The sequence below is a fragment of the Amborella trichopoda genome, chromosome 10, assembly GCF_054954075.1.
Source record: "Amborella trichopoda isolate Santa Cruz 75 chromosome 10, AtrichopodaSantaCruz75HAP2 v2.0, whole genome shotgun sequence".
In the NCBI taxonomy this organism is placed as follows: Eukaryota; Viridiplantae; Streptophyta; class Magnoliopsida; order Amborellales; family Amborellaceae; genus Amborella; species Amborella trichopoda.
In genome coordinates, this window is record NC_142345.1 from 31,139,544 (window position 1) to 31,211,632 (window position 72,089).

General features: G+C 35.6%; 1 protein-coding gene and 1 long non-coding RNA gene across 2 annotated transcripts; both read right to left on the reverse strand.

Moving 5' to 3' along the window:
- Positions 1 to 28,484: 28,484 nt before the first annotated feature.
- LOC18429777 (pyruvate dehydrogenase E1 component subunit alpha, mitochondrial) lies at positions 28,485 to 40,338 on the reverse strand. Its single transcript, XM_006839060.4, has 8 exons — positions 39,503 to 40,338; positions 38,883 to 38,962; positions 32,362 to 32,439; positions 30,572 to 30,667; positions 30,406 to 30,477; positions 30,118 to 30,171; positions 29,934 to 29,999; positions 28,485 to 28,893 (listed from the first exon to the last, which is right to left on the reverse strand). The coding sequence occupies exons 1-8, from the start codon at positions 40,227 to 40,229 to the stop codon at positions 28,849 to 28,851; spliced, it is 1,218 nt and encodes a 405-aa protein (XP_006839123.2). The 5' UTR covers positions 40,230 to 40,338; the 3' UTR covers positions 28,485 to 28,848.
- Positions 40,339 to 50,865: 10,527 nt separating this feature from the next.
- Positions 50,866 to 52,415, reverse strand: LOC148780145 (uncharacterized). The gene is made up of 2 exons (XR_016042607.1): positions 52,107 to 52,415; positions 50,866 to 51,127 (listed from the first exon to the last, which is right to left on the reverse strand). It is a non-coding gene; the product is annotated as an uncharacterized LOC148780145 (long non-coding RNA).
- Positions 52,416 to 72,089: the final 19,674 nt, after the last annotated feature.

Consider the following 72,089-nt stretch of genomic DNA (forward strand, 5'->3'; position numbering starts at 1 on the left):
TGAGATCATTAAAAGTAAAAATCAGCATATTGTAGAAGTCGATTTTGCAGTGATGAATGGAAAGAATATGGCTGAAGTGTATTGGGCCAAAGCGATGGGCACTGTAGTGTACTTGATTAATCTCATGCCGTAAAAAGAAGGAACAAAGGTGACAAATCAACCCCTCCATAAGAAAAAACCAGATATCACGCATTTGTGTTTTTTTAGGTGTATAACCTATGTAAGCGCAGTGATGAGGAGCACAAGGAACTTGATGAGAAAGCCATAAAGTATATCTTTGGGCATTCATCATAAAGAAAAGCATATAGCTGCATAGATCTAGTAATCCGCCACCTCTATGAAAGTAAAAATATGAAGTTCGATGAACATGCATAATGGCATCAAGCTGTATAATTGAAGAACAAGAATAATCTTCGTGACGTAGTGAAGATCCAAATTTCCTATTGAAGCCAGCTACTCCTGCACGATGAAAAGATAAGGAAGTTCCTCCCTCAAGCTCCCAAACTCGAGAACAAATCAAGCGATATCCAGAAAAGCATAGATATCTAGTTAATATGCTCAATGATTATTATGTCTATAATATGTATTGTGCATACACGATGTGATGAGCATGAACTGAGAAGCTCTAAATAAGCAACAAGTAATCCAAAGTGCGATATGCTATGGAAGAAGAGATGAGTGCGTTATCCAAGTTTCAAACATGAGATTTGGTTCCTCTTCTAGAAGGTAAAAAAGAAATCAATTGCAAATAGGTTTACAAAATAAAGCATAAACCCAATGGCGAAATTGAGTATTATAAGGCACAGTTAATGGCTAAAGGATTTTCTCAAAGTTATTGGGAAGAGTATGAAAAAACATTTAGGCCAGTTGCAACGATTACAAGTTTGTGTATGGTCATTCTTGGCTGCAGCAAAATGTGAAAAGTTTCATCAGATGAACATGAAAATTGCATTCTTAAAGGGAAAGATAGGCATTGAGGTATATATACATCATCCCAAAGGATATGGAGGTCCCATGAAGCCTCGATATATGTGCAAGTTAAAGAAGGTTCTATGTGGGTTAAAACAAGCACCTAGAACATCTTGGATACTTCACAAGGATTTGTTCTCTTTACAATAAATTCCAGTATATTTATCGATCATTCTTATAAAGAAACAATTATTTGTGCTATTGTATTGATTATTTAACCATTATAGCATAGCACAACTGATGTGGGAAAGGGGCTGAGGTCGTAGTAGTAGCACACGCCCATACATCAGTTGCATGTGGTGACTTCCATTTGTTTTTACCGCTTCAAAAACCACTAACTAATTAAAAAAAGGGGGTAGGGCTTATCTTCCCAACTGAATTACCCAAAAACAAAAGCCCAACTGGAGTTGAGAAAATCAAGGTTTCACTTTCTTAAAGATTCGAAACGAAAGATTTGCGAGAACTTAATAATATTTATGGGGCTGAAGTTATAAAGAGATGATTGGGATATTGATCATGCAAAAGAAGTTTGCATTGGATCTACTAGTAAAGTTTGGGGTGATGGTGTCAAAGCCAATTGCAACATCGCTTGATATAAATTACAAGATGTTAAAGAATGATGCAAATCTAATTGAAGATGCCACACCATACAGAGAGATGGTCAGTAGCTCATATACCTAACCATAAATTGAACAGACTTAAGAGTATCCATTTAGGATTGTGAGTCAATTTATACAAGAGAAGAAGAAATCTCACACGGATTTAGTGAGACGAATATTGAAGTACGTGAAAACAACCAAGAATAACGGCTTGTTCTATGAACATGGAATTTCTATCAAGCGATATATATGCGAAAAGGGTGTCATTAACCCAGTTACTTAGGAAGTTTAGAGAATCTATGGACTACATTGTTCCAATTTACAGTAACAACATTAGTTCAATAGTGTTGGCATCAAATCTAGTCTTTCATGTAAGCATGAAACACATTGAGGTGCAGTATTACATTTTTCACAAGAAGGTGTTGAGCAAGGAGCTTAACTTCATATATATATTCCAACCAATGATCAAGTAGTTGATACTTTAACCAGCACGTTGAATCAAGAGACGACGAATAAATTCAAGCGAGCCTTGGGCATGGAAGATACTGGAACAAGTTCACAATGAAGAGAGTGCTAAAGACAAACATTGCAAAACCTAAGAGTCCCATTAAGATAGAGCTCATTATGATTAGGAGTCCTGTTAAATGAAGAATTGACAAGATGCAAGGTTTTAGGGGTTAAATTAAGTTTTATAGTTAAATTTCAAATATTATTAGGAGAAGGATGAGGGATTGTCCCTAGGATTAGGATAAAAGTTAAACCTTATAAAACATGAGGCACTTAGATGGGTTGGTAGAAAAAGTAGAATAGATATTTGGTTAGAGAGTAATGTGAGGTACAAGAGACTTTAGCATGAGAGTTAGAGAAGAACCAAGAGAAAGAGGTGTAGAGAGAGTTAGAGAGAAAATAAGATAGAGGCCATTGATCCAAGGGGGAGAAAATTGTAGAAAGAGAGAGCATGTAACGGCCTACCGAGGAAAATTAGTTTTTAAACAAAAGTTCTCCTTTGACACGAAATTTATTTTACATTTGTACCAAGATCAATCCCATCAAAAACTAAAACTTTCATGATATTTTCAACACCTTAAACGCATATTGGACGAACATGTGTTTCATGAGATGTGTGTACTAACTACCATGCATCTCAATAATTTCTTCTAAAAACTTTAGAAAAGAATCCATGTGCAATGTCTTTTTATAGCATGTGTTGGAATTGCACCTTATTGAATAATGGGTGACCCATATATGTTGAAATTCCAAACAAAGTGTTTAATATAGCATGAAGCAAGTTGATCGAGGGCTTATTTACTTCTTTCCTCATACAACGAACACCATCAAGCTCAAAGTGCCATATTAGGGAAGTTGGTTACAAACAAGAATAATTTGTTCATGGACCATTATCCGAAGGGAGGTTCATATTGTCTTTACCAAGGGCAAGAGTTGTTAGATATTCAAATATGGAGATGGAAGTGTTAAGAGAGAGAGAAAGGGGGGGAGAGGAGGAGGGAAAGAGGCCCAAAGGTCCCAAAAATAAGAGAGCTTCCATTGAATTTACTACACAAATACAAATTAGAATTAAAAGTACAAAATTATAAGTTCTCAAATCCTCAAGAAGAAATCTCTTTTACTTTTTTTAATATTACCAAAGAATTTCTATTAAACGAAAACAAATTACAAGATATAGACAAAGACATTGGAAGGAAGTAATCACCAACGAAAATTGATGTACTCTTTTGGCAAGACAATCAGCTTCGGCATTAGCCTCCCTATAGAAACGGCAGATTTCAGCAGTTATAATTTTAAGAATCCTCATAGAAAAATCTCAAAACCCCAAAGGAAATAGATCAAACCACAATGGCTATCTTGCCTTCAAGCAAATGGCCACTTATCCTAGACCTTACACAATAACTTGTTCTAGACTTTTCCAGAGTTCACTTAAATGAATTTTCTGAACAAGATGTCTCTTTAACTTTCTATCTATCATAGAAAATTCTAACCCAAATTACAACTTTTCTTATTGCTAGAACCTTCTTCTTAATATTAGAAGATTACTCCTAGTACAAAATTATGAGAATGCCATCAAGTAGAAAACAATTTTTAATAAAAGAGATGACTCGACATTGGATTATAAAGGTCAAAAAATTAGGAAAGGAAGATAAATTTAGTGATAGGATTGTATATCGACGACGAGTTATTTTCACGTGGAGGTAAGAACGATAGGATGCTCTTAAACTATATTATTAAACTATTTTTGCTGGTATGTTCAGGGCATATTTGTCCAAGAAATAAGTAAAAATAGTTTAAAGAAGTTGCATTCTAGTTTTTTGTATTTTGCCACGTACCATGCGTACTTTATGTAATTTCACATGAAATTATTTTCATGTAAACATTTTCATACCTATCAAACGTGCTATGGGTTCCAGGTTGAGGGGCCAATGAGTGGGATCTATGGGCCTTGAAAATTAAAAAAAATTGTTGGTGTAGAAATAAAATCATAAAAAAGATGGATAATTTTCCACAATTTTATTTTTTATAAAAATTTAATATCCTAACCATTCAACAAAACAAACAGCATATTTAGACATTAAAAATTCTATGCCCCAAAATCCTTATGCCCAATCGGGCCCTAGATGAAAGAGACGGTTTTGAATGAAGTTTTTCTGATATAGTGGGTATTTTGTAGCGAGAAGCCTTTGAAGAGCAAAAACTTAGCTCCAAGAGATTTGTTATGATTCAGAGCAATGGTTTAAAAAGCGGATCGATGACCTGGATCGGGCACCATAAAAATCGATCCGGATCGGCAATCCGGAACGAGAATTGGGTGAATCGGTCAGATTAAAGCTTCAAAAAAATCCAAAAAATTATTAAAGTTCATTATAAATATTTCTTTTTAGGAATTCAATAAAAAATGATGGCACTCCATTAAGAATTTTCATTTCTTTGCATGAATATGCGAATATTGATATGTTTTTCCCTGCAGGAACTACTATTTACCATTTAATTTACGTCACACAAAAGGATAAACATAGAATTATCATGGAATAAGTATATCAACATACGTGGACGACAATAAAGCATACAATTAGTAACATATGTTCTAACAATAAAATGACCGACGACGATGTTCTTCTTCTTGGTCACGCTGGTGCCATTGATCGAATTCGTTTGACAATTCATTGATTCGATCTAAAAACGAATCATCGATATTAGCAGGCATCTGACTATATCCAAATCCCTGAGTGTTAGTGTTTTGTTGTGTTTCCAATCCAAAATCCCCGAAGCTTGTTCATCCTTCATGCTCACCTACACTGTCGCGCTCATCCCTACCCTGTTGCTGTTAGGACTCGATATGTGAATAATATGGTTGGGATAGGGTGGCCTCGGAATCATCATCTCTCTCATTTTCCCTTAGACCCCCTTCCCACTCTCCCTCATTAGGTGCAATATCACCGACATCTCCTACGAATTGTGGATACGTTGGCTGATTGCTTCCTCTTTCATGCTGCTCATCACCTTTTTCAAGATCTTCCTCATCGATAGCCTCAAGGAACGCTCTCTTGTGCAACACTGGCTCCTCCTCTTCTACTACCCATTGCTCTACTGTGTCTGTGACAAATATTGTGTTTAAGTCTATCGGCCCATAGTCTTCAAGCTTCCTTCTTATTTGTTGCTCTCGGAGGTTTAAGTAGTAGTGAACGTAGACTAGTTTATGAAGCTTCTCCGAAGCGAGTCGATTTCCCCTAGTAGTGTGCAACCATTGAAACGTACTCCAATTGCGCTCACAGCCAGTAGCAGAACATGTCTGGGAGAGCACATTGATTGTTATCGTCTTTAGGTGAGATAAATCAGTACCATATATCTCCCACCATTCAACTGTATTAAAATGCAAAAAGCATTGTAAGGGTAAGAACAATTCATAAGATTAAGTATATGAATGAACAAAATATTAGCTAGGGGATAACCTGGATCCATCTTAGTTCGAGAATTCCTGGCAAGTCTAATTCTGAAGGATCCTATAGCATCCCTATACATAGCAAGCTAAAACAAATATATTTTGTTTTAGTGCATTATTTCTCACAAATATAACAACTCAATAAAGTTCTTACCCAAACATTAAATAATACCTCTTGTATTGCTGCTACTTGGTTTCGCTGGCTTCTCTCCAACCTTGCAATAATGTATCTGACCCCTTTCATAAACTTATAGGATGTTCAAGTGTCAAATAGAAAAATTTTGGGTTGAAGTAGTAATTTATAAAATATATAGATAGAAAAATGTCATTTACAATTTCATAAAAAAATGATTTAAAATGAAACATTCTAATGATATAAATATATATTTACCAGCATAATGAATTGGACGTCCAAATTTGGTATTCCACCTCCGTTCTATAATCTCGATTACTTTGCTAGCAAAACTACACTTCTTCCCAATAGCTGATTTCGCTCTTTCGATACCTTCATAAAGGATGCCCATGGTAGCTTTCTTGTCAGCATCCACCATTCTTAACACCGTGACCAAAGGGGCAGTGGCTTCTACGACACTGGAACATCGAGACCAGAACCTCTTATTTGAGATTATGCCATCCACTTTTATACCGGTACTGGATTTCGAGAGGCAGTCATTTAACTACTCTTCACAGGTAAACAATTTCTTTAAGGCACCTTCAGATTCCCGAATGGAGTCTACAGCTAAGTAATCGGTCGCAAAGCGGGTTATGGCAGGCCTGATTATCTCTTTTTTCTTAGAGTGTTCTCTAAACAGAAATAAAATTTTAGAGTGGTTGTATATAAATCTCGACACCAACCTTGTTTCCTCTAGAGTCTCCTTCACAATTATGATCTCACCGATCTCCTCTAACATAAGATCGATGTTGTGTGCAGCACACGGGGTCCATACTAGATGCTTCCTCTTATCTATCAACTTGCTGCCTGCAGAAATACATGCACGCGCATTGTCCGTAATAAACTGGATTACATGCTTATCTCCCACCTCCTCTACTATCTGATCATATAGTCGTACGTAGAAGTTTGCATCATTCTTCGTCCTTGATACGTCTTTGCTAGACAAAAACGTTGTACCTTTTGGGGAATAGGCCAAGAAGTTTAAAAACTCCTTTTTACTAACTTTATTCAACCAGCCATCACTCATGAGAGTAATGCCTGTCCTTGGCCAACTCTGTTTATATTATTCAATCCACTTTATAACTTCCTCCACCTCTTCATCTAATATTGGCCCACTGAGCTCATATGCCGTCGGGGGTTTTACCCCGGGCTCGGCTCTCTAGATTGCACTGACTATAGGTAGAAAATATGGGCTATTGGCTGCATCAAAGGGAATCCATTTATCGTAGAACCATTTACCAACATATCTCCCCAACATGTTTTTGGTACCTTTAACCATGCCTTTTAGAGTCATCTGTTGTGACTTAGGCTTTGTGAGAAATGGGTCTATACGACCATGACCTGCAATACTGGCACTCCTAGATAAGTTAGGAACTATTTCTTCAACGTTTGATTCTTGTTGATACATACTGCCACCAACCCTTCCATATATTTGAGCTGGGCCCGCCATACATACTTGACCTGGCCCGCCATGCATGTCTAATCTGGCCCGCCATACATGTCTGAGCTAACCCATCATGCAGGTCTGAGCTAGACCCACTAGGCATTCTAAACCCACGTTCCCTCTGATATTGTTCATGTAAACTCATTCTTGTGGCCATGTCCAGGTCATTATTATATTGCTCTTCTAGGTCATTATTATATTGCTCTTCTGTATCATTCATGCTTAATGGTGTATATAAACTAGCTATCTCCTCATTCATCCTATGTTTGGCAATTTTTTTACCTTTGTTAGCATTAAGAAATGGCGCCATTTGTTTTTTTACATTACTATGAACACTACTGCATGCATAAACATCTCTCTTAACCCCTGCCAAGTGTTGCTTGAACCTATGTACCCCACTACTTATCACTCTTTGGCAGTAATTACAAATAATTTTGTCTTTTTTGTTGAGATCAAGTCTGACCCCATGTTGCCATGCAGGGTCTTCTACAGATCTTGACATGATTCAACTGTTTTAATATGTAGAAAGTTAAAAATTAACCTTACAGTTTATCAAGAAAAATAATCACCATGTGTAGTGATAATATGTTGGGGTAGTTCATGTAGTTATATTTGTTGTTATTTGTACATATCAATTACAAACATACAGAATAATATAATACAAAATGCAAGCTCCAAACATGACTACAACTCAATTATCAAGAACATATATTTTTTGCATTAAAAAATTAATAATAAAATTGAAAAAATGCAGGATAATATAATTGTCATATATGCCACAATTTTTTTACAATGATATTCACTTTAATTCCTCACGATAATACAATTTAACAACATGTATTTTTTGAGTTCAAAATTTTATAAATTGAAAATACATTTTTAATGCAAAACTACATTAAAAATATAATACAGTTTTGCATTAGAATTTAGAAATATAATAACATGTATGTTTTTTCACATAAATATTCTATCAACATGCAATTTTTTCAACAAAAACTTTAACAATAAAAATTAAAAATATGGTTTAAGACCTCATGATAATCAAAACCTGGTCACTATTTTCACATCTTATCGAAAAATCATGATTTTTAAAAAAAAATCGATCATGTACTAAAAAAAAAACAAATAAAAATAATTCTTCACAAAGCCACTTAACATCAGTCATTCCAACACAAAAATGCATTAACAACAAATTAAAAAAATACAGTTTTGCATTAAAAATATAATAACATGCATTTTTTTGCATAAATAATCTATCAACGTACAATTTTTTCAACATAAACTCTAACAATAAAAATTAAAAATATGGTTCAATATCCCATGATAATCAAAACCTTGTCACCATTTTCACATTTTTTCGAAAAATCATCATTTTTCAAAAAAGTCGATCATGGATAAAAAAAAAAAAAAAAAAAAAGTACAGCAGATTTTCAAAAAATTCGGTCATGGATTACAAAAAAAAATTCGACCATGGATTACAAAAAAAAAAACCACAAATTTTCAAAAAATTCAATCATGGATTACAAAAAATTCGATCATGGATTACAAAAAATTCATTCATGGATTACAAGAAATTCGATCATGGATTATGGAATACAAAAAATTCGATTATGGATTACAAAAAATTCGAACATGGATTACAAAAAATTCGATCATGGATTACAAAAAATTCGATAATGGATTACAAAAAATTCGATCATGGATTATGGATTACAAAAAATTCGATTATAGATTACAAAAAATTCGATCATGGATTACAAAAAATTCAATCATGGATTACAAAAAATTCGATCATGGATTACAAAAAATTCGATCATGGATTACAAAAAAAAAAAAAAAACAAATTTTCAAAAAATTCGATCATGGATTACAAAAAAAAAATAAAATAAATAAATTCGATCATGGATTACAAATAAAAAAGAAAACAAATTTTCAAAAAATTCGAACATGGATTACAGAAAAAAAAAAAAAAAAACAATTCGATCATGGATTACAAAAAATTCGATCATGGATTACAAAAAATTCGATCATGGATTACAAAAAAAATTCTATCATGGATTACAAATAAAAAAAAAAAAATTTTCTTCACAGAGCCACCTTACATCGGCCATTTTAACTAAAAAAATCCACCTCCAAGCAAATAAATTACATCCAATTGAGTACAGTTTTTGATAAACAACAATATAAGGAATCAAAACCCTAAATTATGAACACATTATCATCAATAAATCAAATCAAATCGATTAAATTGGGCAAAAAAAAAAAAAAACGCAGTTCTTCACAGACAATAGTCATTGAATTTGTAATATATCGTGAATAAAAAATTGAAAGGCGGAAAAAAATAAAAAAAGCAGCAGAAATTTTTTTTCACAATCATCACTGTGTTCATCTAAAAAATCAGGCTATAATTAAGCAAATTAAATAAAATTGAATATATTAAATGATAAAAGACACAATAAAGATTAAAAACCCTACAAATGTAACTCATTAGTTTCAAAATATGCAGTGAAATTGATCATATGGCAGAAAAAAAAAAAAAACCCAAAGTTCTTACCTGGTTTCGTGAACCCGAGCCTTCAATCTCCAAATTACTCTGTTTTTCTCAACGATTACCACAAATTCGTAACAGAATTTTTTGGTGAACAATTTTACGATCAAAATGCCTACAAATTTTCACATATTCATGCTCTATTTGGCATGAAACACAATGAAAGGCGGAAATCCTAAAAACACAACTTTCATGATTCAAAAACACGAAATTTCTCCACCATTTAATCCATGAAAAGACTGAAAAAAGCTGCATAAAGCTTGCATATTCGATCACATGGCAAAAAAAACAAGAAAAATGATAAAAAGATGACAAATTTTGAAGAATCCCGTGAAGAACACTGTGCAGCACGTGTTCTTCACGGGACTCGCCGATTCCGTACAGTGAATCGGCGAGTCACTGTACAGAATTGCCCAGTTCTCTCTAGAACCGGGCGATTTCGTGTAATTTGCTCGAATCGGCACATCCAATCCCGATTCCCTAGTCGAACCGAGCGAATCAGGTTAGAGTCGACGTTTTTAAATCCCTGGTTCAGAGTATTGTTTTTAAAACTAAAGTGAGAAAAATTTGTGCGAGGGATTTGGGATTTGGCGAGAGAACAGGAGAGAGAAAATCAGTTGTGAAAATATGTTGCAAATCCTTCTTATGATGTCAAAATTAGAGAGAGATCAGATAGTTTCACTTATTTTTACGAAGAATTGATGTTCAAAAAAGAAAAAAAAGCTACAAAGACACAGAAAATTGAGAGGCGCATATAGAAACCACCCCCCCTCCCTCTCTCAAGATCACCACTCTCATAAAGGGATTATATGTAAAGAGACTATTTACCTTTAGTACAAGGAGATCACAATTACGTATAACGAGTTTTAAAAATAGTCGATTCGATTCAAACTCGGGTCATCCGGATCGGGTATCGGTGATACTATTCCAAATCCACTAATAAAATGGGATCTAGCTATTTTTCTAGCTTGATGACATCACGGATCATTCCATGACATCACAGATCCTATTTTTCTCGCTTGATGACATCACAAATTGTTCCATGACATCACAGATCCCGTTTTTATCGCTTGATGACATTACAGATCATGACATCACGGATCGTTCCATGACATCACAGATCTCCTTTTTCTTGCTTGGTGACATCACGGATCGTTCCATGAAATCATGGATTGCATGTTATGACATCACAGATCGTTCCATGACATCATAGATCCCGTTTTTCTAGCTTGATGACATCACAGATGGTTCCATGACATCATGGATTGGATGTTATGACGTCATGAAACAGATTTTGGACTACAATATCATCACATGTCCATACAATTTTAAAATTATCGTCGATCCGATTCAAAATCGAGCGATCCGGATCCACTAATAAAATGGGATCCGAATTTTTTTCTCGCTTGATGATTTCCATGACATCATAAATCCTATTTTTCTCGCTTTATGACATCATGGATCGTTCCAGGACATCATAGATCCCGTTACATAATTTCTCGCTTGATGACATCATGGATCGTTCCATGACATCACAAATTCCGTATAATTTCTCGCTTGATGACATCATGGATCGTTCCATGACATCACAGATCCCGATACGGATTTTCCATGACTCCTATTTTTCTCTCTTGATGACATCATGGATCGTTCCATGACATCACAGATCCCGATACAGATCTTCCGTGACTCCTATTTTTCTCGCTTGATGACATCATGGATCGTTCCATGATATCACATATCCCGATACAAATCGTTCCATGACATCATGGATTGGACGTTATGACATCATGACATCATGGATCGTTCCATAAAATCACAGATCCTGATACGGATCCATGACATCATGGATTGGACGTTATGATCTTGATACGGATCGTTCCATGACATCATGGATTGGACGTTATGACATCATGAAATGGATTTTGGACTACAATATCGTCATGGATTGGACGTTGGACATTATGACCATGACATCATGGATTGGACGTTGGACGTTATGACCATGACATCATGGATTGGATGTTATGACGTCATGAAACGGAAATGGATTTTGGACTACAATATCGTCAATTTTTTGTTCACCCCAATATCACCACGTGCCATTGCAATTTTCAATTTTGTTTAATAAAATTTTTTTTTAATAAAAAGCAATTTAAAGGCACATGAACCCCTTCTCAAGCGCGTGGTTCTAAAGATGTCTCAATGGGTTTTATATGTACTTGCTCAAGTCCTAAATCTTCGATGGGGGATTGTTTTTCTTCTTTAAATAGAAAAACAAACATATTGACATATTAAAGTGCATAACGACACAAGTGGTGAAAAAGAGTGCATGTACCTACAGGATCACAATGTACATTTAATCCCTCAAGTGAAAAAGCTTACTTATAGAGTACTTTTGGATCTAAAATATTTTCTTTTTGAACAATAAAAAAGGATATAAAATAGTGTGTTCTACTTTACACTCTATCAACATTTATAAAAATAAAAAAATAAAGACAAAAGGATTTTCAATTTCCAAGTACTTAATGAATTTTTTTATTTTTTATGAGGGTCATACATTGTTTTCTGAATGATGTTTATTATAATATTATAATTAATAATTATACTAATTACAATGATAATCAAATCTTATATTTTATTTATTAATTTATTTACATTATAAATTATGCAATGTATTATTTTTTTGTTATAGTTGTAAATTAGATTTTTAAATTAGATGATATTATAAGACAAAATTCAAAATTATTCTTATTTGTATAGTAAAATGATGGTAAAATAAAAAAATACAAACCAATAATTCTAATTTCGATGTATAATATTATATTTAGTTAGGTTTTAATAAATGTTTGATGAGAATATTCATACAAAGAAAGAACCTTTCAATATTCTCATATTGATGTAAAAAATAAAAATTATTATTAGTACCCTCATTTCTTATTAGATTCCTAAAAATAATATTTATAATAAGTTTTAAGATTTTTTTTCAATTTTTTTTAAGACCGAATCCGACCGATTCCCTATCTGAAACGCCGATTCACCGATCCGAATGGGTTTTGAGAGTGCCCGATTCGGGACACCAACCAGTTTTTTAAACCACTGCTTACAACCATCCAATGTGAAATCTAATAGCTTTAGTGTGTCACAAAATTCGAGAAATTTTTTGTTGAATTTTTATTTTGGTCAATGGAATAATCCAATGGTCAAGATTAGTTGTGACCACCTTGTACCTAAGGTAAATGGTCTCATTGTTATTTTTGTCCAAAATAGTTAAAGATTTAAGAGTTTACATTGCAAGTGGTGTAGCGTAACAAACACTTAATTAAAAAACCGTATATTTAGGCTTAATAAATTTGACATGTTATTGGGTACGAATAGAAGGATGAATTAGAATTATTATTAGGGGAATGACCTTTTGGATTAAAAGTATACTTGTGTTAGTGTCAAAGTGTATTTATCTAATAATAATAATCTTTCAGGTTTTTTTTAAATAATAATAATAGAAAGCATGTTCAATTTTCTTGGAAGTTCAATTGAGACCAATTATCCATTGTCAACATCTAGTCCATCCATCGTCAGTGTCTAATGGTTGAAATGATGCTAGAGAGGAAGCCAAGTGCTAGCATCAACTTCCCATGCCCTGCTTAACGTATTAGTAAATATTGATGAAGCATGTATGAGATCAAACCCGAGATCAAAGAAGGGGTGTCGTGAGGTTGGTGATCGTAGAGCCCGGATTTTTATCCCTTCGCCTTTTAGAGAGATGTACATTTTTTTCTTGTTGTACTCATCATCTCTCTGGTTTCCCATTTTATAGAGAGAAGAAGGGGTAACCGTTGTATTTCTCCAACGGATCTCTGAAAAATGAAAAGGTTCCCTGATCTCTAACGGGTTTCTGAAGGGTTACGTTCATATGGATATGAGTGTTAGATGAAGGGTTACGTTCATATAGATATGACCATTTGATATATGGAATTCCCACAAATGTAAGCTAAGACACGTAAGGCCTCATAGCCATACATGTCAACATTTCCCACTTGGCTATGACGGCCGAGCATAATAAGTCACATGCATACTCCCACTTTTGAGTATGACTTTTAAGAAAATATCTTGTCATGAGGTTTTTTTCACGCTTTTGTATATATGCCTCTCATAACAAACGTCTATCATGAGGATTTCCATGCTAATGCTGATTTCTCACTCATGAAGACTGTTTGATTTAAACATTTTTTAAGTCCCATTGAGCTAGTCTATCATGAGGATTTTCACGCTTATGCGGATTTCTCACTCATGAAATTTGTCTGACTTAAATATTTTTAAATCCCATTAAGCTAGTGTGCTTAAACAGTAGTTCAACACATAGACCATTTATTAATAGATCATCGATCATATCTAATGTGGGCAAGTAACTAACAGTTACTTCACATTTCTCAACTACATCATGAATGTAGTGACATTGGACATCTACATGTCTTCTTTTGGAGATATTTAATCCACTTTGAATTAATTTAATTGCAGCTTGATTATCACATAATATTTGGATCAATCCGTCGATTATTTACAGCTTCAAGTTATCTATGAAGCGCTTTATCCAGACGGTGAAAATACAAACAGTGCAACATATAATGTATTATGATTCCTGTGTGTACCTAGCTACGCACCCATGTTTCTTGCTTAAGCAAGAAACCACTGCCCCTCCAAAGAGAAAAATATGTCCTGAAGTGGACTTACTATCGTCTTTATCCCCAGCAAAATCTGGATCTGAATATCCTATAACTTCAAGGTTATTTGCTTGAAAAAACACAATTTTAGATGTTTTGTTCCCTTAATGTACCTTAAAAATCTTTTTATATCTTTCCAATTAGCTATGGCTGAATTACTTTGATATCTACTAACAAGTCCTACAGCTTAACTCAAATCTAGCCTTGTACATCTTACTGCATAACCTCTTTGATGTGTTAATAAAATATGAAGCCCCTAGGTTTATTCTTGAGCCTTCCTGAGCAATGGACCTTGAAAAAACACCTCCTCAACTATTATGAAAGTTTGCTTTCATAGGTTGTGTCTGTGAAGGCTAAACTACATAAACAACCAAGATTGACCATTGTTTTCACAGTTGGGATACCTTGCTACATGAATAAGAAACAATGTGCACCAGTGAAGATGCGAATGCTTCATTTTGGGTGCACTGACCACAAGAAAATGTAACCAAAGATTTAGATGAACCACCATTTACGGTTATAGAAAATCCAGTGGTTTTGAACAATGTTATAAAGACTGTAGTAGGAATTTAAGTCATACCGAAGTGTGACAATGATTCTATTAAAGTAAGTTAATGCACTTTTTTTATCTCAATAATTCTTAATCAAGGCTTTATAGATCACTCTGTACTCTACCTCTCTCGTCCTGCACGATGTGGAATGGCATCCAAAGAATGATGAATGGTGATAGTAATGTGGGAACATTAGAATAGGACATGACATGACCCCAATGGTGGATGCTACTCTCCTGATCCCCATATATCATGTCATTTGACATGGACTCTGATTTGCCATTTCCAATGGATTATTAAACACTTTCCATTATTGGAAATCAAATAATTTTGTTTAATGCTATTTGGGTGGCCAAGTCCTCGACCACACAGCAACAGCTAGTCAAGGAATTTTCACCAGATGATACATAGCATATGGGGCCATCATGGAGACCCCAGGCCATGCTTTCCATCTGCTTTAAAAGATGAGAAGCCTTTTGATGAGGTTATGCATATCCTCTTGTCAGAATTTTGCATTTTAAGTTCCACCAGTGAAATTTGGCGGATGTTAAATCTTGAATTTTAATTGAGATATTACCTACATCTTTCATCACAGAAGTTGATGCTTCCATAGAAATATTTTGAAACCAAAATCAATTAATCTTCTAGTTTAAGGGACAGGAAGAACTTGGACGAAAAATGCCAGAAACCGTCTTTCTCTTGCCAGAATGGGAGGTCTTAGTCCTCTTCACGCCGGAGAATTCGACGGAAAACAACTTACCCGGCGATTCCGATCTCAGTTGCGTGTTCCAGGACGGGTTCAGGGCTCCAGCAAGACCAGCCGGGAAACTTTTTTTTCGGGGATCATATTGCTGTCCGTTGCAGTGTTCCAGCAAAACTCCGGGGTATCAGGCCTTTTAAGGAACCCAAACTCATGTTTTCTGGTGAGTTTCCCGACAAGTTATCTGGTCAAGACTTGCCGGAATTGGCAAGATGGAACTGCATAGTCTATGAAACCTTAACTACTAAAGAGGACGTGATGGTGTTTGCAAAAAGGGATTAACAGTCGACAAAGCGTCACTTTTCCTGTGAGAGAGCTCGCCTGTGTATTTTCCGGTGGTGTACGAACTAGGGTTTTAAGTTCCTCACGAGAGGTTTTCCGGTGCCAAAAACCTTGCCGAGATATTTCGCCACAACTTTCCTGTGAGATTGTAACCCCAGATGTAAGTGGTCGCATCATACCTACATTTGCCATTTACCAGCCTCTTTCCCCGCAAACCAGTTTCTCGACCAAACAATTCACCGGTGAACCGCTTTTGTGTGCGGGCACAATGGTTTTTAATGCCGGGAAGTTTTTGAAGCAGTGGGTTATGTATCATTCATTTATAGGAGTTGAGCACTTCGATTTCTATGATAACCTGAGCGATGATAATACACAGAAGGTTTTGATCAAGCTTGAAAACCAAGATCATGGAATAACCAAAAGGGTTTGGCCATGGCAAAAAAACTGCAAGAGGCTGGTTTCTCGTACTGTGCTCAATCCGCCATGAACTCTTGTGAGTGGATGTTGTTAACTGATGTCGATGAATTTGTGATCTCGCCAAAGTGGGTGCAGCTTCGAGACCCTAGAAACGCTCGCCAGCCATTGGTTTTAAGAAATTACTCTTCTTTTTTTTTTTTTTCCTCTGAAGGGTAAGATAAACTAATTTCATTCCTTCGCCAATTACAAATTCCAAAGCATAAGTTTCAGCCATCAACAAAGTATAAACATCAACCAAAATATAAGAATCGATCGCCATCATACACATCTTAGGGCAATGAAATGAACAGACAAGATAGAGGGGCACGTTGCCAAGGGGCAAGGTTCAAGCCAAGGGGCACGTCCCAAGCCAAGGAACACACCCTAGCCAATATTATGAGAGATTTACACGGAATCCAAATTCACTTGGGGTGCAATATTTTGGAATTGATAAATGTGCAATATTTGGAGAGATATTTGTAGTGGAGTCACGTTGTAGGCTATCTTCAAGCACTGCTTACCTCAGACTTACCTCAGATGCATCATTGTTTATCGAATTCTCATAATTTTGCACTTCAAGCAACTCTCTTAAATTAGAATAAATATTATTCTCAAGTATATGATAAACATATGAATCAGATTATAATTAATTAAATTTTCCACCAACTAGGTCATCACCTAATAAAACATGTATATCGGTGTGGTTGAAGCCATTAATATAGACATAGAAGAAATGCAGTGCACACATACTTATCCTCTAATTAATTACCATTGTGAACCAAGATAACACTATGAACCAAGATAAGATAGCAGCAAGTGATATTTTGAAGCACAATTTATACAAAAAAAATTGGGCATAAATCATATAAGCTCTATCGTTAAAAAAACATTTGGAGTAAAAATATGGAAGATAGAGCCTAGTCGCTCTGATACCATTGTAAGTAAATATTGATGAAGCGTTGTCACGACCCCGTTTAACCTCTTAAAGGTTCAAAGAGGTGAGGGTTTACTAGCTGCACCCTGTGGTTGATGTAAGGACCCAGACTATCACGGTCGGTTGAGTGCACGTCAAGTAGAGTGTGGGCCGTGTGACGATAGAAGGAGAGAAGAGTCACGCGGCGATGGGGCATGCGGCAGTGAGAGTCGGGTGGCGATGAGGCGCACAGCAGCGAGAGTCGTACGACGATGGGGCACGCAGTAGTGTGAGTCTCACGACGATGGGGCGCGCGGCAGTGAGAGTCGGGCGGTGCTGGGGCGCGCGGCAGTGCGAGTCGCATGGCGATAGGCCACGCGACGATGGTGTTCACGGTAGGAGGAGCGCATGGCGGTAGGCGCGGGGTGATGGGAGAGCGCGGCAGAGCAGGCGAACGCACAGCAGTAGGCACAGCGAAGCCACACGGTGATAGACGAGAAGGAGAGAAGGCGCGCGGCGATAGAGGGGGTAATGCCGCATATGTGGGTGAGCTAAAGAATGGGCAACGCTGTGTGGGCATCGCTAGCTGAATAAGGGACAAGGCGCAGCGCATGGCTCTGACGTGTATGAAGAGTGTTTACTACTTGTTGTGCTTTCGGTGCCACTTGCCCAACCATTAGCGCCACTTGGCCACTGCCCCATCTCATGAGTACTTAGTCACTCTCTCACCCACGCCACTCATTCTCCCTTCATCTCTCTCTCTCTCTCTCTCTCTCTAAGGCAATGTTGGGAAAAATTAGTGAGCAGCCATTGTTGGGTAGGTGTGAGCTATGCAAGAAGTGTTTGAGAGAAGACACCATTACTATTCATGTAAGTGGATCCATCACCATTACATTGTAGTCATAAGGATGCATGGGGATTTATGCATGTGGAATGAGCAATGGAAGTATATGTGATGTAGAAAATCCTTACGCCATGTTCACGGAAAATTTGGGGCTTTTGTTCTATGATAATGGTGGATGTTGTGAATGAATGTATGATTATTAGATTATGTAAGAAATGCATGTTGTGTGTATACATCATGAGAGAATAGTTGTTATCATGTTCTTCACCATGAAAGAAAGGTTATGGAATGTATTTTTGAGACATGTTATATGCTACTATGAAATTTCAGGAATATGTGTGTTCTTGAAAGATGATTTTGAACTATCAAATGAGGTCCGATTGACCTCAAAACACCACCATTGGAAAGATATACGAGTCTAGTAAGATATTTGTATTTCCCCACTACTGAAATTCTTTACAAAAATGATGTTATACTTCAAAGTAAGAAGGTACTTCAAAGTAAGAAGGTATATCATTATTAATTGTTTTCCTAGATTTTTCAGCGTACCACTGTGGTCACTGATTTTAGCTAACCAAACGAAGTTTATTTTTAGCCAATCCATGGCCATTTGAAAGTTCTTTGAATGGACTAAAACTTTTATGTAGAGACTATTTTGAAATTCTTTTTAGATTGAAAGTTATACTCTGTTTTATGAAGGTATGTCACTATGGGTAGTGTTGATAAATTCAAACTATCACCTTGTTTGGTATGAATCTTTGAACGAACAAATGGAATCCAAATGCTTTCAAATTAGCTTTGTTAGAAAGATGTATGTCTTGACTCAAACTTTGATCTTTGAAACCATCACAAGTTGCTTCACGGTTTGGGTTATAATGATATGGAGCAGGGTCACTGTCCGCTGTGTACCATAGGGTGTAGCCAGTAAACCCTCACTTCTTTGAACCTTTAAGAGGCCAAACGTCGTCTAATTGTCTTCAAACCACTCCCATTTGAAGAATAGTTTGTTTAGTACAAAATTGGTTTTCAAATCGCCTTCAAACTCTAAACGGTCCAAAAGTTACGACCCTAATGGTAAGCTCTTATCATTGCTTGTGATGGCAGGAAATTGAGCGGTAAGGCTTAACTGGAATAATGTCACTATTACTGACATTATGATATTACTTCAATATGGTATGCCACTATCAAAATATGATATTACTGATATCATGATGAGATATTGATATCATCATAATGATGGTATCATGCTACTTATGTGATATGTGAATGGATACCTATTGTATGAATGATGGTATCATGCTGCTTATGTGATATATGAATGGATACCTACTGTGTGAATGATAGTATCATGTTGCTTATGTGATATGTGAATGGATACCTACTGTGTGAATGATGGTATCATACGGTTTATGTGATATGGGAATGGGCACCTACTGTGTGAGTGATGGTGCTGGCAGCTACTTAATGAGAAGGGCACCTACTGTGTGAATGATGGTGCTGGCAGCTGTGATCTTCTCCTGACTCCCCATGATAGGACGGGAGTTGGGATGAGAATAACTGGGAGAGTCGTGCCTCCCAGATCTATATGAATACTACGCATTGGGTCACCCAATGGTAGTATAGTGCTCTCTCGCCAAAAGGGCATAAGGAGAGGGTCGTGTCTTACAAGGCCACTGCCTATCGAAAACCCCAAAGCGCGCTAGAGATGTGTGTGTGTGTGTGTGTGTGAGGGCATTACGAAGTGGGGCACCCACTTATCATTGTCCTCCCTCCTGAAGGAGGATAGAGGTTTCAAGTAACAGGATTGGCTTAGCCTAAGAGATGTGACTTCTACTTCGAGAGTAGACCTTTCTAGTTTTGTAACTGTGATCTGTTGTCCTTACTGTCCTGTTTTAAGTAAGGTGATTGTGACTTATGCATTGTATATTGAACTGCCTTAATCATATTACTGTTTGAGTGTTGAGAAGCATGTTGAGGAATTCCACTTAATACCTCATGAATATATATATATATATATGTGTGTGTGTGTGTGTGTGTGTGTGTATGTGTGTGTGTGTGTGTGTGTGTGTATTGTTATCACTGCTATGCTATTTGGAGTGCAATGGTGTAGATCTGCTTACTGGGTTGCTAGCTCATTCCATCTCATTTACATAACTGTAGAGTGAAGGGTGCTGGAGTCTGTGCTAAAGGTGGTGGCCGTTTGGGGGTTGAAGCTCGAAGTTGAGAAGTTTGGGAAGCCGTCCTTAAGAGACTTTCATAGTATGTTTTGATGGTATCAGTATATGATGTATATTTTACTCTGTGTATTTTTGGGCCAGTAGGGCCTTGAGGAACTGTAAATACTTTTGATAATGAATGAATTAGATAGTTGTACTTTTGATTGGATAATTGTCTGTTGTATGGATTTATTCTAGTTTTATTTCGTGGTTTGCTCTTGATTCCATATCTTCATGCATTGAGCCACTCCCACTTGAGTGACGTTCGCAACGTCCGGTCGCGATCCGGTGCTCTGTTGTCCTCCAGCAAGGGTCAGGGGGCGGGGTCATGACATGCGTGTATAAGATCAAACCCAAGATCAGAGAAGGGGTGCCGTGAGGCTAGTGATCACAGAGCTTGGATTTTTATCCCTTCGATTTTTAGAGAGATGTACGCCTTTTGCTTGATGTGCTCATCCTCTCTCTGGCTTCCTATTTTATAAGGAGAAGAAGGGGTAACCGTTGTATTTATCTAACGGGTCTCTAAGAAACGAAAAGGTTCCCTGATCTCCAACAGGTTTCTGAAAGGTTACGTCCATATGGATATGACCGTTGGATAAAGGGTTATGTTCATATGGATATGACCGTTTGATATATAGAATTCCCACAAATGTAGGCTAAGACACGTAAGACCTCATAGCCAAACATGTCAACATAACGGATTATCTAAATTTTAATATGTTTATAATACTTTGATAAAACAACGATAAAAATATATGATAATATATCAAAAATAATGATCAAACCACCTCGATAAATATCTAATTTAGTCACCGTTCAAAGTTTGGATCACCAAACAAGCGAGGGTACTTGAGCAAAGTTTGGATCACAAAACAAGCAAGGTACTTAAGCACCTATCTCGACTTATGCCCCTCAAAGAAATTCAAATTATACAATCGTTCTTTATAGGTTCCAAGGTTTCATACATAATTTGAGGTCCGTCCGAATAATTTATAATTATCATATCCTCAGTTTTCTGGCTTTCGTTTTAAATAATTTGTTCTAAGTTTGGAACTCAAAGAAACAAGGATATCTTGAGGAAACAAGGATATTTAAGGAATTTATTTCCAGTTAAGTCCCCCAAGGCAATCAATAATTATACTCCTTCTTTTAGGCTGACCGCCCAAATAATTAACATAAGTTACTAATAAAGAAATCTATACAAATGCCTTGAGATAACAAAAGTCCATAGAAATTTCATAAAGACCCCCTCTCGTTTTGGGTCTTAAACCTAGTATAAATTATTTTAAAAAATCAAGAATCAAGGGATGACGTAAGTGTGAATTTCCCTAGTGATTGAAGTTAATTACAACTACAATATGATATTATTTTCGGTTCTACAACAAAAACAAAAGAGAAACTTAAATATATTATATTGCGTGCTCTCTCTCTCCGTGCAATTTTTTCTATTGCAGCTCACACACACTCTCTCTCTCTCCCTCTCCTATGGGCTTACATATTTTCCTTCTCTCTCTCTCTCTCTCTCTCTCCACCATAGGGTGGTGGTTTCGTGGTGGGTGCGGCAAGGAACGGCACGGTTCTGACTAGCGCGACAGTTCAGGGAGGCGATGACATAGTAAAAATGTCATCTACTGGGAGAGGGAAGAAAAGTAAAAATGTTGATGCCTCTGATTCGACTACATCCGCTAGCGGGTACGCTACCAGGCATAGTGCATCTATCTCTGAATGTTAAAAGGCCTTTCTTAGAATACTAGAGAATTATGCAATTAAAAAGGAAATCAGAGAGCCAAAAACAGAAAGCGCTGATTTCATTTTGCTTCAGGAAACAAAGATTGTAAACCCTAACCTTTTGTCTGTTAGATCGGCACGGGGTATTCGCCCTATACAATTTTGCTGTAAAAACTCTGATGGTTCCTCGGGTGGTCTTTGGAATATTTGGGATCCTTATATACTTCAACTTATCTGGTATTTTATAAATGAATAGTTTGTATCTTGTATGTTTTTGTACATTGTGGATGGCTCGCTTTTTTTTTTTTTACAAATGTATATGGACCAATTTTACCTGCGCTCAAACTTGATTTTTGGAATGAGCTTTACTCTATAGGCCAGGATGCAAATGTGACTTGGTTTATTGGGGGTGATTTTAATCCCATTTGATGGCCAGATGTGTCCAGCGTTGTTCATTGTTTTGATTCTAGTGTAATATATTTTTCTAGCTTTATTTCAAATTTGGGGTTACTGGATATTCCAGCGGCAGGTGCAAATTATACTTGGTCGACTAATTGTGTGTCGAATCCTATTATGACTAGGCTTGATCAATTTTTAGTCAATGTTGGGTGGGCTGAATTATTTCCTATGGAAGCTGCATGGGCTTTGCCAAAACTTTCTTCGGATCTGGGAAAGTGAATCACAAAAGATGAATGGAAGCTATTTTAAATTTGAGATGGCCTAGATTAAAGATAGAGTTGTTAATGAACTGATTAAAAACTATTGGACTAGGAATATTACAGAGTTGGAGTGGTTTTGTAGCTTCTTGGAACGTAGAAGGGGTGAAAAAAAGAGCTGATTGAATGGAGAAAACAGAACTGCTATAATTACAAGGCAAAAAAAAAAAAATCAAGGAGTTATTGGACAAAATAGCTGAAATTAATGTCAAGGAATGGGAGACAAGTCAAATTGAAGAGGAAGACAAAGTGTTGAGAATTCATTTGAATAATGAATTGCATAAATGGATTAATGTATAAGAGATATACTACAAAGATCACGAGTTAGATGGCTCAAAGAAAGGAACTTGAATACTGGATTATTCCATGCCACTGCAAGTACAAAAAAAAGAATCAATAGTATTCAAGGTCTTAAGATTGATGGGATATCTGAAGGGGATGAAATAGGAATGGAAAATGCAATTATTCAGCATTTTCAAGGGGAATTTATTGCTCGTTATGTACTAGATACATGTTTTAGTTATGTTCCTTTTAGTAGATTAAAAGAAGTTTGGAGTCTTTGGTTAGAAAGACCTTTTTCTGAAGTAAAATTTAAGGAAGTTGTATTTAGCTTAGCAGGGGATCGAGCTCCAAGACTTGATGGGTTTCCTTTGGATTTCTTTCAGCATTTTTGGGACAATGTAAAAGGGGAACTTATAAATATGATGAATGAATTTCATGAGAGAAGTGCAGTTAACGTGAGCCTAACCTTTACTTTTATTGCTCTAACTCCTAAGAAGTGAGTAACTGAAAGTTTGAGTGACATTCGCCCTATTATTCTATTGACTAGCTTATACAGGATCATTGCAGAATGCCTTGCTTGTAGACTAAAAAGAGTTCTGCCCATGGTCGTTAAGGGGCCTCAATCAGCTTTCATAAAAGGGAGACAAATTACTGATAGTATTCTTTGTGCTCAAGAAGTTATTAGTTCAAGAATTGCTGACAATGATGCGAGTATTATATGTAATACCCAATTGATCTTGAAAAACCTTATGATAAGGTGGAGTGGAAAATTCTCTTACAAACCATGAAAGCTATGGGTTTGGTGAGAAATGGCTAATGTGGATTAAGGGGTGTTTAGAATCCACTCACTTTTCTATTTTGATAAATGGAAAACCAAAAGGATTCTTCAAAGCTTCGTGTGATATATGACAAAGGGATCCTGTGCCCCTTTTTTTATTCACTATTATGGTAGAGATCTTCAGTGTGATGTTGAATTTAGTAGTCGAAATGGGTTATTGAAAGCTTTTTCGATTAAACATAATGGGACAGTTGTATCGCATTTACAGTATGTGGTCAATACTCTAATTTTCTGTGGGGCTTCGGACCAGGAGATTAGAACCTTGAAGAGATTTCTTAATTGTTTTGAGGTTGTGATTGGCCAAAAAGTGAACCTAAAGAAAACTCAAATCATTGAGGTAGCATGTGAGGAAGAGATGATAACTAACTGTGCTGAAATGGTGGGATGTGGGGTAGGTTCCTTCCCAATCAGATATTTGGGTTTACCTCTTACTGCAAATGTGAGACCAAATGCATTATGGGATCCTCTAATCCAAAGAATGTAATATATGTTGGATTCATGGAAATTCAAGCTTTTATTTTTAGGTGGCAGATTGACTTTAGTAAAGGCAGCACTTGCTAACATGTCTATATATTATATGTCTCTCTTCCAAATACCAAATAAGGTGATTAAGAAATTGGAGAAGATTATGAGGACGTTCTTATGAGAGGAGAGTGAAGGGAAGAAATGCTTTAATTTGGTGAAATGGGAAAAAGTGTGTACTCCTTCTTGTGATGGAGGTATACTCCTTCTTGTGATGGAGGTATGGGGTAAAGAGCTTGAAATTGATGAATGGTGCATAGTTGACAAAATGATGGTGGAGATGTGCATCAGAAAAGACCAATTGTGGAGATGCATTCCTTTGAAAAATATGGTGAAGGTCTAGAAAATGGTATCGTAGTAAAAGGGGCAAATAAGAAATGTAAAATCAATCATGTGGAAAGGGATTGTGTCCTATAGAAATTTATTCTTAAGTAATTCAATAATAATGGTTGGAAAAGGGGATCGAGTGAGTTTTTGGCAACAAAAATGGATTGGGTATGCCTATGAAATTTCAATTTCCTAACCTTTTTGCTAAATTAACTTCGAAAAGTAAGATGATATATGAGATGGTGGAAGGACTAGGTTTCAACACTAGTTGGGATATTAGATGTAACTATCGAAGAGTAAGTAATCAAGTTACAGATTAGTATATATAATGCATTGGTTTGTTGCAGCAGTATTCTTAGTGCCCCCACAATGAAGATAGAGTGGTATAGGAACCTAGTAATACTGGTAAGTTCTCAGTTAAATCTGGTTATAGCCTTTTGTTTTATGACATAATTGGATGGAAGGATTCTGACTGTGGAAAAATATGGAAATGACCCATTCCTCAGAAAATCAGATGTTTCATTTAGTTAGTACATTTGGAAAAGGTTTTAACAGTGAATATGCTAAGAAAGAGAGGTAAAATTCTGCCAAATGTGTGTATCTTGTGCAAAGAAGATGAGGAGCCTACAAATCATTTGTTCCCAAGATGCAGGTATGCAAGATCGATTTCGGGGTGGGTACTTTGTTGGTTGGCTGTACATATGAATATCCAATCTCGGGTGGATCACATTATTAGTCAATTGAATATTGGTGGAATAGGAAAGAAAGGGAAGATTATTTGGAAAACAGTAAAAGGGCATGGGAAATATGGAAAGAGAGAAATAGAAGGGTATTTGAGGATGTAAGTAAAACAAATGTAAACGTTCAAGAAAAGATCAGAGTATCAGTAGCTGAATGGTTGGCTATTAGAGTTAAATGGCGGGGAGTGAGTAGAACAGATATCATGTATAACTTACATGAACTTCTTAAAGAAAAATTGATTAAGAGAATTAGAGTAGGAATTTGGAGAGAACCTGAAATGGGGTGGCTCAAATTAAATTTTGATGGAAGTTCAGCTGGAAATCCAAGGCCTGCTGGAATTGCTGGTTTTAGTTTAGAGTTTGTGAAGATAATGTTCTATTGAAATATTATGGACAAGTGGGAAAGAAAACTGCAAATGAAGCCGAGTTGAGGGATTTGCTTCAAGGATTGAAGCTATTAAAAGAATTTAACAAACATGTAATAGCTGAAGGGGATTCTCTTAATGTCATAAACTGGATGAAGAAAGAAAAAGAATATCCATGGAGACTACATGAATTGATTAGAGAAGCAGAAGTAGTGTGTTTGGGAATGGAAGTTTCTATCATGCATGTGTATAGAGAAAGCAATATGGAGGCTGATCGTTTGGCTAAAGATGGAGTTGCAGCTGAAGATTTATCAACCACTAAAATAAATGTGATCTGAAATTATTGATTGTTTAGTTTTGTTTCCTGTTTCCTGTTTCTGTATGTTGAATGATGTAATAGTTTAAGAGCAACAAAATTGTCATTGACTTAAAATTACATACTTTGGCAAGGGGTTATGGTTGTGGTCAGAAAAGCTTTGAATGGCATACATAAAAGCTTGAGAAGACTTTGAAAAATATTCAGAATTTATGTATGAGAAGTTCAAAGTGAGGAGCGATGAAGGGGAGAGATGGGAATGGCTTCCACCTAAGTGGACAACATGAAAGACTTGGAAAATGGGTCTGCAACATTTAGGGGTCGTTTGGTTTATATGAAAATAATTTCTGAAAATTTTTAACCTCCACAAAACAACTCTTAGCTACCGTCTGGTTAGTTTGCCAAGTACTTCAAATCCTCCTACCTCCCTCGAAACGGCCCGATATATACTTACTGACTGCAATTTTTAGCAGCTACAGGGGCTATCAATCTTGCTTATAGGCATGATGAAATACCAAATGAGCATCCCCGGTATCACCTGACAAATGACCCTCCCTTGCAGAAATAGAGGCATCATTCTCTTAATCAATTACAGAAACTGCCTCCCTCTCCCAGAGAGAAGAAACACATGGGACACATTTCAAGACATTTTAAGTGTGGTTGATTTTTAAAAGGTGTTTTAAAATGCGAGATGCAGCCCAATGCATTGGGGTCAATGCAGCTCGATGTCTTTCAAATGTAGGTGCATCGCTGCGATATGATCAATAAATATAAAAAAATTTAAAAATCTAAAAAAATAAGTTCATCATCATAACCTTTTTCCAATCAATTAGGGTCGGCTACAAGAATCATGGCATATGATAGTACGCATTTAATTTATTTATAACTCCAAAAATATCAGTTGCCGCATGCTGGCGATTCTGTATCAATTATCCCTTGGTAGAACCTAAAAACGTGAAACTAGCTTTATAAGACATTCAACAATTGTAATCACAAATTTGTGACCACAAACTTTAAAGTTACAAAATACAAACTAAATGTTTATGAAGATTAAAAAGTTCAAAAGCCATACTCAAGACAAATCATCATCATTTCTCAACTCTCGAGTCTTGAGATTAATGTCTTGAGATTCTAAATTTCAAATCCTAATTAGAGAAGTTATCTTGGAATGTGCATTATCTTTTTAAACTTCATCTAAACTTCTTCGATTCAACACCCAAAAGAAATAAATCAACAACCAATCATCAAGCAATACAAAAATCTAATAATTCCACAGAAAATAATTTCCGTCACTTTTTTTTTTATTATTGATTTGACTAAAAATAAGTCATGGCCATTTTTAGTTTTTGTTTTATTATTGATTTTACTAAAAATAAGTCATGGATATGGCCATTTTTAGTTTGGGGGTATAATACCCCCAGAACCCTTTCCCCCTATTATTTTGAGCTTAAAATGTCTAAAATACCCCTGCCCGAGGGTTTTTCTTTCCCACAGAAATGGCTGGTTGCATATGCAGATTATGCAGGATGCAGACACATATACAGAGAGATGCAGTGCATTGCAGGAACATCCCTCCAAAGCACATATACGGCCTGTTGCGATGCACTCTCCCTCCAAAGCGCATATGCGGCCTGTTGCGGTGCACTGCCCAATGCATAATGCTTTATGGGCCGCATTTTTAAAACCATGCCATAAACTAAAGATTCTGGCTAGGCTGAACTTATTTGTTGCATCCCATCAGAAACATCTTTGAGATACAGAGTTCCACTCAACTCATAAGTGGGAATTAACGAAATTCCCAAGGCAATTGGGCTTTCGGATCATGATTGGGAACCATGCCCTTTGGATTCTTGGCATGCCTGTAAAAGTTGCACAGAAAACACAAACCCACTATCCAAGAGTCCTACAATTTCAAAAGAAAGGGCTGCACGCAGCCCAGCGTATGTACAAAAGGAAAGATATTCACAGCTTCCGCTTTACATGACTTCAACATTCTGGAAAATTTTCCGAACCATGAGATAATATTGTGCTGAAGCCATTATGATCGGATATCATTCATATCACACTTTTCCTCATATCAATTAACATACAGTTAAACCGTGGGACAGGACATTTGTCAGTACAATTTTTACATTGACATTGGTTAAGCAGTTCAGTTTTTCAGAGTCTAAAAGCATTAAGTCTAAGGTTCCCAAAAATGTCATAACTAATGCATATGAGATGTTTAGTGAAACCGTGGATTTATTGTCTACACATCAGATCCAATTGGCAATCAAATAAACAACAATCAACGTGTCAGGCCAAATTTTCAGTTTAGCAAATGGCCCCTAGTAGCTGTGCAAACCAATGCATACAAAACATCAAATACGGAAAGGAATCAAGGCAGGTCCGTTACGTTGAATCCATAACAGATAAGATAAGGGAACATAACAGCAAGGCTCTATTGTGAGCTCCTTGTGAAGTTGATGGTATCTTTGAAAAATTTTCATAATTCTATACATAAAAGGGTTACACAGCAAATGGGGAACTAACCCCTTATTCACTCAAGCTTTAAAGAATTCTTTGACAAGTCGTACGGTCAATCAAATCAAGGCAAAACTGATTTCACCTCCTTCCTATCAGCACCGAATGCCTGAAGCAGTCAAAACAGAATAACAATAACATTATCAATAACAACAACAACAACAAACAATAATAAAGAAACTATAACATAATTACAATAAAAAAACAACTACTACCAATAATAGCAACAATAATAATAATAGAGAACTATAAACAAGCATAACAATAATTAATATTAAGAACACCACCACCAACAAGAAGACGAGTAGAACAAGATACATTTAGCACATAAGCAGGATGCTACATGTAAATTCTACTCTCCATTTTCAAGGTTTATATTCGTCAATGTTTTGTTCACAGTACAATCAACAGATAGTACATGTAGCACATTATTTGTATGCTGTACATGGATCACAGAATAGAAATCAGAAGTAGCAGTAGCAGTATTAGTAGTAGTTAGGAAAGTATTTTAAAACTCATTGTGCTGGATAGGAACTGTTGGGGGACCGGCCCAAGTCAAGTCCCCCTAGGAGTCGGGACTCTGACCAGTTCACCCCAAAATCTTGTTTTAATGAATAAAATGTCATAAAACCACTGTTTTAGATTGATGTGAGGATCCTAAACCTTGTTTAAAAATTTTAAACAACCAAGATTTAGATTCACATTTTCTTTTCCTTTTAAATTAGCCGTGCCAACCAAGCCGGCCAACCAGCTCAGAACTGGTGAGTGACCTGTTTGACCCACCATAAGATTTCAAAAACATTGGTCAGGAGTAGCAGTAGCAATAGCAGTAGCAGCAGGAGTTCAGTTGCAGTAGTAGCAGTAGTAACACTAGCAGCAACAGCAAAAGTAATGGTAGCAGCAGCAAGAGTAGCAGTAAGAGTAATGATAACAAAACAACAATAGTAATAATAAAGAAATATAATCACGATCAAAATTGCTACTGCTACTCGTATTATCAAAATAACTACTGCTAGTGCTATTGTCATGATCAATAAAAGAATGATAACAAAACCAAAAAACAACAATAACAATAAAACAATAACAATAACAATAAGACTGAGAACAAGAAGAGCAAAATAAGCACTCCTGTTGAAAAAGGTAATGCACCTCAGTTCCATAACCCTTCACATATACATCGGAGAATAGACCAGAAGGATCAGGCATGGGACTTTCCTGCACAACAAAGCACAAATGATAGAACATTACAGCATAAGACTTTTTTTTACCAACTATAAAATCAAACTACTTTGCATCATAAAGGAAATGCTTGGATTCTTCCAATAAGGCTGACCTTGGCTTTAGCAATTGCTTCATCTACTTCTTTTTTAGCCTGTTTCTCAATATCCTGCACCAACCACTTGCTTGTGAGGCCAGAGTAGGGCCCTCGATGTGCCAAATGGCCAAAGACAGCCCAACTTAATTTCAAAGTTTCTAATTACAGGCATCCAGATCAGGCTCTCATACAGACAATTTCCAATTGAAGCCCAAAAATAATTCATTCTTGGTCACTGATCCGAAAACATTTTAGCAAATGGACTAGTTTTTGTTAGAGATAACGTGGAAAAATGACCGTACTGACCTTTAGCTCAGCTACTGTAGCAATATCATTTCCTAAGATAAGCTTCCTTACTCTCTCAAGTGGATCACGTTCCTGCAACAAAGTAGTTGTAACATAGAAATCCATGAGAAACGATAGAAGCAACTGAGCTCAGTTGCCTTGAACAATTGTAAACCTCAAATCCTACCTGCCTCACACCAGAAATCTCATCACGAGTGCGGTATGTGCTCCCAGGATCAGACATTGAGTGCCCATGATACCTATAGGTATCCATTTCAAGAATCTGGAGATTTTTGAAAAAACTTCCAATTAGTTGGCTATCATTTTGGCATCAATGCACCAAGATAAATACTCAGATAAGAAGTCGCAATTTTGAGTACAATCCACCTTCACAACTGCCAGCACAACTATTCCTAGTTCCACAACAGGAAAACACATTGAGAAAAAAGAATCACAGATTTGCTCTTTCTCTTTAAACAAAACAAGAAGCGCCAACAAAGATGGCAGTGAATTTGGGGACTAATAACCATTGGAAGAAATGAATATGATTTTCCAAATATATATCTGAAAATTCAAAATGCAAGACCATGTCACTCATTTGATTTTTTTTTAATAGGTAAAACATGCTGTCATTGTTGAGCTACATGTTCCATCCAACCCAAAACCTTAATCACTTCATCACAGAAAACAAATAGGTTGAAGTAAAAAGACTAAAAACAATCTATCCAAACATGTCCATTGTAATAAAAGACTATTTGCAACCTATCGCTTCAAGGCTGTGAAGTGATAACATAAGCTAAAGGAAGTATATATCTGAAAATATCTCAATAAACCCACGAGATCTCTACATCTTGAATCTCTGCAATATTCACCATGGCATCCTTGTCAAACAGCGTGAAAGCCTCCCTTGTATTTTTCCACCGCCAACCAAGCTCCACACATTTGATTGGATCCTTGATCTACTTTGTTCTATCTATTCCTTGTATTATAACATGCTATATTCTGTCTTACACATTAGACAACTGTATGCCCTTTCCTTTTTAATTTGATTGGATTACCTGTAGTTTCAATTAAAAATTTTAAATTGAAGTTACATTCTCATTTTTCTTAAGTTTTTATGGAACTTTCAGGCTATAAAAATTCTCATCTTGCATGTATTTAGATAATGCTAAAAAAGTGCATTACATTTTTTAAAATTTTTAAATCACTTTAAAACACACACAACACCAAACCATAAATAAAGGGTATTCCCCAAGGGCGCTACCATATACATATAGTACATATATTAGGCTGCTTTCAGACCTCTCTCTGAATAGCACCCCCAGCCACGTCCAAGTTAGGGAGCTTCAGCCATGGGCGGTTCCCAAGCTCCAGCTCTCACACCCACTCCCCCTCGCAACAACTATGATCCAAATATATTGCAATCATCTTGACCACAAGAGACGTGATTATGAGGCTCATCACCATCCAATCAATAGGTCATTTTTCATCCCACTGAAGGCTCCAAAAAATACTATATGAGAGCCTTCCTAAAGATGACAGCACAAGAACAATCCCAAATGTAGAGGGAATTGTCATGTTCTCCTACGAGCTACAAGAAGGCTTGATTAGTACACCCTAAAGTTCCCATAATGAATCTCCAAATTTGAAATATTATTATACAGTTTTTTTAGCTTTATTTCATTTCTTCTCAAAAAATATCGAGTACTATTTTTTCTTGCTTTACTCAAACTTATGACCATTTTAAGAAAACTTGGAACAGCCTGCAAGCAGCATAAGTGACATGTGCTAGAACTTACCAAAGCTTTTTATGGCGTAAGTTATTATACTACAGGATACAAAATATCTTCTTCAATATGGCCTCTGCAAGAATTTCAAAATGAAATCCTCCACAAACCAATTCTCAGCTGACATTATCTATAACTAAAGACTCAAATAGAAAACACATCCACACAAGCTTGAGCTGCATATACTCACAATGGGTCCATTCTTCAATGCATGCTCCTTAGCAAACAAGCAAGCCTGCTTTACGGCAAGGACATCCATGCCATCCACCTGTTTCACAGAAAGCTCTTATTAAACAAACTGAATCCCGATATTAACCATGATAGTCACAACTAATGATGTCAAGGATGCATATGTGTTGGTCTTTTAAAACTTCTCCTTTTCTGGTGTAAGTTCTAATCTGAAGCCTTATGTTCAAGAGATTACTTAGGATATTCTGTCCACATAAAAGCCAGCAATTTTATCCTGAAGTCATAGTTTATAAATTTATATTAACCCTGGACACAAAAAATTCATAGCAATAGAATCAGCTGGAAAATAGCACCTTGCTCTACTTATGCCAATTATGAACAACCATTGTTCTCTATATGCATTTCTGCTTCCAAGATCCCAGGATCAGGAGGTTGAAAGGCCTCATCTTAGAGAAGATCACAAAGTCCCCTTGAATCAACAACAGGATTTTGTACGAAACAAGTAACACCAGACAAAGAGGAAGGTAACACATTCAAAATGTTTCCGAACATCAATATAAATTTCTTTTCTTTTTCTTTTTCTTTTTCTTTTTCTTTTTCTTTTTTTTTCCTTTTTTTTTTGAAGGTGCTCTAATAAACGGAAGGGGGGGAGAATTAGGGAATAAAAAGAAATGAGACAGAAGGAATCGACAACCACACCCTTCTGGGGTGTGTGGCAGAAGGAAAGAGAAAATACGTCAAGGGCAAGGGAAAGAGAAAAAGAAAGAGGTGGTGGACGAGGGGAAGGGAATCCATAATTTTATATGATTGTCATTTTTTTTTAGTATAATGGAATCCTTTATTAGTATAGTAGGGGCAATATTTGCTGCAGGAGAATGGATAGGAAAGGAACATGGATGAAGCAAATCATAAATAGAAGTAGCCTACACAAATTTGAATTCAGTTTCAGAAAGCAAGATATTAAGAACAATTTGCAAACCTGCACAATCAGTTATCCATTTTGACAACATAATCATCAAACTCCAAAGTAAATTTCCTTCTAATGTTCAAATTACAAGAATTGCACACCGAGACCAGGAAAGTGGTGCCAATATATGTATAAAAATATTGTATCATATTTGAAAAAAAAATATCAAACCCTGCTTCCTGCACAACTAGCTTCTAAGATTCCCCGTACATCTGATCTTGCTAGGAATAAAATAATAATTGCACACTGAAACCAGGAAGGTGGTGCTGACATATCTATAAAAAAAAATTTATTATATTAAGAACAAATTATTGAAGCCATTAGCATGTTTTGCTGATGCAAACTAATCACTCCATGTTAAAGGAGGCAAGTATGCCAAGGTTAAAAACCATCAAATAAGCATCAAAATTGCACGAGCATCAAGGAGGAATAGACTTGAGTTGCACAGAGTAACAGGGGGTGCAGCAAAGCAGCAATTTCCAAGGTTCAGGTTTCAAAGAACTAATGGCATCCCATCATATATGTACTAGCATCATTAAGACATGATATCCAAAATTTGGTATTGGAAGGAAATAGTGGATTTGAGTTGCAAAGAGTAAGAGGGGGTGCAGGAAAGCAGCAATTTCAAAGCACTAATGGAATCCCATCATATATGTACTAGCATCATTCAGACATGCTATCCAAAATTTGGTATTGGATGGTCACTTTTGCAGTTTTAGACACTTGGTTTATAGAATCACCGAAAAAATTGTCAAATAAATTCAGAGTTGAATTGGCTCAACAGTGTGCATAAGCCAGCTAAGGTGCATTCATAAAAGGCCAAACAATTCAAGAGAGTACTTTTTGTACTCTGGGGGTGGCAACCTTGGCCAATAAGTAAATATAAGAAAACTATGTTACAGCATCAATGACAACATGTAAAGCCAAGAAATGCTTAAATTAAATTCATTTCCAAAACAATGTAAAACGATTTGAAATTCATCTCTCCAGCATGACTCTCTGAATTGGTTAAATGTATTCCATCTGGAGTTTTTCAGCCTTGGCTGGTTAGCATCCAGACCCATTGGCAAGAAATTGCCCGTTAACATATTGTAAAGTGCAGTCATTAATCTAAATGGCTACTACCAGACACTGGATCAACCAAATTAAATTTCGACAGCAGCTCCAAAGGCAACTGGGGCCAAGTGGGTTTAGGATTCATCATTAGAGATCATATCAGACAATGCATATTGACATTTTTGAGCCCAACCTGCCCCCATAGCGACACTTGACTAGGCAGAAGTATAAGCACTTCTGACTGGTATAAAATACATGACTGAGATGGGAGGTCACTTGTAATAGAGGGAGACTTTGCCAGTGTTAATGAATGGGCCCACAGGAAAACCGCCCCACTGAGGTGCAAGGTGCCCATATTTGTAGAGTTAATCAAACTGTTGCCTAATGCTCAAATCTCCCTCCAACACATGAGGCACAAGAACATACGTGTTGGCAGATTCCCTGGCTATGGAGTTTGTTAACAGATCCGCTATGTTCATCTCACAAGCCTCAATCCATTGATCAATCTGGCTTTCATCCCAACAATTGTGACTGTTGGAAGTGTACATTTTGCTTCATTCATTGAATCTTGTACCTAAGTAAACTAAATCACCATTACACACACCAATAAAATTTCAACATAGTTGACAACCAAAAAAGACAAAACATTTCTAATAAAGTTAGGCTTCAAGTCATCCAAAGACTTAACCGTCACTCCTAAACAAAAAGGTAGTTTATCTCACAACAACTAATCCAAATTAATCCAGGAAACAAAGAAAGAATCCCAATCTAATTGGAAACCAAGAATTAAATGAAATAAAGAAAGAAATCCTAATCAAGTGGGACCTTTGGAGAGAGGGTATGCCCAAGGTTTCAAAAAATGCTAGGCGACCCCTAGGCAGCCTGCCTGGCGCCCAACGACTAGGCGGGCACCTAAGCGGGCGCCCAGAACCTCGGACGCCCTGTAATTTTAAAAAAACGAAAAACGCCTAGCTTGCCTGAGCTCCCGCCTAGGCGCCTGCCTAGCCCGCCTAGCTGCCCACCCAGGTACATCCGCCCGTGTAGGGCTGCCTGGGTCTAGGCGGGCGGATTTTTGGTCCAGGCTGCCTAGGCGCCAGGCAGACCGTTTTTTAAAACATTAGGTATGCCCCTTTTAGGATGTCCATGTGGGTCCCAAAAAGGTCTACCGTCTCTCTCTTATTTGATAGTGGAGCTCATGGCATCTGTTCATCTTCTTCTTATCTTGGCCCTCCTTGGAAGGCTTCACGTATGAGATACCCAAACCATCAAGATCAAACCAGGAAAAAGTCCTTACCTTTTAAAGGAAGGCATGATCATCATAAAAGTATTATCATTTTTTCCTCTCACTATAACTATGTGAAGAGACATGTCTCAGAGATGATATTCCCGCATCGCATTACTCAATGAGTGACTGAAACATGATTTTTTACTTATAGCTGGAAAATTTCGGAACTAAATTTGGGATTGCAATACTTGGGAAGTAAGATTAAAAAGGCTAAATTTAATAACTGAACTGCTCAGTGATACAAAAACGTCAGGGTCAGGTCTACGCCAGTTTCACAGTCAGTTGGACCATTGAAAAATTTTGATGCCACAAAAAGAAAAATAATAATAGAAAAATCAGATTTTAGGAAAAGAATGGAACCAAAAAAACTTTGAATTGAAACTTTTAAACTTAAAAATCTAAAAAGGCTTATGTTAAATAAATTAGTAAATCGATGCTCAATCTAGACTTTTGGCCTGATATTGTTTCAAGCCCTAAAAGAAGGCAGGAAATTGGGAAAAAATTATGATCCTTAAAAAATATTAATTGGAAGGTCAAAATAGGATTGCAAGGCTAAGGTCAAAATAGGAATTGCAAGGCTCAGACAAAGTGATTTGGAGTTACAGATTTTCTCATCAAAAAGTAAAATGGATAAGTGATTTTAGGTTGACATATTGAAAACCATTTCACCTGAAAACATTGAGGCATTAAATCATATCCAGTCAAACTTTATTTAAAGAAATAAGTCCATGAAAATGCCTCAATCTTTCTTGAAGTAACAGCCGTTTATCATTTTCACAAAAGAAGCCTTGCCTTTCAACTATATATCAAACAAATAAAGTATTGAAACCAGGTTAGAGAGCTTTGTAGGTGGAAATCCATGAAATTTTATACGTAGATTTCTGTATCTTCGCAAAAGTGGAAGCAAATTTCAGACAACTAAACTACCCTATCACATCCTTTATTTTCACAAAAGGTGATGAAGGTCTACAATTTCACATCTAGAAGCAGACGAGAGATACACCCTTTGCACTTCTTCATCAGCTGAAGCAATTATTAATTTGACATCCTAAGCCAATCCTTAAGAACTAACCTGTAACAACGACTTCCACCTATATTCAGTACAACTAAGTTGAATAGCAGCCACTCAAATGAAACAAGTAACATGTACCGAAATCATAATTGATACAATAGAATATTGAGAACTTAAGTTAACAAAACTGAGATGGAGGTTTAAATTATAAAAAATGAGATTATATTTTTAAAAAAAATGTATAAAAAAAAGGATAATCTCATTTTTTATAATCTCATTTTTATTTTATTTAATATAAAAAATGAGATTATCAATAGATAAAACTGCAGTTCTCCACAGAGAATCGATTTCCATAAATACAACAGTAGTTACTTTATGTAATTACGTTGGCTTTTCATCATAAACTAGAAGGACATTCACAGTATACGTAGAGCCTTATGAAATTTATCTATCTATCTATCAATCTATCTACCTACCTACCTAACTACCTACCTACCCACCTATCTATCTATCTATCTATCTGTCTGTCTGTCTGTCTGTCTGTCTGTCTATCTGTCCATCTATCTAACTATATATCTATCTATCTATCGATCATATATCTTCATGTGTGTGTACATGCAGTTGTTTTTCCAATTCATACAAGAATGATCTTCCTTAGGTTAAACATACATCTGTCTCTGTGTCACTGACATTTTTAATTCATATAACATGACATATATGTCTAATTCTCTATGAATGGTGCCATATTATATCTAAGAAACCGACCATTCAAATAAAATACACCAAATACAACAGCTTTATTTTAGGTTGGTAAAAGGCTCTGATGATGATGAAGATGACCAACTTACAAAAAACAGCCATGTTATATGTTATCAACTAATAATATGGGAATGTTCCCAATGATTGCTCAGAGCCTCAAAGTATCAAGGCATCTTGCTGACAGTCCAAGACATCGTAAAATTCACTATTGGCACCACAGGGATGCCATTAGACATCAGTGTTCTGTACATCGAGTGATAAATCTTTTTTAAAAAAAAAAAACGTTAGTGAGTTTGTCATTGCTAAGAATTTAGCATAGTCCACATTTGTAGCTTTCAATGTCACCTTACCTCTAAAATTCCCAAATCTGTGATCATAAGTTGCCAAATGAGTTCTATAGATTGAACATTTCAGTATTATTTCATGATGAAATCCAGTGATAAATTAAGACTTCACAATCTAAACTACACAAACTAAATCAAGTAACCAAAAATGGCAATGCTTTAGAATAAAGAACCACAGCCTGGTAGTGTACAGTTTTGCCTCAGACACCAGTTTTTGGGTTCAAATTCCAGCGTAGTCATCTCTACAAAATATCTAGGTGATATGCTACATCTGACATCTTTAGACATCACCTCACAAAATGTATTTAGAAATTCCTTTTTCCTTGATGATCAAGTATGCATATCAAGTGGTATAGCAATCTACATTTGGAGCATTCATGATGAGGGTAGCAGTTTCTAAATGCATTTAGTTACATGAGGAACATACTATGAAGAATATGACCATAGAAAATAAAAGAAAATGAATATTGTCAGCCTCCAATCAATATATGCATCATGACCGAAAGAAATCAGAACCCACCAGAACATGTTATGACCCATGTGGTAGTTTACAATTGTTCTCCGTCATCGACCATCCAATAACTGGACAGCGATAGACACTTGCAACCATAGGCTCTCTGTGGTCAAACAGATCATAGTATACTTTCCTAGTTACATTTTGAAACAGACAATCAGAGATCTTACTTTGGACAACAGAAAAATGGAAGCACCTAAAGGAAGCTGATACACAGATATGTTGGCAAAGCACAAGTAGGTCTGTACACTGATATATTCTTAATGAACTCTGCCATGAAAAATCCACGGTTGCACAAGATGCAGCCAACTTTTTCTCATCCTAATTATACAAGGAGGTTGAATTTTTCAACATTACCCAATGCACAAGCTGAGTAGAGCACCTATTCACCATGACATTGTTTCAGTGAAATGCATTGGAATGAAGAGTCTCCATGCTCTAATCAACTTCGACGATATCAGAACCTTAGCCTCTAATCTTATCTTTATATTATGAACTAATCAACTTCATTACATAAGATTTGGACAAAATCAAACTTAAAGAAGTCCACAGTTCTTCAAAAAATAAAGTAAAAAAAAGCTTCACCTTCAATCCAGGAACATAATCCCCACGCTTATAATAAGCTGGACTCTTGGCAGCTCGCCATTCTGCTGTCCCCATACCATCTGGGGAAAACACAAAAATAAAAATAAAAAATCAGAAGATGCCCCATTCATGATGGGAATATGAAATCCATGACATTTGATGTTTAAAGTCATTCCATTCAGTGAACAATCCAGAGGAAGGAACATACAGAACAGGAGAAAGATAATGGTCAAATTTCCTGTAAAATACTAAGTGATGAAACAGCAGGGATTACAAATAAACTCAGGAAATCCTACATCTGTTGTCAGAAACCACCAGCCAATTAAACACATAATAAGAAAACAAAAGGAAATGCTCATTTCACAGGTTAGATAGATGAACGGGGAGTCTAAAAACCCAATACGGAAAATAATTAAAAATCCATGTCAAGAGGAAGCCACTAAAAGACTATAACAGATCAAAGGAGTAAAATGTATCGGAAAAACCCATTATTGAAGATAATAGATAAAAATCCGGATCAAGAGGAAGCCGCAAAACATAAGACAAGAGGAACAAAAACATCAAAGTCCATTGAAAAAACCAGAATTCTCAAAAGTCAAGGACATGGGTAAGGAACTTACAGTGATTATTCTCACAGACAAGAATGGCAGGCAAATCCCACAGAGCAGCTATGTTGAGAGCCTCGAAGAGCTGACCCTGATTTGCAGCACCATCACCATACAAAGTGAAGGTCACAGTCTCATCCTTTGTGTACTTCTGCCCAAAAGCAAGCCCACACCCAAGGGGAATCTGAGCACCCACAATTCCATGGCCCCCATAAAACCCATTCTCCTTCTTATAGAAATGCATAGATCCCCCTTTCCCCTTTGAACAACCACCCGTCCTTCCCATAAGCTCTGCAAATGACTCCACAAGAGTGCCCCCTCTCCCTAGATAGATGCAATGGTCCCTGTAAGCAGTGATGATACAGTCTTTTCTGGTAATCGCCGCCTCCATGCCCACCGCTACTGCTTCCTGACCATCATAGAGATGGCAAAAGCCTCTAATCAGCTTCGCCTTGTAGAGAGAATCAGCAGCAATCTCCATCCTTCGCATCAGAGCCATGTCTTGGAAGAAACCCATCAATTCTTTCGGGGTCGTTTGGACAGACCTTGATGGTGGCTCGCATTTGTGGCTGGTAAAGGGGACGCTGGTCTCGATCGTTAGGACCTCATCAGAGGACGACGAGGCGAAGTTTCTTCTGGAAACTATGGAGCCCAGAGTTGCAGAGTAAGGCGAGGAAGAAGGGGTTAGGGCCATGGCGAGAGGCCGTAAGAGCTTGGATCGAACTGCTCGTGAGGGATTCATGATTGATTACCTCTCTCTCTCTCTCTCTCTCTCTCTCCCTCTTAAAAAGAGATGTGTGTTTCCCTTTGCGAGGGAAAGGATACTCCTTGTATGTAAAACCAAGCCCCTCGCTCTCCGTTGTTCTATGCGCTCTGATACTTGTACCCTGCAAACTGCAAACCAAGAGCCACGATTACTCGTTTTATGTTCGTATTTTTTAATACCATATATATTATGCTCTTAATTAGGAGAAAACAAGCAATTTTCCTTTGCATTTTGAAAAAGAAAATGCATCAAAGACATTCTCACATTGTGCACTATTTTTAGTCTTTGAATGTAAAATGTGGTGGAGTTCCATAAAATTAGATGGCGTGTATCACAATAGAAAAGTTTATACATAATCGAGGCTCTAAACAATCAAATTAAAACCCATCTCAAAAATTTCACTAGAAGATGACTTTTTGATGCCTAAATATCGTCAAATTGATCATCTCGGCATCAAGATGCATGTACATGAGAAAAAAATAGATTTCAAGTTTTGGAAATAATACATCTTGTAACATTTTCTTACACTGTCAATTTTCACGTTTTTTAAGTTTTTATAGATCTGTCCAATTTACACTACTTTTTTAAGCTTTAAATTTTATGATTAAATATGAAAATATATTTTAAGGCTATCATAAAAATTTCCAGTATTGAAACTATATTTCTCGATACTATTTGAAGATGTGCTTTACTTTGATTATTTAGAACCTCGACTCTATTCAAACAGCACCCTTTGATGAAAAACAGCACCCTTTGTATGCCATGTTTTCATTCCAACAAAAACATGGCATACATCTAGGAAAACAAAAAAAAAAGAAAAAAGCTAAAACTGAAAACTAATGTTGGTATAACAAAATGCTCCATATTTTTTTCAAATTTTATGTGCAGGTCCTACTTGCTTGTGATTTTTTATTTTTGCATTCTCGCCCCTTATCTGATATGCGTTGTCTCAAACCAGGTTTCTATTTTATTTTTTTTACTTTGTGATTTATGGGTCAGTGGTCCAATATTGGAAGCATCGAGGAGCCTTATATCTTGGTTTTTTTAAAAAAAGATATATTAGTTTAATGTTCGAGACGTAAACAAATAAAACTTTAAGAAAAAAAAAAAAAATTTAAAACAATCGACCTAATGTCTCTAATATCGGACTGTTTTTTTTTTCCATTTTTTTTAACAAAGCGGGCTTCTTCATTGAATTTATAGCTTTATATATTAAGATTTTGGGTTCGAGATGAATGAGACGCATCTTTTTGGATAAATTATGGCATGTGAGTATACCTATAAAGTTTGCTTAAATATTATAACTATTTCTCATGAGGAGGGTGAGAGTAGTACAAGGAGTTAGGTAAGTCAAATAGTAAAAGTGTTTTTTAATTAGGTAAAATGTCTTGATGGACAAAATAGGAAAAGAAATGGCGGCTCGATGTTAGAAGTATCGGACTGCATCATTTTTTTTATTTTTTATTTTTTATTTTAAATTCGAACTAATATCTTCAATATTCGACTGGTATGTTTTAAGAAAAAAATACTAAGTGGAGCATTGTTTAATGTTTTCAATATCAAACCTCTCTAAAAATAGTTTACTTTGATATCCAGGACATCCCCTAAAAACAAAAAGAAAGAAAAATTCTTATTTTTTTAAGATTTAGAATTCTTCTTTCTTTTTAAAGGCATCTAGGTGGTTGTGCCTATTGAAGATTAGGGAAGAGCACTTCATACATGAAACCAGTTATTTTTTACATGGAAAAGTGGCATTATCTAAACCATCGGATGTGACAATAGACGGTCATAAGTGGTGTATTGTTGACATTCGAAGTCCTAGCCCTTTAATGCATTTCCATGAAAACAAAAGAATGTTTGTTTGGCTCAGAATGTATGTGTGGATTGTTTGTTATTTACCCACACATTAAAGAAGTGGCCGCATTGTTTTAATTTTTCAGGAGATTTAACGATAAGATTCGAACTTGAGACTTGAGATGTAATGTTTCAATGCAACTAATCAAACCCATTTTAATCCTATGATGCATCCAGTCCTCGAAGTGTTGAGAAAATAATATGCCAGAGATTTTGATGAGCTGATGTCAATGCGAGGAAAACGCAAAAATAACCCTCCACGGCTTGTTTGGACGTATTCGTTATCACTTATTTAATTCATCTTTTGTAATACAAATAATCTTAAGGAATTATTTAATGTTTTTACTTTATATTTAAATAATTTATTAAAAATTACTTATTAATCGAAACCAATTAAAAAAGAGTTTTGTTAAACTACGTGTATACCGTTAAAGTCTTCAACATTATTTCGACTAAAAAACCCGCAAAAGTCGGATGAAGAACATAAGAGACTTCTCACAGTGGTGCTCTCTCTCTCTCTTTCTCATTCCAACTAAACAAGGAAATACAAAATCTCAATACTTATTGGGACAAACAGGTATTCAATCTTGACTGTCATTTTCCTTTCCATTCTTGGGTATAATTTTGCTTTTTCTCTTACACAGTTTTGGTACTCTTAACTGTTTCTTTCTCTAGATTTCCAAGGTTTTCCCATTGATTTTCAAGGGTCTTCTTGACTATAAATTTGCTCTCTTTCTTGATTATGATCTAGAGAAAAAAACCAGATTTGTTGGGAAATGATCAAGATAGAAAAACCAGATTTTTATGGTCTATTTCTTGACTATGATTTTGCCCTCTTATGCAGTTTGGCGCTAACTGTTTCTCTATCTTGCTTGACTATGTTTTTACTTCTTTGATTCATTAAACATAAAGAGAGATTCTGAACCCATTAGAAACATGGGGCAGATGAGTGAAAAAGGGTGATCCCAAAACCCACATAATAAGGAAATAGGGGGTCTAAGAAATTATTCTCACTCTGTCTCTCTCTCTAGAACTCTTCCCACCTCTCTTTCTCTATCACTCAATACTGGAGTGAAAAGCTATATATATATATATATATATATATATATATATCAAAATCAATGGTTTAAAAAACGGATCGATGATTCGGATCGGGTTTTTAAAAAACCGATCTAGATCGGTAAATCGGCGATTCGGATCGAGAATCGGGTAAATCGGTCAGAATAAAGCTTAAAAAAAATCCGAAAAAATTATTAAAATTCATTATAAATATTGTTTTTTAGGAATTCAATAAGAAATGAGGATACTTCATTAAGAATTTTCATGTTTTTGAATGAATATGCGAATATTGATATGTTCTTTCCCTGCATGAACCGCCATTCAGCATTTAATTTACATCACACAAAAGGATAAACATATAATTATCATGGAATAAGTATATCAACATACATGGACTACAATAAAGCATAAAATTAGTAACATATGATCTAAAAATAAAATGATAGACGACGTTATTGTTCTTCTTGGTCACGCTGGTGCCATTAATTGAATTCGTTTAACAATTCATTGATTTGATCTAAAAACGAATCATCGATATTAGTAGGCGTCTGATTATTCCCAAATCCCTAAGTGTTAGTGTTTTGTTGTGTTCGCAATCTACAATCCCCGAAGATTGTCCATCCTTCATACTCACCTGCACTGTCGTGCTCATCTCTACACTCTTGTTGTTGGGACTCGATATGTGAATAATATGGCTGGGATAGGATGGCCTCAAAATCATCATCTCTCTCATTTTCTCTTTGAATAATATGGATTAAAAAAAAAAAAAACAAATTTTCAAAAAAATCGATCATGGATTAAAAAAAAAAAATCACAAATTTTCAAAAAATTCTATCATGGATTACAAAAAAAAATTCGATCATGGATTAAAAAAAAAAATCACAAATTTTCAAAAAAATCTATCATGAATTACAAAAAAAAATTTGATCATGGATTAAAAAAAAAAAATCACAAATTTTCAAAAAATTCAATCATGGATTACAAAAAATTCGATCATGGATTACATAAAATTCGATCATGGATTACAAAAAAAAACAAACAAAAAAAAACAAAAAATTCAATCGTGGATTACAAAAAAAGAAAAAAGCAATTCGATCATGGATTACAAAAAATTCAATCATGGATTACAAAAAACTGTATCATGGGTTACAAAAAAAGCAAAAAACAAAAAATTCGATCATGGATTACAAAAAATTCTATCATAGGTTACAAAAAAAAAAAAAAAAAATTCGATCATGAATTACAAGAAAAAAAAACAAACATTTCGATCATGGATTACAAAAAATTCGATCATGGATTACAAAAAATTCTATCATGGGTTACAAAAAAAAAAAAAAAACAAAAAATTCGATCATGGATTGCAAAAAAAAAAAAAACAATTCGATCATGGATTACAAAAAAATCGATCAAGTATTAAAAAAAAAATAATAATAATAAATAAATAAATAAATTCCGTACGGACTCTCCGATTCACTGTACGGACTCGCCGATTCCGTACAGTAAAATCGGCGAGTCGCTGTACAGAATCGTCCGGTTCTCTCTAGAACCGGACGATTCCCATTTTTTTCGCCGATTCGATCCGTCCATGGCGATTCCCGAGTCGAACCGATCAAAACAGTCCCCATCAGAGAGGAAATTAATAAACCCAATTCTTTGGTTGCCTTCAGTCCGTTGTTATGCTGTGAAAATTAATAAACCCAATTCACAGAGGAAAGAGAGACGGTGCCGAACTTATGTTTTTTTTTTCTCTTTCAAACTTGGAAAGAGATACAGTGCCGAACAAGAAAAACAGATAAAATGGTATTAAACCCAATTCACAGAGGAAAAAGAGAGCTTTCTATTTGAAATCAGATGGAAGATGAGAAAGAAAGAGAGCTTTCTCCTTTTTGATAAGTTTTATTAGTGTATATTGTACATTTAGCACTTCGAATCTTATAAGAGTTTGTGTATGACCTCCAATCCATTGCATCTAGTCCATGGATGACTTTCATGATGTGGCTGCACTAAGCACGATTTATGGATTCTATATTACATCATCCATGGATGACTTTTATGATATGGCTGCATCAAACAAGTTCGATGGATTGTATGGTACATCCCCAAGTGACATGGATAATACTAATGCAAATTTAGAACTCTATGAGGTAGGTTTAAAAAACGGTGCCCCGGTTCCGGCACTCCAAAAACCCATCCGAATGGATAAATCGGCGATCCGGATCGGGAATAATCTGACTCAGTTGGATTAAGCTTTAAAAAAATCCAAAAAAATTATTAAAATTCATTATAAATGTTGTCTTTTAGGAATCCAATAAGAAACGAGGGTACTACATTGTTAACTTTCATTTTTTTCATCAATTTGTGAATATTGAGACGTTCTTTCTCTGTATAAATTTATATTAACCATTAAATTTACATTACACAAAAGAAAAATCATAGAATTATCAGTGATAAAATATATCAATCATACATAGACTACAATAAATAGTAGATTAAATCGATGAAAAAATGGCCACTAAAATCTCGAATTGGCGGAAAACCCTAATTCGCTAAAAAAATCCAAATTATTACAACCTAATTGTAATCCAAAATTATTACAACCTAACTAACTATAATATTATATACTGAAATTAAAATTGTTGGTTAACATTTTATAATTATTTTATTATACAAACAATAACAAATTCAAAATATTTTATAATATCATCTAATTTAAAATATATTATTGACAACTATAAGAAAAATAGTACATTATATGATTTATAATGCAAAAGTTAATAAATAAAATAAAAATTTGGTTATTAATATAGAAATTATTTGAATGCGTATCAATTTTTTTAATAACACTTCAATTTTTCAAAATTTTTAATTTTTTAGATTCTAGAACAAATTTAGGGAAAAAGATTGTTAATAGAAAGACAGAATTTCAATTGGATTTTTTTTTTTTTTAACAACATTATTTTCGAAATAACACTTCAATTTTTCAAAATTTTAATTTTTTAGATTCTAGAATAAATTTAGTAAAAAAAATTGATGATAGGAAGAATTTCAAATGGAATAATTTTTTTTTTAACAACATTATTTTCTGCTCATTTTTTATTTTTTTTACAACAAGAATAAAATAATGTATACAAAAATAAAATAATGTAACGCACCCGAGCTGGGGTTCAAACCTGAGGCGTCCTTCAACAAAGAAAAAGCAATAACCATAAAGCCACGTTGTGGCAAGTGTAATAGCTTTACATATTAACAATCGTTTTTCAATGTCTATTTTAATTTAATGCAACTTGTGGGAATTATCCCACATCCAAGAATGAGTATAAAAGTGTGTGATATAAATAGTTTCGTTGTGCTTTGTTACATGCATGCATGAAAACGCAGGGCTACGACGCTGTGGGGTTGAAGGCTTGCCACGTGTGACTAAGTTTTGAGGCGTGCCATGTGTGACTAAGTTTTGAGGCGTGCCATGTGTGACTGAGAACTGGAGAGAACCGGTAAAAAATGATGTCATGTGACCAGTTCTCCCGGGTTCTGATCTAGAACTGGGCGGTTCTCGATTTTGCGATGTAATCGGCACGGGGTTACCGATTCTCGTGCCAACTGGGGCGAGTCGTCTTGCCATGTGTGACTGAGAACTGGAGAGAACCGGTAAAAAATGATGTCATGTGACCAATTCTCCCGGGTTTGTGACCTTTATAGATGGTTTATGGTTCAGAACCGACTGTTCTGATCTAGAATTGGGCGGTTCCCGATTTTGCGATGTAATCGGCACGGGGTTACCGATTCTCGTGCCAACTGAGACGAGTCGTTATAGGCTGTTTATGGTTCAGAACCGACGGTTCTGATCTAAAACCAGGCGGTTCCCAGTTTTGCGATGTAATCGGCACGAGGTTACCAATTTATGTGCCAACTCGGGCGAATTCGTTGCGACTCGCCGATTTTTAAACCATTAGGTAAAGGTATTCTATTTACCCGATTTTGCGATGTAATCGGCACGGGGTTACCGATTCTCGTGCCAACTGAGACGAGTCGTTATAGGCTGTTTATGGTTCAGAACCGACGGTTCTGATCTAAAACCAGGCGGTTCCCAGTTTTGCGATGTAATCGGCACGAGGTTACCAATTTATGTGCCAACTCGGGCGAATTCGTTGCGACTCGCCGATTTTTAAACCATTAGGTAAAGGTATTCTATTTACCTTGTTTCCTCTTTTTATTTTCTATTAAGCATGTTATCAATTTGCCCATTGTTGCATATTACAAAGTTTACCACATGTTCGCTTACTTGTTGCCTATTCAACATGAATAGGGTATGCTATCTGAGGAAATGTTCCAAGTGACGGCAAATACAAATCAGTCTCGAATACAATCAATTGACACTGGTGAAGTTCCCTATGTGAATCAACTATTTCCAACTGAACAAATGGCATATGGATTTTATTGCAACTTTGCCAAGAGTTGTGGTTTCATTGTACGGTGAGATAAAAGTTATGGGTTGAATGAGACAAGTCGAAGCATTCCAAGAAAGCACTATGTGTGAAACAAATCTGGTTTTTCTAAACCAAAAAAGGAAGTGGTAGCAAAAGGAATCAAAAAACAACACCTTGTGGATGTCCAGTTAAAATGAATATATGTCAAGAAATGATATTCGGTAGTCTACAATGGAGGGTGTCTTATTTTACAAATGATCATAACCATGCATTATTGAGTGAGAATGAACTACGTTTTCTGCCCACACATCGTAGTATACCTAAAAGCATCAAAGAGCGAATTGCATTATTGTCGAAAGCTAGGGTGGAGGTGAAGTGCATACTTTGAATATTAGAACTGGAGTTGAGTCTTGAACCAGGTCATTTGCCTTTTAGTGACAGGGACGTACGAAATTTCCTCTCTTTGATCAAGGCCCTGGAATGCAAAAATGACGTTGCCAAGCTTCTAATGCTATGTAAAAGTTTGAGAGAGCTAGACCCAGATTTCAAATACGAATTGAAAGTCAATGAATTTGATCGTCTTGAGCACATTGCTTGGTTGTATGGGACATCCGTTCGATCATATCAATTGTATGGTGATGTGGTTGTATTTGACACCACTTACCGCTTAAACAATTACAATATGCCATATGGGATATGGGTTGGTGTAAACAACCATGGAAACACATGTTTCTTTGGAAGTGTTCGTTTTCATGGGCCTTGAAAGTAAGCATTCTTTTTCTTATGACTTATTGACTTTTTTTGTTAAATTAAGTTACTTATTCTTTTACTTCATCTTTATACATTTTTGGGCTTCAAGAATCGAAAGTCTCCAAAAATAATTTTGACTGACCAAGACTTATCATTGAAAGATGCAAGGGAAAGGGAGTTACCTACCACCAAACATGCTTTTTGCATTTGGCACATACAATCAAAGTTCTTAGGTTGGTTCTCAAGTCCACTAGGGGTACTATACGAGCCTTGGGCAAAAAGAATTTCAAAGGTTATATAATTTGGAGACAGTAGAAGACTTTGAAAGTGGATGGATGGAAATGGTTAAAGACAATGGTTTAAATTGTGATAACCACATTCAAAATCTATATGCATATCACAGCTGTTGGGCATTGCCATATTTGAGAAGCTACTTTTTTGCCGGAATGACTACCACTGGACGCTCATAGTCAATCAATTCATTAATTAAACGATTCTTGGATGTCCAAACACTATTAAAAGATTTTGTGGAGCAGGCATGTGATACTCCATTATCCTCTCTATTTATGTATGTGGTTTCCACTTTTTTTTCATTCTCCTTTTTTTTATTTGAGTATTAACTTAATAACCTTGTCTCAACTTCATGAGTACTTGTATATTCCAGGTGGGTGTTGCTGTTGATCGCAGAGATCAAGTAGGGGAAGAGAAAACAATGCAGCAAAAGTATTACAACACAAAGCTTATAACAAATTCTCCTATTGAAGTGAATGCATCTAAAGTTCTCACACCTTATGCCTTTGAGTTGTTGAAAAAAGAAATAGTGCAAAAGGAGCTTTATGCGATCTTGCAAATAAATGATAAGCGTTTCATTGTTAGACACTATTCAAAGGTTGAGGGGGGGTGCATGGTGACTTGGAAGGCCACAGAGGAAACTCTTTCTTGTAGTTGCCAACAATATGAGTTCTCGGGGATCCTATGCAGGCATGCAATATGAGTTCTTGTAGCAACCAATGTCTTTCAAATCCCAGACAAATATATACTCATGCGATGGCGTCGTGAGAGTTCATTACCATGTAGAAACAAGGTAATTAATCCTATTAGATATAATGAGAAATTGCATGGAGTTACAATATGTTGAATGCCCTTGCATCAAAAGCATCAAAGAAAGATGAATGGTGCAGATTTGTTTATGAGTGAGCAGCAAAAACCTTAGACACACTTGAGAGTATCGATCGAACTAATAAGGTCAGCCAAGATGGAGAGTTGTGTCACTTGTTACAAGGTGAAACACAAGATGCCGAAGTGGTTATTGATGATAATGGCATAAAAAATCCTATTAGGTCAATCACAAAAGGACGACCAAGGACAAAGCGCCAGAAAGGGGGTATTGAATTAGCAAAGCAATCAAGGCATTGCCAAGTGCATGGGTGTGGCCAAACTAGTCATGATGCAAGCAACTGCCCACTAAAGAAATCAATACTACATTGAATGAAGCTTTTAAAATGTAAACATGTGAGACAAGATGTTCTCTCCATCTTGATTTTGTTTCTTACATTGTTTTATGCATCTATTTTGGTTATTAATTGGGGGAAATGCTCAAAATCTAATTCTTTTTTGTCTAGCTCAAGTCCTTCCTTGTGTTATTCCTTTCACTTGGTAATGCATTATATATCCTCTCTTATAATGTTGGTTGTATCCACTTGCATGAACTCTTGATAAAGGCTGGGGTCTCTTGAGAATCATAATTTTATTGTTAAGGTTTCATGTGTGGCTTTTGGTCAAAAAAAAGTGAAAATTGCAGAATAAAATTAGGACAATTCACTATGGGCCAAATGTTCATGATTTTACTTGATTGATATTTGGCCTAAATGTGAGTTCATGCAAATTGTTTTCTTTTTGTCCTTTGTTGGGGTCTCATTTGGAATCGATGTATATTGGCAGAGATTTTCCAAGTTTCATATGAGCCACGATAGAGTTAATACCAATAAGAAAATACAAGCAGATCATTATGTTTCTTCATTTGATCATTCCAGATAGAGTTAAATCAGAGTTTGTCCCAAACTACATGGATTGCCATGCTTCTTTAAAAAAGAGTGTTTTTCTCTATCTCCTTATTGAGAGGGAAAGTTGGTCACATTAGAGTGGTTTCAAATTTTGCATGGTTTCTTTCTATGTTTTAAAGAGCTTTTTTGTCTTTTTTGGAGGGAAAAAACAGATGAATTTAGTGGCTTCATCATTTCCTTTTCTAGTTAGGTGTTCATTTCTTGTGAGCTGCATATATTTATAGATAGTTGTCTATGATCCATTGCCATTCATATCCCATGATTGAAGCACAACATTAATCAAGAGAATCTTATGATTTCGTTAAGATTAAGTTTTTTATCAAGTAAATCTTATAAGTATAACTTGAGCATAAGACCCACAATGAGAGTAACTAAAGTAGCCAAAGAAAGTTGCATAAGCATGAAGCCCAAAAATAATCGTACTTAGTATTCATAATGCCAACAACATCGAAGTCACACAGATTGAAGTAAACATAGCTCACTTTATTAATTTTCACAGCATAACAAAGGACCAAAGGCAACTAAGGAAAAAAAAACAAAGTTCGACATCAAGCAACATGATGGGGACTGTTTTGATATATATAGTTTTCATTCCGTACATGAAAGGGCAACATGGAAGCTGAGCAGCAGCCTTGAATGGATTAAGGAAGGATTAACATATGAGTCAATGTTGTCATTCGTGCAAGGGTACTTCCAACTTCAAAAGGGCTTGCTATTGTCAACTCTACCCCAAACAACAATAACAAATTTCAAATTTTAGGTGAATCACTCTTGAAAATTTGATGCATATTCTACTCCAACAAAATAATGAATTTGATTTGAAATTAACCAAGCAACTAGATTAGATCATTTATGCGAATGACATTGAAGACAATAAATCAAACAATTAGTGCACTTCATACACATTATGAATCCCCTTGAAGAACTATGTATTCCACATTCATGATAATCATGAAGGCTTTCCATGACTTCTACTGTTCTTAGAGCAAGGCTGCAATCTCATCTTAACTAAAAATGGATGTCGGTTGATCCCTCTCTTGCTGCCCAAAATTAAGATGTCATTCATATGACCCTTTCATTGATATTTCCACCTACCTTGGGGGTGTGTGTGTGTGTGTGAGAGAGAGAGAGAGAGAGAGAGAGAGAGAGAGGGGATATTGAGCGATAGAGAAAGAGAGAAGGGAAGAGTTCTAGAGAGAGACATAGAATGAGAATATATTCTTAGACCCCCAATTTCCTGATTCTGTGGGTTTTGGGATCACCCTTTTTCACTCATTTACCCCATGTTTCTAATGGGTTCAGAATCTCTCTTTGCATTTGATGAATCAAAGAAGTAAAATCATAATAAAGCAAGATAGAGAAACAGTTAGAGCGCCAAACTGCATAAGAAAGAATCAAAGAAGTAAAATCATAGTCAAGCAAGATAGAGAAACAGTTAGAGCGCCAAACTGCATAAGAGGGCAAAATCATAGTCAAGAAATAGACCATAAAAATCTGGTTTTTCTATCTAGATCATATCCCAACAAATCTGGTTTTTTCTCTAGATCATAATCAAGAAAGAGAGCAAATTTATAGTCAAGAAAGACCCATGAAAACCCCTGAAATCTAGAGAGAGAAACAGTTAAGAGTACCAAAACTGTGTAAGAGAAAAAGCAAAATTATACCCAAGAATGGACAGGAAAATGACAGTCAAGATTGAATACCTGTTTGTCCCTATAAGTAGTGAGAATTTGTATTTCCTTGTTTAGTTGGAATGAGAAAGAGAGATCTTGAGAGAGAGAAGTCTCTTATTCCTGGAAAAGAGAGAGAGATCTCTTGGAACGGGAAAAGGAAGAGAGAGAGAAAAATAGGCGTTCTTAGAGTGAGAGAGAGCTCTGTGTTGGGGCAAGGGTAGAGAGAGAGAGAGCGGGACAATGGAGGGATGTTTTGTTTACAAGACTGGCGGGAGAGAATTCCCGTGCAAATTATTTTTAATAAAAAAACAAAACAAAAAGAGGTTCATTGAATGAATATTTTTTATTTGACTTTGTTGAGTTTAAAAAATGTTGAGGACTTTTAACGATATACACCACAAATGATATAGCCTAACAAAATCTATTACGAAAATAATATTAGGCAGAACATATTAATTTCACATAAGCTAGTTTTACTCTTGGTAAGATTCATGATCATCCAAGAATGTCCAACATGGCTTAAATCCAAAGCCTCTGTTCTGATTGCACACTCACATCAATCTATCTTTCTCTATTTTAAAACCAAAAGCATTATAACCCCAACAAATATCTTTATAACTTATTCTCTCTTACAATGACACAGTAGGCCTCTTTCTTAGCCTTGAATGCCTATCTAACACATAAATATCTAACTTGAGCAAATGCCTATATTTTCAGACCTTAAGTCCTTAAACCTAGCTTGGCTTGCTATTCATATACAATAAATGGCGAACCAAATATAGAATCTAAGACACTAACTATTTTCCAAAAGCCACTTATAAATGTACTAACTTTGTATTGGATTTTCGACAATCTTGTTCACATCAAAATTGTATTAGGATGCGTTTGATAACTTTCTCTGCAGTTTTTCTTGGAAAATCCTTGTTGCTGAATTTCCTGGAATCTAGGAAGATAGTGAAAATTGGTAGCCTGAAAGCTAAGAACCATATTTATTTGATAAACTTTGGTGTTGCCATTTTTATCTGTTTGGTATTGAGAAAGCTGGAACTACCAACTTTAACTATTCATTATGTATTTCATTGATTTGATATGCAAAATGCATATTTCGAATAAAATTTTATTGCTAAAACCTATCTAACGCATTTCTTAAAATGTATAGTTAAGATTGAAAATTAACCTTAACTTAAGAGAGGAAGTCACTCAACAATAAATCAAATTTTTGTTAGAGTATGGATATCTATATTGATATGCATCATTATGAAAAAAAAATGAATATATATCAGTATGGATATGTATATGTATGGGTATATATATCTCTTAGGTGTCTAGGATTATGATAAGATTAGTTAGTAATTATCAATAACTATTGGTGTCTATCTAGAATTGTTACTAGCCGTATATTTATAAGGGGTCTTGTATATTATTTATTAATTAATATAGAGAGAGTTCTCTACAGTATTATGAGTTTTTAATATGGTATCAAAGCCATAAGCTCCTTAGCCTCTGATATGAGCTCGTACCTCAGATCTAAAGTTGTCGGATTTGAGCTCGATTTCATATTTGTCCTGACTCTCTGTTAAACAGTTGCTCCCTCTCTGATGTTGTCTTTCTCTCTCTCTTAGGTTGACGTTCACAAGCATCTTAGGTTGAAGCATGCATGGAAAGCTTTGTGCACCTCTTAGCCCCACACGTATATTTTCAACCATACTTCTCATCCCTTATTTTTCTCACCAAAGGATCTAAGGCTTCAATAACTGCTGCATCTATCTTAAGGATCCAAGGCCTCAACAACTGCTGCATCTATCTTATCCTTAGCAGTCATCACTTCCAATGGGTCTTGACTATGTAATTCCAATTTGCTTATTGCACTTTGAAGGATCCAACACAAAAGAAAACCCGACCCATACGGATTTTCTCGACACAAAGTCGGATTTTCTTTATTTAGGTGACCTGTACAGATTTTCTTCTCTCTCTCTCTATCAATCTTGTTATCCCCTTGCTCCTCTCTATTTGATGTTCTGTGACTCTCTCTCTTCCTTTGCATAGCTCTTTTTGTAGTAGTCATTACAGGACCATGTGAAACGCACAAATCTATGGCCCCCAAAATGACATCTCGTCATGCCCTAGACTCGTGTACTCTCTACAAGCATCTTAGGTTGAAGCATCATGGAAAATTTTTGTGCACCCCTTAGCCCCGCACCCATATTCTTATCCTTAGTAGTTATCACTTCCGATGGGTCTTGACCATGCAATTCTAATTTTCTTATTTCAGTTTGAAGGATCCAATACAAAGAAAAATCTGACCCTAGACCCCCCTTGGCGTCCCTATTTAAAAGATTCATTAACTCATAGTCCAAGACAGATTCAACAACTCGCATTCCATAACAAAGAAAGGCTATTTTGCAGAGAGTTGAAACACGACTCAATAGATAGTCGAAACACGACTCGACAGAGAGTCGAAAGCGAACATGATGCATTTGCCAGTGCTTCTTTAGTCTATGAGTTTTTCTCATTAAACTGTTAGTGTTGATTGATTCAACCATGGACGAAGAGAATAACTAAAGTTGAATTCCGTACGGGTCCCATCTTAGGTTGAATTCCGTACGGGCATCAGATTCTCCTTCTACTCTCTAGTGAGTCGTGTTTCAACTCTCTGCGGAGTCGTGTTTCGACTCTCCGCAATATAGCCTTTGTCTCTATTCTGGCATGTGTTCTGGACTGTGAGTTGCTGAATCTGTCTCGGACTGCGAGTTGCTGAATCTTTTAAATAAGCGATGTCATTGGGGGGTCTGAAGGGGGAGTCTTTTTTATGGTAATGCCGAGATCAGGGATCAGACTTTCTTTTGTGCTGGATCCTTCAAAATGCAATAAGCAAATTCGAATTATATGGTCAAGACCCATTGGAAGTAATGACTACTAAGGATAAGATACATGCAGCAGCTATTGAATATGGGTGTGAGGCGAAGGGGTGCACAAAACTTTTCTATGCATGCTTCAACCTAAGATGCTTGTGCACGTCAACCTAAAAGATAGACTTTTTTTTTTTAGAGAGAGAGTTTTTGGGATTCAGGTTCCTGAATCAAAAAGAAAGAAAAAGAGAGAAAGAGAACGAGAGAGAGAGAGAGAGAGAGAGAGAGTTGGCTAAAAATGAAGATGACGGTTTGCACGCGGAGATTTAAAGAAGAGGAGCAGAGGATTTTGAATGCGGATTTTGCAAACGCACGCGCCTCCTTATTTGTAAGGTTTTCTGATGAATAGAGAAGAGACATATGTTCTTCTCCCTATGTTTTCTCATGGTTGATCTTCAATGCTTAGAAAAGGAGCCTCTTCTCAACAAGATCGATAGAGAGAGTGAGAAGAAAATGCGTACAGGTCGCCTAAATAACAAAATTTGACTTTGTGTCGAGATCAATTTCTCTGATATTGTCTTTCTCTCTCTTGGCGCTCACCATGGTTAAATTTGCTTCACCTTTGCTTATGTTCCAACCTATTACTCCATGATGTCTTCTCTTTCTCGCCACAACCTCTTTCCCCTAGCCACGGACCATCAGTTTTTCAGCCACTTTAGACCCCCCCTTGACATCGCCTACCTCTCTCTAAAATTCTTTTGGGTTGCATTAAAATTCTGCTTTGCCTTATGATCAAATTGAACTTGTCGTCTCTTGCAAACCTTGTTCAAAACCCTCTTTCTTGAAATAGTATCCTGGGAGTTGTGGATCGGCAGATATTTTTTCTTGGCAAAACACACTTTGCTATTTTATCTCTTTGCACAATAACTTCAGCTCTCCCCTTCGTCCATGGTTGAATCAATCAGCACTAGCAGTTTACTGAGAAAAACTCATAGACTAAAGAAGCACTGTCCAAGGCTTCATATTTACTTTCGACTCATCTGTTCTCTGTCGAGTTGTGTTTCGACTCTCTGCCAAGTCGTGTTTCTACTCTCTACAAAATGGCTTTTGTCTTTGTTCTGGTCTGCGAGTTGCTGAATTTGTCGAGAACTGCGAGTTGTTGAGTTTGTCTCAGACTGCGTGTTGCTGAATTTGTCGTGGATCCACAATGATTTTTGTTGGCTCTACCAAGAGCCATTCTAGTTTTGCAGCTATCTCGACTGTTTTTCAGTTTTCGGTGAAAATATTGAGTTTTTTTTTTTTTTTTGTGCAATGGCTCATGTCTGTTGTTCTTGAGGCTAGTTGATCCACCACTGCTTTCTGTGTTTGTTGTTCAAGCAATCTGAGCATGTTGATCCGCCACTTCTTTCCGCATGTTGATCAAGCAATCTGAGTATGAAAACCATTGCTTCTATCGGTCACGCCATGCAGCTGAAGACTTCAAGATCCAACTCTCATTTTTGCAACTTAGTATTGGTTAAACTCTAGCTGCTTTGTGTCAAAGTATCTTGAGTTTGAGGGTGAGTGTTAGCATATGGATATCTATATTGATATATATCATTATGAATACATAAGGAATACATATCAGTATGGATATGTATATGTATGGGTATATATCTCTTATGTGTCTAGGATTAGTTAGTAATTATTAATAATTGTTGATGTCTATCCAGAATTGTTACTATCTGTATATTTATATGGGGTCTTGTATATTGTTTATTAATTAATATAGAGAGAGTTCTCCACAGTATTTTGAGTTTCTAATAATTTCAACCACATGAGTACATCAGAAAAGATAAGTTAAATATCTATATCAAAAGTTTACTATGAATGCCTTATGAAATACAGACAAATGAGAGAGAGAGAGAGAGAGAGAGAAATGACAAACTTATAGCACCCATATCAATACACTAAATATTTCAACATCTTCTGTATGTAGTCCACATTTGCATGGTAATTTTGTCCATCAGTTGTACCCCAATATTATGGTAAGCTCTATTTTGAGAACACATCTGCTCAAGTTCCTTCCTTTCATCATCTTCTTGACTTTCATCAACATCTTCTTCTTCCTCTCTTACACGCATCCTAATATCTCTACTCATTTATCTAAGAACTTGTCATTGAAAATATATATTGTCGATAGAGCTCTAGGCTGTCCTCAATCGGATGTAATTGTGCAAAATACAAGTAGCATTTACAATCTTGACCTGTGTCGTAATTGGTTATTGAAGTTGGGACCTCAAGATGGGAAATCTTGCATTCCAAATTCCATAGGTGCACTCAACGACATCGTCAAATAAACTCAAAAACATTCACAATAGTAGTTAAAATTTCTAACTCAATTCTATGATGGTCATTTCAACTCATACCACGTAGTTATTTCTCCATGTAATATTTAACAAGAAACTCACTTTGCCCTTTCTTGGGTTTAGAATGCCAAAAGGCAAGGGCATATATTATTTCTAGGACTTGAATCTCTTAAGGTAAATTATAGTAATTTCTAGTATGTTCTAGGTTCCAAATCCAAAATAATGATTTTTGGGTGTGGTTTGTATAAGGTTGAGGCTCTAAGCAATCAAAGTAAGGCACACATTCAAATAGTATCGAAATACGTTTTTACTTTTTAGTACTAAAAATCTTTGTGATGGCCTGAAAATTTATTATCATTTCTAGATAGATAGAGCATATCTATGAATAGAGTAGATAGAGCATATCTATGAATACTTGAACATCTTGAAAATTGACGGTTTAGAAAATACATTACAAGATAAACTATTTTCAATATTTGAAATCCATTTTTTTCATGTCCATACATCTTGAGGTCCAAAAGATCGAGTTAAAGATTTCGGGCATCGAAAGGACCTCTTCTAGTGAATTTTTGAGAAGCGCCTTAATTTGATTGTTCAAGTCATTAGTCTCGATTTAAGTTGACTAAGTTAAACTCAGTTAAAGTTATACCCTTACTTGTCTTAGTTTCCAAACATGTAACAACTATTTTTCTTTAAATGTCCTCATTTGTTTTAGATTACATAAACAAAACAATAGTTTTTCCTTTGAAATAACGTTTTATGGGTTTGCAGTCCAAAACAAGTGAGACCAAAATAAAAATTTGCCTCAAAAGACTTAAGTCAAGGTGAACGACGACATACATGCATTTAGTTATATATGGGTTTCAAAACCATAAGAAATTATTTCAAACAAAAAGATCATATTTATCGGTTTGAACATGTTATAATTGGGAATTGTCTACAAAGAGTCCATTTATCTTTTGTACATGGTCACAATCATTCCACTTATTAGATGTCAAATTGGATGACTTAAGGTGAGTCACAACGTCCAATAATTTTTTACCTTTTTTTTTGGAACTTTGAGTCAATTCAATAACACTCTTACAACCACCCATTTTGAAATTTAACAGACAAAAATGATTGTGACCTCCATGTACAAAAGATAAATGGTCTCTTTATAGATAATCCCTTATAATGAGGGCATGATAATAATTTTCTTCGAGTGACTATGTCAAGGTTAATGTCATAGTTGTACTTGTTTCTCTCCTAGCAACTTAGTAATTTATAAAAGAAATTGCGTAAAGTATCAAGTGATATGATTTCTATGAAGTAAGCACTATACAACATTTTAACCGAGTGAATGTTTTTGGTAATTTGATCATTTGCTTGATTTTAAGAAATATATTAAAAAATGGAATAGTGTATGCCATAATGTAGTCCTAGATTTCCATTTTCAGTAGTTCCATTTTATTTTATTTTTGGTAATTCAGTGGGGAAAACATGCCCCTACCCGTTTTTTTAAGTAGATTAGGAGATAGCTTTTTTAATGTGTTATTGCGGTGATGTTAGTGGACTAGATCCAAAGTTATTCGAAAAGGTAGAAAGCCATATATTTACTTTCATTAGTATGGATACAAAAAAGTAAAACTTCAATGGAAATGTAACCATTTATATATCAGAAAATCATTGAAAAGGCACCTAATGTAGTTTTGTTTGAAATTTTGATCAGAAACATAATTGGTGAGCTGAGCTTTAATTTATAGGATGCAATTTCTATAAGGCCTAGGCCTTATGAAAAAAAAATAAAGCCTCATCTCGAAACCTTATCCTGAAAATACTTTGTGCATGAAAAATCTCTATGATGGCTAGAAAATCAATTTCCACCACTGATTATGAACTTTGTAGCTCAAAAAATGGCACAAATCTCATGGATTTGTAAACACATGAAAATGGATGGTCTAAAATTTTTATCATTAATGCACAATTTTTGGGGCTTGAAATCCTTTTTTTTTTTCCACAACCATAATTCTCAAGATCGATATGATTGATTTGAAGGTGTTTTGACACCAAAACTGTAATTTCCTATAAGTTTTCAACTGAGGCTTTAATATTTTGATAGAGCTGCAGCTTTATCAATATATTTTCCTAATTTATAAGGTACAAGGATCTCAATATTGACTATTTGGTTCAAGGAAAAAAAAACCCAATGTCATCTTCAATGTTATGGCCAAGGTTTTAAAAAAAGATTGGTTATCCGAATCGGTCACCCCAAAAATCAGGTCAGATCGATGGATCCGCAATCTGGATCAGAGAATTGGCCTGTTTTGGTCTAAAAAAATTTCAAAAAATCACTAAAAATCCCTTAAAAAATGTTTTTTGAGTTTTCAAGAAAATGAGGCAAGTGTATTGTGTACTCTCATCATTTTGTAAAAATTAGTGAATATTGAAACATTGTTTTTTTGTCAGGATGTCTGATAACCATTACATTCACATCACTCAAAAAAAAAAAAGTTATAATCATGATGGATATGAATACATGGTCTAAAACAAAATATACAACAATTAAAATACAATATAATACCAAAATGAAAGATAGTGTTGTTCTTCCACTTCATCATGTTGGTGCCACTCATTGTCTTAACAATTTAGTGAGTCATTCCATGTAAGCCCCAAATTGTTTGAACAAATGAATACATATTTAATATAACAATAACAACTTAATACAATTTAAATTATACCAATTTTTATTGTTGTATAAAATAAGTTAACAATTTTTGCATAATTATATTCTTTTAACATAATGATATTAATGCAATTTTAATGTAATCATATTTACATAATTATACTGACATAGGTTTAACATAATTATATTAAGTTATTTAACATAAATAAACAACAACAATTTCATATAATTATATTAATTTTTACAAATTTAGTATATGAAATTTCTTTTTCAAAATTATATGTAATTAAAACTTTATTATATCTACTTTATTTTTTTGTAAATTATAAAAAAGGAAATTAAATATAATTAATCCAAAAAAAATTATTTTGTAGACCATTTCATTTTATAGATGATAGTTTATGTCCTGTATAAGAGAGAGATAGAGATTAATGGAAACATCTTTGTCCGGGGGACTAGAGAGAAGGCTCAAAAGGAATTATCCCACATTGGTGGATGTGGGAGAAAATTAGAATATAAAAGGTTAGAACCCCATATTATAATAAAAATAAAGTGGTCACGCAGGATGTGAGCCTAGCGCACGTAAGGTGTTGTTAGTGGACCCCGCAAGTGTACATGCATTCCCAAATTGCAAGTACAAAATAAAGATGAGACGTGTCGTATTTATTAAATGATTTCTTAAGAGTTACAAATTAAAGATTTTAAAAGAGGTTCACAAGGAGCCATCCAAGTCTCTGATGCTCTGACATAGAATTGGCAGGGACTGGCTTGAACTAGCTAGTTCAAGGGGACATGGTCGGATCCCAATATATTATGGGATCTGAAATGCCTAGGATGATTTTTTATTCGGATTGGGCGATTCCGATCCGGATTTATGATTTTCCAAAACACTTGTTGTGGCCATATTACCCATTGCAATACCAATAACACGTGATTTACCTTTAGCAAATCTTTTTTTTTGTAACACTGATATGCCTTTAGACCGGAGTTCTCAAGTGAAACCTAACTATTAGCATCATAGTGGACGTAGATAAAACTAAGCCTATGTTTGTTTTTCCTGATCATTGGTATTTTGAGATGCAAAACCAAATATCAGCATATGGGGTGTTATCTCCACATACTAGTTTTCACAGTTGCGATAGTTTTTTTTTCCTAGCCAACCGTGCGGGCCTAACTTATGAGTCTGGTTTACTTGGAGCGTAGGTTGAGCCTAAGCCAACACCTACATCACAACACAAGTGCATCCATCCATAGTAGTAGCACACAAGCATACATATGTACTGTTGGAGTTTGATTGGGTGAAATGGAGGCAGAAAATGGGTACGATTTGCAAAAATGAAAGCTGGAACTCTTCTTGTTTTTGGACACGCAGGAGCGCTATCTCAAGAAGATATTTGCTCTCCTTCGATCAAGTATTTGATGTGTATAAGAAGGGAAATTCGTCCTCGGGATATAGGAAAAGAGAGAGGCCTTTTACAATATTCTTAAGATTTATGCACCCGAACTTGGAACCACACATTAGACACCAGAGTCTTGATGTATTAGAGAGAGAAAGAGATAAAATCGAGTAAAGAGATAAAGTTTAGCCCACTAGTTTGTTTGCTGAAATTGTAGAGAATGGTCTATTGAGGGAGGCTAAAAAATTATTTCAAGTGTCCAACTCGTATGAGTAGGAGGGCCCTTATTATAGAGTACTAAGAGGCTGCCCATTTAGTGTTGTGGTGATTACATGTACCACCAAACAGCTACAAGTTATATGCACTTGAAGGGTTACATACACCCCAACAGTTACAAGTTACATGTACTTGATGACAACTGTTACAAGACTCCATCTCATCAATGGCTAGATGAGTGTTGGATGTCCCACACACATCAATGGCTAGATGACCGTTGGATCCCCCTACAAACCGGGCTCACAAAAAGGTAATGAGCCACAAGCCCGACCTGCGAAGTGTAAAGTGCATCATTAAGCACCCTTATGCCTATGCCCTCACAGACACGCGTACATGTGCGCGTGCGCGTCGCACGTTTCACGTGCTTCACACATGCACATTTTTCTCTCATTTGCATTTAGAGTATATTGTATGGGGATGCGTGCTCTTAAATACACCTTAACAAACTCTCTCATCTTCAATGTGGAACTCAAGTTTACTTATTTCTCTCTCTACAAAAGCAATTTAGGAAGAACAATAAAACCAAAGTTGTTGTTTTGAAATATGCTTAAGTATTTTTCAAACAAAAAATACGAACAATTTCCTCAACTATTTCAAAATAACAAAACAAAACATAGGAAACATATTAATTGTATACCATGAAAGTTATTTTTTATTTGAACTTTCACTTAGAGTGTACACTACAAAGACCATCAAGTATTGTAGTAGCGTATATCTTTGAACCAGGTTGTTTATCTAACAGACCGATAGTATATACGTCACAAACAATATTCAACTCTGGTGTCTTTTTAGCTGTCAGCACGTTTTGTGCCTTGTGCTTATATCCCGATTTCATAAGTGCTCTAGAGACGATTCCATCTCATAATAAGCAACCTCACTTCCACACTTATATAGGTGTATTTATCAAGAATGCTCCTGTATATAAAATATTCCGACTTATAAATATAGTCCATAGACCATATTAAGAGCGTAACTCATTCTACTAATTTACAGGTAATCACTAATCCACTGTATGGATTTTCTATGAATGGGTGCATTTTATATTTTGTCATCTAGTGACCAAACTAACCATACGTACAATTTGTTTTTACTACATTGAATCTAGAATTTTGAGGATACAAAAAACTAAGTTGGGTTTCCACTACAGATGATTACTCAATGAACTCTAGTCCCATTCGTTTTGACATTTTACTAATGTCATCCATTGCAAAGCCTTTAGTCAAAGGATCAGTCAAGTTTTCCTTTGATCTTACATATTCTAGACTAATCACTACATCCCCAATTAATATTTTAATGGACTTATGTCTTTTCGCAATATTTGTAGATTTTCCATTTATATATCATTACAAGCTGTCATTATAATAGCTTGATTATCACAATATATTGTTATTACATGCATTGATTTTGACCATATAGAAATGTCATATAATAAATTCTTTAGCCATTCGACCTCTTTACCAGTAGATTTTAAAGCAATAATGTCAAACTCCATAATAGAGTGTTAAATACACGTTTGTTTATTTTGATCCGCATGATATCACACCACCCTCTAACATAAATATCCATTCAGATGTTGATAGTGAATCTTGAATTTCATTATTCTAATTAGCATCATTATACCCTTCCAACACTTTGAGATAACCCACACATTTAATGCCATAATTGATAGTTCTTTTCAAGTATCTTAATACTTAAGATATAGTATCCGGATGCTCTTTACTTGGGCAACTTGTATATCTACTAAGTTTGCTCACCGCATATGCAATGTTAGGCCTCATGCTAGTCATTGCATATATTAAACTACCAATTATCTTAGCATATTCAAGTTAAGATATACATCTCCTCTCATTTTTTTTCAACTTAATATGATTATCTATAGGGGTAGAGACTGACTTACTATCAGTATGCTCAAATTTATTAAGCATTTTTTCAATGTTGTGAGATTGAGTCAAAATTAAAATTTTTCTTTTATCACTATTTTGATACTAAGTATCACATCAGTCACTCCTAAATCCATCATATTAAAGTTAAATATGAGGAATCTTTTAGTTTCCTCCACAATTTTTAGATTAGAGCCAAAGATAAGCATATCATCTATATAAACAAATTATGACACATTGCTTACAATATACACATTTATCAACCTCATTTCTCTTAAAAACATTTGACATCAACATATTGTCAAGTTTCTTATATCATTGTTTAAGTACTTGTTTTAGTTAAAGTGATTTACCCAATTTACACACTTTATTCTCATGACCTGGCATTACAAACCCTTTGGGTTGATTCAAATATATTTCTTCATCTAAGTCACCATTTAAGCAAGCAATTTTTACGTCCATTTGATGTATGACTAGATGATAGGTAGAGGCTATTGTTAAGAGCAATCCAATAGTAGCAATTCTTACCACAAATGCATATGTATCAAAATAATCAATGCTTATTTTTTGTTTAAAACCTTTAGTAACTAATCTTGCTTTATATTTATTAATAGAACCATCCAAATTCATTTTTTTTTAAAAATTCCATTTACAGCCAATGGGTTTAGAACTTGGTTAAGATCTACTAATTTCCAAGTTTTATTAGCTATTATGAAATCCATTTCATTATTTATAACTTCTCTATAAAAAGTTGCATCTTGAGATGTCAAAGCTTCATTTAAAGATGTAGGATCTTCTTCAACATTTGAGACTATAGGCAATGAATTCAAAATTTTATTTTGATTAGCCTCAACAAGATAAATATAAAAGTCAGGTCCAAAGTTGTAAGATGGATCACCTCTAATTCTCTTAGTTCTTATTGGTTCTATTATGTCATCATCATTATTTTCTATATGTTCTTCATCAACATATTCATCATTTTCATAATTATTTCCATTTTATATGCTACTTGATTCATTCAATTCACTTTTGCAAGTGAGATTTTCAAAAAATTCAGCATCTCTAGATTCCAAAAATTATGTTAGAATTTAGATCCAAAAATCTATAAGCTTTATTGTTTTGAGAATATCCCACAAAAAGATATTTACATGTTCTAGGACCTAACTTATTTATTTTTTGATCTGAGAGTCTAACATATGCAAGACAATCCCATACTTTGAAAATTTTAAAGTAAGGTTTTCTATTAAACCAAAGCTCATAAGGGGTCTTATCACATTTTTTATATGAATTTTATTCAAAATAAAGCATGTATTAAGGGTAAAGAATAAGAAATAAGCATTGCATTTACATTTCAACTAAAGTTCAATTTTTTCTTTCCACTAGTCCATTTTGTTGAGGGGTATATGGAGTATTTATTTGATAAATAATGTCATTATTTTCACAGAATTCATTAAAGTCATTTAATAAATATTCTCCTCCTCTATCACTTCTAATAATTTTGATTTTCTTACTAAGTTGATTTTTAAATTCCGCTTTGAAAACGAAAACTTTAAAATTTTCAAAAGCCTCATCTTTCTGTCTAAGCAAATAAACATAAAAAAATCTAGAAAAACCATCAATAAAAGTAATAAAATATCTTTTACCACATCTAGTTATAACATTATTTAAATCACATACATCACTATGTATAAGACCTAGCAATTCACTATTTCTTTCAATTGAAGGAAATGGTTACTAAGTTATTTTAGCTTATACACATACTTCACATTTTTCTTTAGTTAATTTAACACAATTAAAAATTAATCTTTGTTTAACCAAAGATTTAATAGACCCATAATTAACGTGTCCTAATCTACCATGTCATACATGACAAGAAGTAACAATATAAGCAAAAGGCTTATTCATTTTATTAATAAGATCAAACTTAAACATCCCATCATATGAGTATCCCTTGCCAACAAATACACCATTTTTTTTCAAGATGAGTTTATTAGACACAATGATCATTTTAAAACCCTTATTGTTCAATATACATCTTGAAACAAGGTTTTTTCTCATGTCCAGTACGTAGTACACATTTTCTAAGGTGAGTACCTTGATTGAACTAAACTTTAGTTCCACCGTACGCTTTTCAAGCATATTTGCCATAGCTTAGGTTCCAAGTTGAACTAAATTACCATCACCCACTGGTTCAAAAGTCTTAAACATGTTTCGATTATTAGACACATGAATAGTAGCACCGGTATCGACCCACCATCCGTTGTCTTTATCGATCATGTTTACTTCGGTTACCATTGCTAAAAAATTTTCTTCACTGATCAAGTTCACTTAGTCGCTAGGGCTTCTAAGCCCTTTCTGGTGTTGGCACTCTCTTTAATAGTGTCCCGATTTTCCGCATACATAGCAAGTGGCTTTCTTTTTATTTTTGTTTGCAATAGATTTTTTATCCTTATAATTTTCATTATGGACCCTAGAAAAGAAATGCTTCTTGTTATAAGGTGCACTTGATTTTTACTCAACAAGGTTTGCCTTAGAGTGAAAATTAATTGATTCATTTTTTTTTCCTGAAGTCTACTCTCTTCTTCAATTCGAAAAGATCTTTGAAGTTGAATCAAATCAAGATCAACTTTCTTGTGCTTCATCTTCTTTTGGTACTCTCTCCATGATGGGGGTAGCTTATGAATTACAGAGCCTAATAAAAAAGACTCATCCAAAGAAATACCACAATCTTTAGGTCCATTGACTACAAGCTGCAACTCATATACTTGAGAGAGAATATGCTTGTTTTCAATGAATTTAAAGTCTAAAAAGTTAGAGATCATAAATCTTTTGTTACAAGACTCTTTCGTGAGGTACTTGATTTCAAGTAGTTTCTAAAGCTCTCTCGTAGTGCCAATGGAGGCATACATGTCATAGATTTGGCGTCCACCAAGGCATTTAGGATATGACTCTTGCATATATAGTCATCCTCCATCCATCTCTTGGATGATTGAGTTTGCTCGTTGGTGGAGTCATCCGATGGTGGCGGCAGTGCAGGCATTGATTCGATGACTATGTAAGCCACTTTGAGAGTGGTAAGCGAAAAGAAAACATTTTGCTACCATCTCTTCAAATTCAGTCCGTTGAAACGTTCGAGTCAAGTAAAATTGTGATTCCTGACCTTCAAAGAAGTTATGGCAATCTCTTTTCTTTCACTCATAAATATCGTCTTGAATTAGTGGAGTTTGATTTGGTAAAACGGGGGCAGAAAATAGACTATTTGCAAAAATGAAAACTCGAACTCTCCTTGTTTTTGGGCATGCAGGAACGCTATCTCAAGACAATATTTGCCTCCCTTCGATCGAGAATTTCATGTGCATAGAAAGGACAATTTGTCATTGGGATACAGGAAAACAAAGAGGTCTTTTACAATGTTCATATGCTCTATGCACCTGAGCTTGGAACCCACACACTAGACCCCAGAGTCTTGATGTATTATAGAGAGAAAGAGAGAATTGAGTAGAGAGGGTTTAGCCCACTGGTTTGCTTGCTGGAATTGCAAAGAATGGTCTATTGAGAGAGACTAAAAATTTGTTCTAAGTGTCCAACTCGTATGGGTAGGAGGACCCTTATTACATAGCATCAAGAACCCAACAACTACAAGTTACATGCACCCCAACAACTACATATTACATGCACCCCAACAACTACATATTACATGCACTTGAAGGGTTACATGCACCCCAACAGCTACAAGTTACATGCAGTTGATAACAGCTGTTACAAGCCTCCATCTCATCAATGGCTTGATAACCGTTAGATGCCCCACACGCATCAATGGCTAGATGACTGTTGGATCCCCCTACGAGCCGGGTTCGGGCAAGAGCGCCTTATACACTAATGCGAGCATGCGAAGTGCAAAGTGCTCCATCAAGCGCCCTTGCACACGCACTGCACGTGCATGTATCCGTCGCACACGAATATATTGCATGAGAGTGCGTGTTCTTAAATACCCCTCAGCAAACTCTCTCCTCTTCAATATGGGACTCAAACCCACTTCTTTCTCTCTCTACAAAAGCAATTTAAGAAAGAACAATAAAACTAAAGTTGTTGTTTTGAAATACACTTAAGCATTTTTCAAACCAAAAATACTAACATGCACATAGACAAGGGTTTAAGGGCTGTAGCCATGTTTTAATAGCTCTTTACCCTTATAGGGTATACTGCCACAAATGCCCACTAAGGATCTGGTTTATATAGACCTCATTACATATTTTGAAATTCAAATTACAATAGACACTTGGCAGCCACCCTCTACTGTGTATAGCCAATGGTCGCTGCCAAGCCTCTTGGTGCCTCATGATGAGTGTTGCATACCCTTGGCGGGTGCCTATAGGCCTTGGCGTGGCATGCACGCCACCCTTACTTGCCATGCCAAGCAGCCACATATGCCACTATTGCGCCATCATTTTCCCGCCACTAATTTAATTCAAATTTGGCCACCCACCCAGTCCAAACATGTCATGGGGCCCATGGTCCAGTGCATAGCAAGGCTGTGCGATGACCTGGTTGTGGGGCCTGCACCCCCTTGCTTTCTCGGTGTTATGCATATCTGAGTCCCACATCACCATCTCTAGGTCATGCACCCCAGTGGGTCATGTACGATCATTGTGTCTTGTCTACCAGTTGAACCAAGGCTATCACCACCCTCTCAATAAGGAATGTAGGTGTAAAGAACTGCGTTGGTAGTAGTGATACATGTTCTTGCCAAATTGGCATATGTGCACCATGGTGAGGCATTCCCTTTGGCTGGCTGGCTAATGGAGGGTTTTTGGCTCTCCCAATTGACCAGCACGCACACACCAAGTTGAGGGCCTGACAAGTCCTTTGGAGAAGCCATGTTTGAATAAAAGCAAACAGTCAACAAAAATACAGTAGAAGAACAAAAGTTCAAAGTAGGACTTTACGTGAATCAGTAGGATGCTTACTTTGACAGCGATACAAAATCTCTTCAAAGCCATTGGAATATTCAAAGGTTTTATAGCTTTCTCTATTAACAAGTTATATAACTAGGGTTATTTCTCTCTCGAAGATCCATAAAGTTACACATCTTTTGATCATTCCAGGAAAAGACTCAAAAGGCAAAAACTTCCAAAACCCTAATGGACAAATTCGAAGGTTTATAGCTTTCTCTATCAACAAGTTATATAACTAGAGTTTTTCTCTCTCTGAAAAATCGATAAAGCTACACATTTATTCATCTATCCAAGAAAATACTAACTTCCAAAACCGTAATATGTGGAATACCCATCTTCATCTATAAAACAAGAGTTCTAGAAAACAGCTCATTTTGGAGATATTCCCGCATAGAAATACCACCATAGCAAAATACTTTTTTTTTTTTGGGTAAATAAAAGTGGTAAAGTCAATGGAGATTTGGGCCCCTATTCTTGGATGAGAATGAAGTCAGAGACCTCATCATGAGGCTTGGCAATACTACCGCCAAGGCCCCATGCCATTCTCAAAAGTGGTACAGTCATTTGGGCCTCCACCCTTTGATGAAAATAGAGTTAGAGAACTCATCATGAGGCTTGGTAATATTACCGCTAAGGCCCCATGCCATTCTCAAATACTTCAATGTAAGGATGTCACAATCACTCTTGTCCGTCATATTTTAAATCGGATGGTTGTGAGTATGTCATTAACTAGACTCAAAAAAAGAATTTTAAAAAAATTTGAACTCTTTGACACACCTCAAGCCATCTAATTTGACATTTAATATCTAGTAGCAATCTTGACCTCCTTGCAACAGGTGTAAATCGTCATAATATATAATCCGAGAAATTTGATGTCTTAACTTTTACCATTATTCATCAAGTAGCCTCATGCCCTCAAGAAGCTTTAGACCTAATGAACTTTTCTTTTCCGATAGATTAATCAATATATCCATTAGGTAGTCATTAACTAGTGGACTCTATGGGCTTTGCATGTAATATTGTAATACGGATATAGGAAAAGACAAAAAATGGACAAAATAGTAATAATATACTTAGAATCCTCTCATATCATGGTTAATAAAATTTAAATTGTTGATTACTATTTCTTTGTCCTACGAAATTACGTCAAGTATTATAAACAATGCCGTTTACATAGAGAACCCATGAAACAAATTTAATATCATGAATAAAATGCGCTCCTTGATGAAAGCACATAGATCAACATATTTTCAAAAGAAATTTGAAATTCATAATAAAATATTTAAAAATAAAAAATAGAATAATAAAAGTTCTTATAAGATAAACAAAAAGGAAAGAGATAAGATCAACAAATAGACTGAAGGAAAGGAAATGAAATGAAGGAAATAAATAACACGATAACAAATGTTCAAAACGCAAGAACTAAAGTGAAGATGTCAAGGAAAAGGAGGGAGCGCTTTGTGCCTCAAGCCTAGGGCCCAAGGTTCTTTTAGGGTTATTTGATTTTTGCGACTGAGAAAATGGATATGAAACTAAAGGGAAATTCTTATGTTTAAGTGCATAGGCTAGAGTTGGAAGTTGGGCATTTCTGGGTGTCTAGGGTTGTAGTCTTAGTAGGGGTTGAGTTAACTGGAGAAATCCTACCCTAGAGCAATCTAAAATGACTTATTTATAGAATCTAATATGGTCGAGAATTAAGTGTATGCTTGGGTGTCTTAGGGTAGTGTGGTCCCTAGGGTTATTCCTTATGGTTTTAGGGTTTATTGTCTGGTTCAAGAGTTTAATTCTGGACAAGTTTGGGGCTTAAGGACCTACGAACAAAACCATTTTCAAAATTGCATATCTACAGTTCTCTCTCTTTAGAACTTCATGTTCTTCAAGGATCAAGTGAGTGCAAAGTAGATACATGCAACAGGTAGAACTTGACCCTTACAATTAATCGGTCAAAGGACGACCGCCCACCAGTTTAGTTGGCACGTTAACATCCATCCTAATTAGTCTTTTGAAAGAACTTTGAGGTTGTTCACAAATCTTTTAACCTAAGTATGTTTTGAATGTTGACGCCTATAGACAATTCAATCTTCTTCTTGGGCTCCATGCCAGTGTTTGTAGTCTTAAAAATTTTGAAGATGAAAATGAAACTGAATTGGCCTTTGTTCCAAGATTCCTTGTCTCTTGGATTTCTAACCTGAAGAGTTTGAGGTTACTATATTGCCGGGTTTAAGGACCTAAGAATAAAGCCACTTTCAAAATTGTGTATCTATAGTTGTTCCTCTTTGACACTCACCGTCTTCAAGGAACATGAGAGTGTCAAGAAGGAGACACCTGCAACAAGCAGAACTTGAACCTTTGCAAACAATCGGTCAGAGGACGACCACCCCCCAGTTATATCAGGACGTCAACGTCCATTCTACTCAATATTTTGGGAGAACTTCGATGTTGTCCATGTATCTTTGACCTGAGCATTTTTTGGATGTTGTAGCCTGTAAAACTTGCAACAAATGACAATGAGGAACTCCTCATTTTTTCTCGATTATAAATTAATAGTTTTGAACGTGAAAATGAAATTGAATTTGCCTTTTGTTTCCAAATTCATTGCCCCTCAGGTTTCTAACATGAAGGGTTTGAGGGCTTTGAGTTTTCCTTAAGATTTCTGACAATTGTGTCGTAAGTTTGTAGGTTTTTCTTACTTTGTAGGCATTTCCAATGCACTTTTTGAAGATCGACTGGTGGTGGTGGAGAAGGCCATCATTTGTAGGGTTTTATTGGACTGCTTTTTTTTTAAAATCAATTTTAGAAAGTCTGGTGCCGAGTTTACAATTTTAAAAAGGAAATTAAAGTTTCGAAGATCACGAGTTACAAAATTTTGAAAGCACCCGAATGGGATTGTCCTTGAAAAACTGAGAAATTTTTGAAGAAGTTTTTCATAAAATGGGGTGGTTAGTAGTTCTAGATCAAGAATATTCTAAGCTGAACAATGGTTTGAGCTTGGACTATGATCAGTGTGTCCTACTGTGTATTGAGATAGTGTGCTTCAAGGTTTTTGAACCCATAGATGAATTAAATTCGTAGAGGGTGTCTACACTCGTATAAGAGCATAATATCTAATGGGCAAGCTTTCTATGCTTCCCCTACAGCATAGAAGTTCTATCCTTCCCCTTATCCAACACTCCATTCTGAATGGAGGGCTAAGATTGCCCTCAATCACAATGTCATGTCTCTACACTATTTTATTTTAAACTATTTTGACACCAAATTTTGGACATCCATTCCTCTATTAAACTCGCACTAGTGAAAAATATAAAAAAATATTTTCAATAAAATAAAATGAACAAAATACCCTTGAAAGTTTCAAGGGGTAAAAATATTTTTAATAGGTGCGTCCCAATGAGAAGATGGCACGTACCAAATTTCATATTCATACAATTTGTATAAAAAAACTAAAAATAAAATAATTTGAGACATCGGATCTAAGATCAAACAGTAAGTGGCACTTTTGATCAAAATTGGACGGTTAGATGGTAAAGGGAGGATAGAACTTCTATTATGTAGGAGAAGCATATAAACCTTTCCCATATATAATTACTTCTCATATAGAACTAATATCTTATGTTTTGGGATGTAGTAAAGACTAACATAAAAAAAA

Bases quoted from the DNA above. Each gene is read 5' to 3' on its own strand.
- LOC18429777 (XM_006839060.4), bottom strand. From the start codon at position 40,229: ATGAATCCCTCACGAGCAGTTCGATCCAAGCTCTTACGGCCTCTCGCC. The intron at 30,478-30,571 runs GTAGGATTTGAG...ACTTTGTTGCAG, and splicing joins AGATTTCTGGTGTGAGGCAG to GAACGTGATCCACTTGAGAG. The intron at 30,172-30,405 runs GTCAGTACGGTC...TGGTTGGTGCAG, and splicing joins CTACAGTAGCTGAGCTAAAG to GATATTGAGAAACAGGCTAA.